At 46.4% G+C, this 71908-nt stretch overlaps 2 protein-coding genes across 2 annotated transcripts; both read left to right on the forward strand.

The window, feature by feature from the left end:
* Positions 1–2915: 2915 nt before the first annotated feature.
* On the forward strand, positions 2916–33026 carry LOC144143441 (arylsulfatase B-like). The gene is made up of 5 exons (XM_077675196.1): positions 2916–2996; positions 5568–5684; positions 8334–8493; positions 28030–28142; positions 32979–33026. Exons 1-5 carry the CDS (start codon positions 2973–2975, stop codon positions 33024–33026), a joined length of 462 nt encoding a protein of 153 aa, XP_077531322.1. The 5' UTR covers positions 2916–2972.
* A 1018-nt stretch (positions 33027–34044) lies between these two features.
* LOC144143442 (arylsulfatase I-like) lies at positions 34045–49686 on the forward strand. Its single transcript, XM_077675197.1, has 6 exons — positions 34045–34056; positions 34750–34875; positions 36032–36155; positions 42515–42796; positions 47726–48168; positions 49428–49686. Exons 1-6 carry the CDS (start codon positions 34045–34047, stop codon positions 49569–49571), a joined length of 1131 nt encoding a protein of 376 aa, XP_077531323.1. The 3' UTR covers positions 49572–49686.
* The last annotated feature ends 22222 nt before the right edge of the window (positions 49687–71908 follow it).

Raw genomic sequence — 71908 nt, forward strand, 5'->3', positions numbered from 1 at the left:
GGTGCGAAGTAAAAAGGCGCGGTTCAAGTTTTGCACTCCGGGTGGCGCTCGTATTTTCGCAATCTCGAACTGCACCTTTTAAGTTTACTTGCATATTAAAAACTCCGTAATTAATAAGTAACCTGGTAATAAATATAAAATGCAACAACAACGTTCATTTATCCTCGTATGTAGTACAGCCCCCAAACGGTAGGATCGCGGCAGTCATGGTACAGAAAAACGGCGGAGTTTCACCCCCCTGGCCAAGCACCTTCACAGAGTGAATTAGTGCTGATTTTAACGCGGTAGCGTTATAGGCTCATTTTTTGATTTTCGCGTGGCTGCTAGCCGTCCGATATCAGCTGTGATCATCAAGCGTCCAAGAAAGTGCGTAATCAGTACGAACAGGAAACTACAACAGAGGCAGCCAGATACAAAGGCTCGCCGGTATCAGAAATGCCGAGCAGCGGCGATTGGATTGTTGAAAATAAGAAAATGATACTACGGCCAAAGCGAAAAAAAAATAAGATGCGGAATTTGAGCACGCGTCGCGCCTGCGCACTGAAGTTCGTTTCTGAACAGACACGGTTGGCAGCCGTGCCCGCAACATATGCAACCACCAAAGCACTTCTCCGACGGCCTAAGATGATGCTGGTGCCAACATTGTCTCATCAAACTAAATTTTAAAAAAGGGGCGGGGGGCAGAGAGAATTAACACCACTTTTAAAACCCGAGAGAAGCCTACATTGTAACCAGAGACGAACTAGAATGTACCACAATTCGAAAGAAATTCGATTATAAATGGTGTTTATTTACAAGAATTTTAAAACAACTTAAACTTTTTTATTGGTATCGCTGTTGCTGTCGAATAATTGCGTAACACATAAAAAAAGCCTAAATATTGGCTAGCACATGAACCCCGAAAGAATTCACGTATGAGTCCTTGGCATAATACTACAGAGAAGCAACAGAGCCGATACCACCGTCGCTAAAACACATGAAATCTTTAACCATTTAGCCAATGTTATAAAACGCCTGTGCAGCGAAAGTGCAAGACGAGAGAGGATTAACCTTGTTCAGGCATTGATTATGAGCCGGATATCGTGCAGCCCGCAGTACCAGAAACTACTTACCGGGACTGCAAAAGGTTGAATAAACACCATTATCAGGGCAGCATGTAGGGCCGACCTGACCCTCTCTATTTTCAGTCACAGCAAGGGCCTTTACATTGTGTTTTATAAACATTTGCAGAACTCATTCCTCTGGCACACTCTCCTAGCCCACTCGCCACTCTGCTAGCAAAAAAGGAATGCCTTGGAAAAACAATATGAGGATCAGTCATGCTATAAAATATAGGCACGCCTCCAGAAAAAAACGGGTCGACGCCACGATGGACACGTCACCAATTCGGCGACCTTCCATAAAAGCGCTCTTCCTACTGAAAAGTATACATCCGACACCACGCGACAGCAGGTGACAAGCAACGATCGAATTGCTTTAAAAAAAGGTGCAAAACCATAAAAAAAACTGTATGCGCCGGCGCGTGGACGTTCGAAAGTAGAAAAGCAACAACTGTCCTGCGCGAGTACCGTGGCAATCGCAGTAATTGCATTACCCTCCTACGCACGGGAACTGAATTCTCTTTGCGATCCCAATGCAGAAATAGAAATACCTGCCTAAACATGAAACACACGCTCAAGAGTCTCTTTACTACAGGCAAAGTACCTAACAATTGAGAAAGATTCTCAAAATGGTAACAGTTCACAACACAAAGCGCAAGAAAATGGAACAAAGGTATCTTCAATGAATCAATCCACTCGGACAAACGGGTCTGGAACGCAGAGGCACAGCTGGCAAAGATCCACTTAAACTCTCATACCATGCTCCCTGTTCGCCACGACTATCACGGTCCCCTTCCGAAAAATATGAAAAATGCCTCTTCATCCTACGCCTAGGAACATCATCCTAGAAATACAATCCGCAAATCTAGATTGGCGAATATGTTTGCTAGGAAATGTCCTACAATAACATATATCTCTGGTAAATACGAGAAAACACCTTCTGTACTCTGCGAAAACTGTCCATATCGAAGCATATGCTCAGGAGTGAACAACTCAAACAATGCATATCCAAATGTTACCGACAAATGACAGGCTGCTGTGTCGAGCTTGTCACCTCAAGGTCAGCGTGAGCTCGTTCTCGGGTCATGAAATTCTGGTTGTACCCATAACGTCTACCATCTCTTTGTCCCCATAACCCAAACGTTCAATAAATCTTACTCAAGAAAGACATTTCCTTCTTTCTCGCTCTTTTTTTCTCTCTCTCTCTCTCGCGCGCGCTGTCGATTTCTCTTATAAAAAAACCGAAGAGGTCCGTCGGTCCACCACGATAAACTCTTTTAAACGTTGACAATGTTACTTTCTCTCTTGAACTGACCAACAGCCCGCGGTCTCAATTTTTCACGCCAACATCTTAGGTTACGAAAGCGTGATGACCCCTAAATTTTCTGTTCTGCAGTGATTAAAACCATTGCGGCTAGCCTAGCTCTCATCATTTAACTTCAGTGCCTGGAAACCACAAATGGTGAATACAGCAACTCCTTTACAAAACGCTCTCTCGAGGCCTAGGTAACTCTAGCGGGTCATACATCTTAAGACCAAAACGTAGATAAAACCTGCAACTTTTTTTGTTGCGCAGTTTGCGCCTGCTTTTTCAAGCGGTTGGCCCGGATGAGGGACCGATTGTTAAACATCTGTATCGAGGCATCGAGTACAATTTAATGGCGGCGCCTCTACCGCAATCGGCTGGCTTTGGAAATCCGGGAAAGGAAATTTTAGAAATAAAACTCCCACCCATTTCCGATTTGCCGCTGTGCTAAAGAAGTGCGCTGACTTGCTGCGTTCTCATAGTTTCCAAAAACAGTCGTATCCTGCCACCATCACGAAAACAGTTCAGTTCACTCATTGCGCTCTTGTGGGAGCGCCGAATTAGGTATGCCTGGCCGAAGGGGGATTGTGGTAAGAAGTTCACTTTCTTGTCTGAATATTTCGGTGTGTTCGACGAAGACTGCAGCCAAGCAATTTGTGTTTCCACATTCGATAAAGTAAGCAACACATAAGAAGCTATGAAGACAGCGGAATCAGTGCTGCAAAAATTAAAACACATGGCTTCGCTGAGCAGAACCACGCTGTATCATGCGAATGCGGTGTACCTACATTGCTGCCTACAAGGTGTTTTCAATGCAACATTGCACGTGTTGTTTAATCGCGGGGTATTAACGCATAGATTGCCTGCAGAGTACGCACATTTTATTCATAGCCCAGACACTAATTTTATTGATCGACACTCCAACAGCTTGCGCTCAAAGTGATTTTATCATTCATTGGTTGTTTCACTCATGCTGAATTAGGCATCACGTTTTTAAAGCATTTGAGATACACCTTTTCCGAACAAAATACCCGTGCATATGTCTCTCTTTTATGCAATACTAGCAGCTACTGTGGGGTGTGTGTCACCTTAGGTCTAGCATTTTATTTGGAGGCGTTACGAGGTCAACCAATGATGGTGGCGGCTAGCTTTTATGAGCAATGCCAGTAACCCGCGAGGGTAAGGAAGTAAGGTAGCGAGGGTTGAGCTCGTATGATTTCATTCCGTATACGAGTCATCTTGAGCGCCGGAAAAGACCAGCCATTCCCTACCCCCCGATATCCTGGCCTTCTCACGATGGCGAGACGTCCTGTTCGGATTCACATTGTGTCTGGGTATCTTCAGTGGAGGTTGCGGGCAATAAAGCGTGGTCTAGTTGAAGCTTCTGACAAAACCACTCGCAGTAAAAGACATACCGATATCACATGGCACAATGCATTTACGGTGCACCACATAACCTAGTGCCTGCAGTAATGTGATAATTGCGGAACGGGTAAGCCCGACCTTTTTTTGGAAACGAAATTTCCAATTGCTTACCGCGTCAAGATACCAGCAAGCAACGTCGGAAATGCTTCTGGGTAAAAATGTAGGGTAATTTTAGTACTCGTCAGTCGGTCCCTCAGAACGTTTGTTTTTTCTTCTGACTCTCTGTCTGTCGCTGGGGCGAATCAGCCAGAAAGGCTATTAGAGTATCTGCTCCTTAGTGTGTCGTTGAATCAGAGTCACTGTTAAGTGACCATTTCTGATTTTTGACCAGTGCCTCAATCGTTCTTCCCCATGGGGTCACAGAAGGTCACGTTGTTTATAGGCGACACATCAACCACTCGACCTATGACGCACAAATTGCGAATGCCCACCGGTAATCAAGTGAGGACCAAAAAGAGGGATTATTTGGTACCGTTACCACGGGGTTAATAATGCGACAGGGGAAAAAAGGGTGATACAAAGGCATATGAAATAAGTGAATGGAGGAGAGGCATGAGGAAAGTAAGCGCAATATATTCGTATGTTTGTATGTCTGGAAAAGGGATAGAAATAATCGGGCACATCCTGTGAGAATTCCACCGTATTCGTCCAATGATACATGGGGAAATATTTGCCTTCGCGAAACCCTACGGTTTAGACGCAGCGCATAACTGAACTTCAACGCTGAAGAATTGACTAACAGGAGATCTGAGTTGACCACCAGGAGAAGTAAGAGGAATTGCAAAGCGGGGAATAACAGCAAGGGACAGCTACGACCTGTAAAACACAAAATGCTTATTTTGAACCAGTCATTATTACCAGCGCTACAAATAGGGCAAGCGTACAACATCGACTATTTTTTGGGATGGCACTCGTTGCGAGTAATGAATCAATCAGTTATACAGGGAGTGGAGCGGCAACAGAAGGAAGAAGATGAAAATAACTTTATTTTGCACAAGGATCCCCTAGACCGGAGCTCCCGGAATAGCCGACAGGGCCTTCTCTTGGCGTTCGACGAGTCTCCTTTGTACTTACTCGCTAGAGTCGGCCAGACTCCTTTCCTACGAAGCAAGGGTGGATTGGGTATGGGGGAAGGTTAGGCTTCTGTGTGCATGCCCAGGCAGTATACGATAGATGACAGGCTAGTTCTAGCCAGAAATTCAGTATAATAGTTTACCGTTAGTGGGATGCACAAAGAAAGGAGTAGAGTGGCAGGTGATGGATAAGATGTGGGAAGAGTGGATGGAAGGAAAAATAAGGGGCCGGCGAAAGAGGCAGAATTGAAGATCGAAAGGAGCAAGGCTGAGGATCCTGAAGGGCGTGTAGGTGAGGAGGCGTTACTTGACACAGAGGCAAAAACGCTATTGGTCACCGCCTTTAGTTGCTGCGAAGCATGAAAATTGACGCCAAATTCTCGTTTTTGAAAAAATGGTGAAGACTCAGTGTTTGAATGATGTATACTAGGCCCTTTACGCACCCCTCATGACTAAAGTACACATTTAAGCATTATTTCTTTTATAAAGCCCCTGACACTGCCGTAACCCCCACGGTTCCTACTGTTACAGCACTTGGGTGTTCTATATTAATATATTTAAGGTGGATGGTTTATGCTGCTTAAAATTGTTCTGCAACCTTCACCACGTTAGTGGTTATGCCTCTTCAAGTTCTGTCTCAATGTTCTGTTGACGCCATTTCAGAAGATGTCGCTCAGAAAAATGGCAGCCTTCCTACTTTTGTTCGGGGTAACAATGGCGACTTCCATTCGACATAACACCAGGCCACCCCATATTGTGTTTATCCTTGCCGATGATCTCGTAAGTAACGCTGTGTCATTAGTCATTTTGTTGCTACAAATGCTATTATTGGCCGCTGCCAGACTCATTGTGAGCGTTTGCTGGAGATTTTCTTTTCTGAATAACTAGTGGTCTTGTGTCCGCAGCGGTTACTCTGTTGCGCTGATTAAAACCTGCGCGATTGGTAAATGCAGCGCGTGAAGCAGATAACATTAATCGCTAAACATACCACAGGGCAAAAAGAGGCTGCGCGGCAGTGCCCTTTGAACTCAGTGATGCTGGCTCTAAAGCAAACTTTGTTTTAAAAGTAGCACTTTCCCAGTTCGTTTTTGGGGCATGGTTTGTACACTGGATGAAAGAAATTCCCAGGTTCGGATTTTCCTAGCTTAAAGTACAGATACCCGTACGAGTCTTTTGAAACACTTTGTACTGCCAATATTGGCCGCCCAACACGCCAAGTGCTGTGAAGGCATTTTACTCGTTAACGGCGTCTACTCAAAGTAAATTTCGTAAGAGCATTCTGGTGTCCCGTATTTGCCGTGGCCGCCACCCCAACTGAGCCCCACCTCCAGAGCCCCGACCAGCATCCTATTTCTGCTGGTCCAGAGAAAGAGCTCTCTTTTTTCAATTACTTTTACACTCCGAATTCTTCTCTACCTCCAACTCCGGCAACTGAGCAGACAATCACTAAGGCTACAGAGGATACAGTCATGGTAGGCGCCTTTAACAAGATGAGGCTACTCAGGTTTTATCGCCAACTTCGTCATCGTTGCAGGTAGTCACCACAATCAATTAACCATTCTATGCCAGCCTTACAACCATCCGAGCGCAGTCACTCATCAGGTTCAGCGATCATACTCCACTACGTTTCTTCCTGCCACGGCCATCAAAATAATAACCACCAAGACAATACCAGACTGCCAAACTTTTTTGAACTTTATTCGAAACCTTACACGCTTTTAAACGGTAGTGAAAAAGAGCATCCAGTACGCAGAATGGAGGCCCAGAGGTACCTACACCAAGATATAGTCCTCTCCGCGTAATTGAAAAGAAAGGAACTTACTTTACATATGTTTCCACCTTTTCTTGGCCGCCGGGATGCTTCAGCACTTGAATAATGTTGTTCAAGTGATGCCGCCATTATCGGCTGGCTCCCCTTCAGTTGCCGCAATAAATGCATTTGATCGGGAGTTTGAACAAACCCACCGAAGAAGCACAGCATAAATTTGAAGGTGTGCCTTGCGCGACGAGCAAATTACGCAGAGCGGTTATATGCTGGTTATAATTACAACTTTCACAATACATACAGGCATAAAGAAATTATTTAAAGCATTTATCAGCCATGTTACAGGTTCCTTTATAGTCTGGGTTTCACACGCCAGAGGCGCCAACGGCGGAACGCATGTTCCAGAAGCAGACGCTCCAAATGCACAGCGGTACCACTGCTTCATAACTTCCAAATTTTCCAACTTTTATTGTTCAAACTTTTCAAACTTTTATTGTGCAATGTATAGTGGAAACAAATTCGACGAAAGCCGAGTCGGAACAGCAAATATTCTTGCACACAATTCATGATTTATGTACGAAAGCCAACATTTATCCTCAATATTAACCCTGACCGATGTTTGCTCAACTCAACCATTCGAATAGCCATCCCGGCGTGCGAAGGTGGATGACCAGCTCGCCCGACTGCGTATAACCAAACTGCCCAACAGTCCATACCACGGATCCATACTTGCCAACCAGAATGCAGCGCCGTCGCCAAGCACTGCGATGTATCAGACCACAGAGTTCATTCTGGCGGAACGGCCGTCCCCGGGGACTGAACGTAAACGAGGGAGAGGCTTCAATTTGAGTCGTGGCACATACACCAAACTCTATGAAACCTTAATTGCTATAGTGCGAGAATGCCGTACATATACACGCACGGGCTATGCTCCTCAGCTAATATCTTTCCCGACCTCGCTGAAAAAGTAATGGACGCCGCTTCTGCATGGCCCAAGTCACCCGTAAGGAAGGAATCGCTCTGGTTTCAAAACGTCAGCTTCTGAATTTATTGTGCCCTCGGTTAGAGCCTGTATTCATATTTCTTAGCTGTAAATTTCCCACCACACAGAAATCTGTCAAATGTTCACGTTCACACTCACTGTAATTTACGTGGCTGTGTGTAATGGTTGCTTATCCGAACCGTCCCTCGTAACAAGCATAAGTGCAATCCTACGGCGCGATTCGCTCCTTATATATAGAGGATAATCCGAGCTATTTACTTCCATGCTTCTCTGCATTTCTTATTTTTAATCACTGATAAAAAGATGACACTCACTGTACTCTACGTTGGCTGTGTTTAATGTGTGTGCTTATCCGAACCGTTCCTCGTAAAAAGTATAAGTGCAATCCTACGGCACGATTCGCTCCTTATATATCGAGGATAATCCGCGGTATTTACTTCGATGCTTCTCTGCATTTCTTATTTCTAATCACTGATAAAAAGATGATACTTTACTTATCGCGGAGTGAGAGAGCATAACTTTTATGTGGGACCTGTATCGTTACGTCAGCAGAACAATCCTTTGCTTGTAGTTAAGCATAGATCCAAATACAGTAGAACAGTGTGCTTTTTGTTTGAAGGAACTCGCGATTTGGTTGGTAATGGACGTTGGTGCTACGTAGGGCATTGCCGACGTCAGCGTGTACGGCTCCTCTCAAATCCCCACGCCCAACCTGGACGCCATAGCAAGCGAAGGGGTGATACTGAACAACTACTACGTGCAGCCACTCTGTTCTCCATCCAGGGGGAGCCTTATGTCTGGACTCTACCCCATCCACACAGGTTGGTGAGGTGTCGCTTCTTCTTATAACCGGCGCATGAAAGCCCTTCATGCAAAGTTGGCAAGCTGATTTACAATGAAAAGAACCCCATATAAGTGCTTTAATTGTGTCACGATCTTCTACAGCGAACTGCTCGACGATAAAGTAAGGTGTATACCAAAAGAAATTATGAGACCTGCTGAAATTCTGCATTTCCGCAGATGTGGCCTATGCAACTAGCACTGGCACGGAGAAAACTCATACGGAGCGGCCGCTCTTCCACAGCACGCAGTTCCCAGTTATTTTAGGGGGAACACGTACTGATTGCTAAAACAGCCAACGTGTGTTGTGTTAACAATGCGCTATCAAGCTCCCAGAAAATGGGTGCGGGAAAAAATAGGCTGTCCAGCTGCCAGAAGATTCAAGAACAACGATCATATTTTCTTACACTTCAGTGCATTAATCTTCACGCTCAATGTGAGAAATGTTTTTCAAGTTTACTACTCACAGCGAGCATTCCTTGTCGGCCATGTCGTTGAACAAGGATGGCTTGGTACGCTAGTTATGGTGCGAACTGTACAATGTCCTTTTCACCCGGATATATTGTTACCCGTCATCTTCTGCCAACCGCCACTCAACAATCTGCATGTCGTTGCTCATGAGAAATTAAAATAACTTGCTTGTCCTCTTTCTTTTTTTCCCTTCCCCTTTATTATGTACCGTGTAGAATAAAGAGGAAGCAACCTTTTCCTGCAACTTCGATAGAATTATTCAGTAATAGAATAACCATGACTACCTCGTATGACTCTCCCAATGAGTCAAATGCCGGTCCAGTCACGTAGCTAGCCACCGGCTAATAGAACCCTATTATAAATTTGAAGGAGCTAAACGCAATTCACCCGAAGCAATTCTTCACTTGCAGCAATTGCTAAATAAAATGGCGTCGTAGCAGCCGGGGCGGGTCTGTTTTGTGCGCATAGGCCAGATAAGCCCCCACAACGTCATCGAGCATCGCTGCATGGGTTACGGTGTCGAAAGCTTTCTGAAAGTCAATAGCAACCGGAATGTGTGGCATTGATACCGGCTCGCTCGATGCAACTTTCGTGGGATGTAAAGGCTGCTTTGGGTGTCCAACCTTATTTGAGCCAGGTGGAAGTACTTGCTTGGCTTTTCAAAGTTATGGCCATCAGCTAAATAAATTTACAGAAGGTTGGCCTGAGAGAGAATGGGCGTAAATTTGCCATGAACGCGTGGTCACTCCTTGGTTTCGGAATGGGCACCACGACAGCCTCTTGATGGTTCTAAGGGAAGAGCCACTGATCCATACGCCGCCATTTCATGTACTACAGTATGCTGATAACGCAGTGCAGGTATTCGAGTTATAATTTGACCACAATTTCAAGATATTTTCAGCATCAACATAAAAAAGTAATTTCACGAGAAAAGCAATACAGAGGTTCTAATGCTGCAAAAACTGAAAAAGAGTACACATTTCGACAGTGGTCTTGTTCCGGCATAAACCGACAACAGTTTTCGGAAATCACCGAAATGCACTGTCAACAGCTTTTTCTGGTCGTTGCATCTATTAAACGGGCAACGCGTAACGCAATGCCTAGGTATGACGGTATATTCGCCAAGTGCGAACATAAGTTTCTTCTATCGCCCGTATTCTGGGTCTCGCTTTTTTCCCCCAGGGATTACACCACAACAGCTTTAATTCCACCACAACAGCTTCAAACAATATATAAAATGCGAAAACTATTTTATAGTAATGAGACGATGTTTTGCTGGAGCAGAGCGTGGATGTTGTAGAGCAGAAGATTGACCATAGCAAGAAAATGCACGTCGCTCTTGCAATGATGCCATATCCAGAGCACATTTCAGAAACAATATAATCGATGTGCGTATTTGACATAAAGTGTTTGCAAAACATATCGTGAAGCATTTTTATATCATATCCCTTTGCACCGGTGCCGAGACATATGTTCGGTTTCTTCAATTTCTTACCCTTGGGGATCGCAGAAGATCCTTTGCCTGATCAGAGCTTACTTTTAAGCACTTCATGTCGGCGGGAGCCTCTGTATCCACAAGTGTTTTTTTGCCTTCATCTCGTTCTCGTCCTCTGTTTTCCCAGAACAAAAACTGAAGGGTGTTCAGTTAAACCATTATTTAGGTTAAGCCCTGCCACATATACAGTACTCCCTCGTTTTAACGTAGTCAGCGGGACGGCTAAAATTCCGTTATAAGCAGTGTTTTTATATTTGCGACAACTCGGAAAAAGTTTGAGGATGTGAGCTTTAATCGCGCCACAGCTGCGCGGAATCAAAGGACAATGTCTTCAGGGAAAAAAAAAACTTTATAAAGGGGCTAAAAATGTGCCGTGAGCTTTGCCTGTTTCAAGTTCTCGCCGGGAGCGAGCATGTTCTGCTCCAATTTGGCCAAGCAAAACATGACGCTGTGGTCGCCGACGTAAACGTGACAGTGGCAGTGGCCACTTTTATAGGTGGCGTGCGGGCTTCACGGAACGCTACGAGAGTTTCGCGCTGGAAAGCGTCAGAAACCTATAGCTCGAGTTTCAGGTTGTCTTTGTTGAGCTAAAAACGATTCACCGCTCATATAGGTAAAAATGATTAACCGGTTTTCACGGTTGCGCTGAGTGACCGCAACCGTGGAAACCGACCGGCTTCGCACTAGGGGCTTTGCATGATCACTGGGCAATTTTCGCTTAGCTGTTGAGCCGTTAAGTTTGCAACGCAAGAGTTTTTTGTGCCCTGTTGTCGACGACACTGCTGATTTCATGGAAGGAGCGCCGGTGTTCGCACACCATCTCGTCCACGCCCATTGCCCAATGTCTAGAAACCAAATTCAATGGCCTTATCCTGCATTTGGAACGTTTGTCTAAAGTAGGATGGGGCGATTTCATCATGACCGGCTCGAGAAAATCGCGAGCAAAACACTAGTTTGCGTTGACCCGCCATCATTGACATCCTGACTAACCACTGAGTCGCCGCCGCTCGGCGACGCCCCCACTCGCCACTTTACTCTAAGCGGGTCAAGCTCTTCGTGGGGTTCGAGTGATGCGGCCTAAAATGCATGTTCTTGGGTTTGGACCAGAATAAATTTCAAATAAAGCGATATTTCGAATAAATCGATTTCGTTATAACAAGAGATTATTATATAATTATTTAAATAATCAAGGAACAGAGATAGACATGGAATAGTCCCTTCATTGACAGAGGTAGGCATGCGGATGCAAAGCACTGGCAAGCCAAGGACTGGGGACGACTATAGTCCACCCGAAACGAACTGCAGCAAAACCAAGTTTCCTTGGCGATGATGGTGATCGTGGGTGAAGTGAAGAAAAATAAAACGCTTCCCACCATGGTCGCGAAGTTTTGGATTTCGAGAGGGTAGCATGGACGTAAAGCATTAGAAAGAAAATACTCCAATCCGCCTAACGAAGACACTGATTGAAATCTTTGGAAAGCCATGAAATGTCCGTACCAGTAAAGCACTAAAGAGCCAAATGAAAGCCCTGTAAATCCAGCCGATAAGAAACAGGTTTTCGCTTCTTGGTTGGATCATTTGCTGTTGCATTTCATTTTTCCAAGCTTCGTGCTCCTCATTTGTTGTGGTTTCGATACAGGAGTAGTAGAGTTTTATATCCACGCGCTGTGCCCTTTGTTCAAGTTATGGAGAAACTCCTTGCGTTTAGAGAATAGCCAGCAAAATGTGATAGTTATCAAGAATAAAAGCTTCCCAAAGCAAGTTGAAAATCCTCCAAGAATCAGTGAATATTCGTAGGACTACTGGTTTTTTAATGCTGGGATATAATTTTTATAATGACGAAGTTGCCTGCTAAAAAGATATTTTGAAATGGTGTCAGGTTATTTCTACGTGTGCCTTCGACTGCTTTTACTTTCAGGCGTGACATAACAGCAGAGCGACTACACTGACTAGATAATGAAGGTGGTAAGAATTGGTATGATTTATAAACTCACTCAAATGCTTTAAAGCATGAACTACTCACAGCATTTCTGCTCTTTCTGTAATAAAGGGACATATGAAACTCCAAGATACCGTGACGACAAAGTGCAACGGTGTTTATGTCATAAAAGTCGCGTTTCTTAACAATTTAATTACTGCCTCGAGTACTTTTTCGACCTACGGAAGGTACAAAATGTGAGATTGGCTGATTTGCCGAGATTTAATGTCTGAAGGGATCTCGTAGAATAAGCAAGGAAAAGAGATATTCGCGGGAAACTCCACATTGCAGTTACCATGGTTTAATCAAACAAAACCGGAGGAGCCACTACAACTCGAGTCACCCTTCTTGCCGGTTTTTTTGATTGGCGTATAAAGGGTGGATTGAAAGGCTGGTTTTAAAGGTGGTCGTTGAATGGCTACACTTCAAATATTTTTCTTAACTGGGTGATTTTGTGGGTGGAAATCAGCACCCTATTCCAGAGGAAACAGTTCATTTGAAATACGGACCATGAACGTTTTCTCCGAAGTTCCAGCGCACATAATTTTATCACTCCCGATTATTAAAAAACATATCCCGAGTTCCAAGCAAGTTCAAAATACGCGTTCCCCACACAACAATGCGACCCCCAAGGGTTTTACGGCGAAGTGTGACAGTGCGTGGCAGCAATTTGAAGAAGTTATAACAATAACCCCGGCATTATGAGCCAAACCTGCGGTCTATTCAAACAGGCCTTCGCGAAATAATTGATTGGGTACAACGTGCTCTTTATGGTGTAGCACATGGTTGGCCATTGTCCTTAAACTGTTCTTAACAGAATGTCTGCCAGTTCTCACGTACATGTTTCAAAGGGTAGGTTGTTCCTTCCACGTGCTCTTGTTTATTGAATAAGGTTAAGTGTGTGGTCTACGAAGAAACCGCTTCTCGTAACCGCGACTGTTCGAATACCACCCAACCTGCAAGATGATAAATGAGACGATGGTTATCGTAGAAGTTACCCTTCTGGAATTCCCATGGCTGCTGTAAAGAAAGCTGCATATATTGGCGGACATCATCACAGCTAATCTGAAGCTTTTAGCAACAATGCGACGACCGTTAACATGAATCCTGCATTCGGGCACTTGTCTAAAGCTGACTAAAAAAGTTTACTACGTGACAGCATGAAGGCGTACTAAATTCCTCATGCATTCACACTGTTCACGGAGATAAGATAACCACTCTTTTCAAAAATGAAAGTTCTTGAAGCAAGAAAGAATAAGGCCACCACGTGTGAGCGACATTTGAAGCCAATAGCAACGAGAAGAACTGAACCATCATTTGGGCCTTTGTGGGCTATATTTTTCTAACTACACTACACTTCTGTGAGAAGAGCTTTCACTCTTGCTCCTTCTTAATTTTGCGCTCACCCCTGTACCAAGTTAAATAACAATTTCAGCAAGAAGCGTAAGAACGAAGTTTGAGACAACACTAATGAGCTTATCAGAGGACCGTCTTACAGTCGAACGTGTAGAACTATGCAACGCGTTATACCAAATCTCGAACGCCAAAAATGACCGTCGTTGGTATCGGCGTCACCACTAATGGCACGGAAAGTTACATGGTCTGAGCAATGGCTACAACACAGTATAAGTGTGCCGGGGTGCCCTGGTGCCCTTGCTCGGCTGCCGAATACGCTGACTGCTTTTCCGTGGCGGGTGTTGAGGATAGCTCAGTGAAGGCGCGGGCAGTTTTGGGTGTTTCCGCTGAATGGTTTTCAAAACTGATGCCAACGATGTAAGTCATTAGAACCGTTGTTGCTTGGGGACTGACAATGCGAAGGGTTTTACGGTAATACAAAATATTTTAAACTGTCTCAAGCTTCACACTACCCTATGAAGTCGGCCCGTAGAACCAACGACGGGAAGCGAGCTGGTCTTGAATTATGTCGAACTGCAAGAGGAAACGACCCAAAACTCTGGAAACACAAAATTCCCGGCCGTGGGGGCCGCTTTTCTGATGGAGGCAAAAAGAAAAACACCCTAGTGTACGATATTTCGGAGCACGAAAATATCCCCAGTTGGTCAAAATTAATGCGGAGCCCTCCACTACGGCGCGTTAAACTCCACAATCAATCAATGCAAACACAAAGAGAAGAAGCGCATTGTGTGCCTCGCAGGAGAGTGCTGCTATGAACTAGCTATGCCCATAAAACTATGATGGAGCCATTACTCTGTGTGTAATAAATGTTTGCACGACGCCGATAAAAGTGCAAACTCTAATTGGAAAGATAAACCGGATACGAAAAGAGAACAACGCCAATTGTATCGTGTTTTTTAGCAGGCCCAGTGCAAAGCTGTTTCCTCCAGTTGTAGGCGAGAGCACTCCGCCGCACAATAATGACGCCAGCTGGCTGCTGTTGCTTGTGGGTGGAAAATATCGACAGGGTATCTATTTCAACGCTAACGAGTATAGAATATCCCGAACAAGTTTTACGTCTTGTTTTTAATGAGAGCCTTTGGCTTTAAGCTGCATGAACCGTATTGCACCTGCGCACGTGGCATGCGAGCGGAGAGAGGAAACAGAGTGAGTTTGGAAAAGGAGAAAAATGACGAGCGGGACGCGCACCCACCACTTGCCACCAAAGTTCATATTGGCCGTACCTGAACCTGATGGTATGGTGTGACATCCAATACAACATATTTGCCCATTTATCAATACTTTCAATCATATGGGAACCATCAAGTACCCCTAAACAGTAAAACATCTGCGACGAAATTCGTCACTATAAATACTTTTACTAAAGAGGTTCGAATTGAACAAATTGCTTAACAGAATGGCAACTTGGGCTAGTTGGTGTTTATTCATCTTGAAAACAGGCGCGGAAATACGTTGACTAAGAAGAGATGGGTCGTCCTGTGTATTTGTCTTATCAGTCAACGTATTTCCGCACCTCTTTTTAAGATGAACTAATTTCTGGAGCAAAATATAACGCCGCCTTTTTCGCAACCTGTATTTCGGATTGCTAAACCGTTATGAATCAAGGAATAAATAAATGAATGCATAAAATTCGGATGACGTAAGCCTCCATTACGGAGAGACACAGGTACCACATTGTTTAGTGGAACAGAAATTGTGCTGTGGGGCTATAGTGCAGATTGACGATGTGTTCATTTCCAAACAAACCCAGAAAACATCAAGTTTTTTTAGGAAGGGTCACTGTTTTGCGATATACTGCAGGGTCTCAAATTTTCCATCTCGTTTTCATTAGGCTTGAGCTAATCTTGGTAAATGTAGGCATAGCGTGGTTTTCCTCTTTTTTCATAGAAAAGCAACACCGCCACTTGGGGTATTTGGTACATGGTAGTTTGTAGACGTGGGGCAGATTGCAAGGTGTCGAAAGGTTCGTTTGAGCGAACATGTATATTCGATAGCAAATTCCACCAGTTCCAGCCTTCTTGTGCATTGAAAAAAGCGTGGCTTTCAGCTTTTTTCGTGGGTGTATTGGCCAAACTGTTAGGAAGCTAATAGAGGCCTTTTATATCAGTTTACATTATACCAAACGTGTTAGCAAAACAAAGTCACTCTACTTGAGAAAGGGCGCGCCGTAGTCGGCTATATGTTTCTGTAATCTTTGGTTTCTCTTCATATTTATATTTCTGTATGTGTAAATAAATCTTTACTTGCGAGTTAAAGCGTGTTTATACACCTCCTTTCGGTCCCTGTTTGTTTGTGCGCTTTTAAACTTTCTTCGCAGAGATGGTTGCTGTTCACTATGTGGCTGTAGGCTCTGGCGGCTTATGTTAGTGTACCCGAATAACACATGGCAAGCGGGGAGTAAGGCCGTCCAGTCATCATTAGCGCAGTAGCTCTTAGTGCCCTACCTCTTGAAATTCTTTTTGCCATATGTGATGAGAGTCAGTCAGTCATACCAAATGTTTTTACTTCTACACTGTGCTATCAATGGTGAGCCCCTTAATCAATTTACCCTTGCAAATGATCACTGTGAAGCGTAATCCCTTCTTAGTAGCAACACTGCATATTCGGTACTGCATTACCCTTCAATCGATTAAGAAACAGCCTTTCTTTCCTGATTGCACAGTTTTCTTCCCCACATCAACAACAAACACACACGTATCTATGGCGATCACATCAATATTGACATGTTGTTGGCCACCCCGTTAAAGCTTAGTTTTGAGGTCCTCTCCACATTACTCCACATTCTGGTACACTGCCTAACTTTTTCAGTGGTAATTTTGAACTATCCCTGATAACGTTTCGTGTTTTTGCTGCGACCTGAGTGATTACTTAGCGATTTTTAAAAGTGCGGTGAAGAACAGTGTGAAACGATCTGTAGATTATGATTACTACTACCAATTTGTAACACAAGACGATCTGGATGGTTTTTGGAATGAAGTGCAAAATGCTATCTGAAGGGAAGCGTGCTCTTCTAATGAGGCCAAAATGTGACAGTGTTTTATTGATAAATGTTTCACTCTGTACAAGAAATCTGTTCCCGAAAAGATCAACTTTCTTTCATTGAAATCGTTATTTATGTCACAACTGAATTATTCATACTCTGGTCTAGGAGGCAACTAAAGACACGAGTCTCGAGAAAGTGCCCATTTTTTTCAGAAGACTCTAACCATAATTTATGCTATACCGGGCCGCGTATTCCCAAACCATAACCCGTAGGGGCCCAGGCCGACCCCACCCCCTAAGCAGGGGCGCAGCCAAGGAGGGTAAAAAATTGCAATTTTTTAACTTCCTTGGACGCAGCACCGTGACGTCTCTACCTATATGTGCGTGACTTCATGCGAGGTGGATTTTTTTTTTTCCCCTCCCCTCGTTTCGACTGCTTGGCAGGCGGCCGATGGTTTCGCTCCGTGGGCGGGGCTGGCCTGCGGCGCTGGTGAAGCTGACGCACATGTGGTAGAAGCTAACCTTTTGTACCTGAGCCCCTGATCTCTCCGCGCTCTTCTTGCGCACCTGCAAGTTGACGCTGACTTCCGATCGTGTTTCTAGATAAGCGCTGGACTCGGTGCTCGATGTGCGCGCGTGCGGATGGACGCTTTCACGCGCATGTGGCAATTATACACGGTCCGGAAAGCAAACACCCTCATTTAAAGCTCATTCTACAGCACACAGAAGGGTATACAATCGAGTTGGGTGCTTTTTCACTAAATACACACCTCAAAACACGATTCGGTGCTGCAGGTAAGGATTACAAGAAAGGCAGCCAATTACCCATGACTACATTTACAAACTGTCCTACTCTTGAGAAATATTACAGCTGCATGAGCTGCTACATTTTGCGCTTTCATAAGCACTATTACATTGAATTTCGTTAACATTACCTTCATTGCATTATTCTTTATCAGGAACAGTGCCACTAAGGAAAACAATGATATTTTGTTAACAGCAATGGAAGGTGTGAATCGCTCTTGCAAGGGTGATGCATTGATAAGAAAGACACCAGCTCAAACGTACACGTTTTACACTCGGTCATAAATTCTGCATAATTTGAACTGCTGGTCATAACAATTTAGGGAAACAATGTCGAAAATATATACCAACCAAGGACTAAGTAAGAGTTGGATTGTACAGCAACTGAAGTACTCGAGGAGTTTGATATATGTATTCTGTACAGGGCTATTGACCACAATCTCTTCACTGAAACCATCAGGCCGAGTTTGATATCAGTAATCATGCGTGCTACCACTCACGCTGTTACCAATGCCGATTAGTTATTTTTAGCAATTTGTGCTTCATGCACACAGAGATTTTGCTGCATAAGATACGTTATTTATAAATAGACAGCTCCAGCAGGATCCGAATGGCGCTGATGCCCCCCCCTGTAATCGGGAAGGCACACCAAGTCGTTACCACTTAAGTTGGCTCTTTCCATTATTCGACCGTAATCGCCACCAGCTTTTAACTCTAGGTCTCGCCCCTGCGACTGAACAGGAACATGTTAGTCGGGTCCGTGACCATCCCACCGCACTAGAAGCAATTACCGAGTACGCCCTAGAAAACAGACTCTGCAAATTGGTGTAGCAGCCTGGCCGACTTTGTCTTTGTCTTTGCGGGGTGTCGACTTCTCTCCTCTTCTACTCTCGAAATTGCCTCTGGGTCACACTTCGTTCACGAGTTCGTCACTTGAAGCGACGAAGATGTCCACGACGCTGTCGGGCTGCGCCAGTAATGTTTGGTTCGTTGTTGAAGGTGGTTGGTGTCGTCGTGGAGGGTGGTGAAGGACCCGATGACGAGACGAGGCCAGTAGGTGATGTAGAAAAGAAGTCTATTTACACGTATTTACAAGAGACGACGAAGCATAACATAAGACAAGGAAAACTGGATTAAAATTAAAAGGCGCCGCAGCGCGCAAGGGGGTATCGTGGCACGATCCCTCGTGGGGGCCCGGAGGACAAAAAGGTGCGAAACCGCCGCACGGTTGGCTGGAAAGATGCGTGGGGTTCTGGCGCCCAGAAACCGCCACGGGAGCGAGTCTTCATGCGACCGCTTGCAGTCGCAGCTCTCGACAAACTCGTCGAAGCATGCGCAAGCAGGGCGCGAGCAGCGAACATGTCAACAAGGCAGCGAACATGCCAACAGCAGCGAACAGCAGCGAACATGCCAACAAGGATTTTGACCTCCGCTCCCCCCCTGGCCGTCCCCGAAGGTCAGGATGAAAGGAAAGCCTCCCCCGACGCCGCGTAAAAGCCGCCGGCGAGGCCCATACAAAGGGTTGCGACTGGCTGGCGTCGGCGAAGGCCGCCCCAACATTCCACCACCGAATGGGGAGACACAACAATGCCCAGGGAAGGGAGGGGGGTCATCGTCAAGACGGGGTTCATCGGCGCTGCAATCATTACAGCTCCCCTATCAAAAGCCTGTGTCAGGACTGCTTGGACTTCTACAGGCTCCAAAACAAAGTGATTACAGCGCGGATAACCCAACAAATAACAAACAAACGAAAAAAAACTCCGCGAGGAATATCCCTTGAGGACCGTATGCATTTGCGGTCAAGGAAAATTTGCGCATACGAGCAAAGCACAAAGTGAACTGCTGCACAAAGGGAAGGAACAATTAATGCATAACACTCCCGGGGAACATCATGCAAACCAGCAGAATACCGCGTGCTGAATATAACCCCAACGGCAAAGGCACAACAAAAGTGTACTCGCTCGCGAGCACCAAGGGGAGCGAAGAAGGAAAACGGCAGGGACAAGAACAATGCAATTATGGAACAAAACGCAAGGTGAACGCTATCGCCCCCGCAAGCTTATGGCGAAAAAAAAAGAAAACCACAGCAGCGAAAGAAAAAAAAAACCGTTCATGAGAGTTCAGTCAGTGCACCACAGTTTTTCCTTCCGCCAGTAGCACTCGAATTAATCGGGTGCAGCCTCCAGGTGAGAGTCCACCTGGTTGTTGCACAAATCGCGATGTTCGGCTTTCGCCGCAGCATCAGGTGATCCGCCTCTGCAGCCCGTGCGGGAAGTCCACAATGCCAGAGCCACACGCATGACCAGGAGCCGAAGTAAGACGCTTCCCAACTCATGTACGTGTTTGACACCATCCCCTCCAGCGCATGCCAAGTTGTTCTCCGCTGCCCTTTTGTCGACCTTCGTTCTCATATCAAACCCACTGCATACCGCCGCCGCGGTGCCTGCCGTCTTTTTGCAACCGCAAATGTCCGAGGGAGCTACTGCCACCGGAAGCCCGTTTGAGCAGGCTCGGGCATGATTCGGCAAGGATTTCCGAGCAGTGCGGCGGTCAACCATGTTCGACGCTGCTGAGCTTCGTCTACGCCTGGGGGGATCAAAGAAGTCTCCCGGTGCACGACGCAAGCTTCTCTTTCTACTGTGCAATGGCTTGACAAAGCAAGGGAGCATCGGCGGGTATGCTGGGGCTCACGCACAAGTTTGAGCAGACGGAAGCTGAATGGCGTGCAAGTCCGGGTCTCTCGACATGGCACCACCGTCCTGTCCCCGTACTCTGCCGTCAGCCGCAGTGCCTGCAGGAGTTTTGCCACCGCAGCCGTCCGCGGTAGCGTCTGTCCCATGCAAACCCTTTGGGCAGGGCCGGTCGCGATACGGCAGAGATTTTGAAGCACCCAAGTCGGCGTTGGCTGTCTGACCGACCGCCTCTATTCCTACCGCCGTGGATCTCAGAGGAGACGCCTCGGTATTGCCCGGCTCTTTTGCTTTGCCCGCACAATCGCTGACCAAGCCCGCCACCACTTTCCCGGCGCATGCCTTCGCAGCGAGCGTGCCTGCCTGACCCGTGGCCTGAGCTGTCGACTCCGCTACCCTTGGCTGGGCAGCCGAAGTTCCGCCGACAATAGCCCTCGACGGGGGAAGAACCGCGGGGCTCGCGATCGCGCCTTCACGGGAAGACAGTGATACAGATTTCGCCGGCCTGGTCAGCTGATCAGGGGTGAAGATCCTTTTCAACACCGCAATTTCATTGACTGTGTCGAACTTTAGCTTGAACGGCTTAGTGGGGACCCTCAGCCCCACCAGCCGGCTGCCCACCTTGCATGGCCGTCTTTTAGAGATCCCGGACCCTGCCGCAGTGACCAGACGCGGCCTTTCCCATGCCTCGGAATCAGCTACCTCAACCCACCGTTCCCTCTGAGGGGGTGGGCTGGCTTCGCGATCGAGATAGCGGTAACGGCGGCAGTCAGCGAACGAGTGTGTTGTCTGACCACAACTGCAGCACGGCCGCACAACGTTCTCGTTTCCCGGACGCGCTAGGAATTCCGCTTCATCCAACCTTACAAGCCGCTCAAGCACTCGTGTTTTTGCGCGTTCAGCTTCAAGTTCGTAATCTCTAGCCATGGCGGGCCCTGGCAATGAGGATGTCCCTTCAAAAAAAGTAAAGGTGCAGAGACGGACCACTCACCGTCGATGACACGGCCGCTCCGCTGTACCATACACGTCAGTCCCACTCGTCTCACGCGGGGATCGGAAGGTCCTGAAGTGAAGTTTCCCCGGCAGGAAAACTAATCCATTCGTTGTCTCGTAGGCGGCTCGCAGCCGCCCTGCTTCGTCTTTGTCTTTGCGGGGTGTCGACTTCTCTCCTCTTCTACTCTCGAAATTGCCTCTGGGTCACACTTCGTTCACGAGTTCGTCACTTGAAGCGACGAAGATGTCCACGACGCTGTCGGGCTGCGCCAGTAATGTTTGGTTCGTTGTTGAAGGTGGTTGGTGTCGTCGTGGAGGCTGGTGAAGGACCCGATGACGAGACGAGGCCAGTAGGTGATGTAGAAAAGAAGTCTACACGTATTTACAAGAGACGACGAAGCATAACATAAGACAAGGAAAACTGGATTAAAATTAAAAGGCGCCGCAGCGCGCAAGGGGGTATCGCGGCACGATCCCTCGTGGGGGCCCGGAGGCCAAAAAGGTGCGAAACCGCCGCACGGTTGGCTGGAAAGATGCGTGGGGTTCTGGCGCCCAGAAACCGCCACGGGAGCGAGTCTTCGTGCGACCGCTTGCAGTCGCAGCTCTCGACAAACTCGTCGAAGCATGCGCAAGCAGGGCGCGAGCAATGCCGCCTCCCCCACAGCAGCGAACATGCCAACAAGGATTTTGACCTCCACTCCCCCCCTGGCCGTTCCCGAAGGTCAGATGAAAGGAAAGCCTCCCCCGACGCCGCGTAAAAGCCGCCGGCGAGGCCCATACAAAGGGTTGCGACTGGCTGGCGTCGGCGAAGGCCGCCCCAACGTTCCACCACCGAATGGGGAGACACAACAATGCCCAGGGAAGGGAGGGGGGTCATCGTTAAGACGGGGTTCATCGGCGCTGCAATCATTACAGTATACAATGTGAACTGTCTGCAGCGTGCACTGTTTTCAGTGTGAACCGCATTGTCCACAGTGTGAACTGTACATTTAAGTGTGAACTGTGCGTTTTGCTGCCACTGACTGACTTTAATGTGTTCATTTTGCGATTAGGACCCAAAGACTGCAACTGTGTTCAATGTGCGAGTGGTGACCTTCCTCTTTTCTCCTCATCCTTGCTTCCCCAGGGCCCCATGGCCTGTCATTTAATGCAGTGTTACACTCACTCAGATACGTATATTATTTTCGCTGGGATTAATGAGTAGTTGCCCGTGAGCTTGAAGTCACGGTAGTCGCAGCAGAGATAAAACTAAGTAAAAAAGTTATCTCCTTGGCGGACTATTTTAGCGACAGTGATCTCGGAGTCCAAATAGCGGCAAAAAATTCTCACTTTTAGAGATCCACTGATGGGTATAGATGAGCAGTTTGGGTCTGTTTCCTGCGACGCATTTTTAGCTACCACATATATATATTTCTGTAGTGTCTGGCCTTTTAATTCGCCAGCATTGTGTAACAGCTCGTGCCTCAACTGTAAGCCACACACACGAAAAAAAGTATACAAATGTATAAACAAGAAATAGCAGGAAAAAAATATAAATAGTACAACACAAGTTGCCCACGGAGCGAAACCATCGTCCGCCCGCAAAGCAGCCGAAACGAGGGGAGGGGAAACAAAGAAAAAATCCACCTTGCATGAAGTCGCGCACATATAGGTAGAGACGTCACGGTGCTGCGTCCAAGGAGGTTAAAAAGGTGCAATTTTTTTAATCCCTTTGGCTGCGCCCCTGCATAGGGGGTGTGGTCAGCCTGGGCCCCTACGTGATATGGTTTGGGAATACGCTACCGGGCCATCACTCGACAGCATGCTTTTTCAACCTGCCAATGTGCCGCAATATTTTGTGCGTACCAACTGCGGTTATCCTCAGTTCATGAGAACCAACCTAAACGACATCTGATTATGATGATTGTTGTTTTATGGCGCAAGGCCATAAAAGGCAGCCTATCAAATTATGGGAGCATGTGGAGTTGACAAGACATGTGCCAAGGATCACTAATAAATCCCGCGCCATCTCCACTAACGCGAAACCAAGGGAGGGGGAAACAAGGAGTGTATAAGTGTAATCTTCGCACCTTGGCGTTTTCAGCCACAGAGATAAACCCGTAACTTCAAACCGGGTGACTGGCGAAGGATGCAGTGTATAAGTGTATTCTTAGCTTATTCCTTCAACACGCTTATTACTTCAACACTTTAGCCTACGGAGATGAAACCATTGGGGGTAGGGGTATACAGCTTTGCTGCAAGTTTTGTGTCTTTGAATCCCGAAGCGTTCTCGCGCGAGCCGTTAGAAAACGCGTGTCCCTGTGTGTTTTTTTACTGAGCGCCTTTCCAACGGCGCTGAAACGTTCAAGCGCGAGGCGTTGCAAAACGAGTGTTCCGGTGTATCATTTTAGTACGCGTTACGTTCTAGGCGAGTCCTTCGAAAACGAGTGCCCCGTTGGTTTAGTACCGTGACTACATAAACTACGACGACATGAGACGACGACGGCATGAGACGTTGAGAGCCCTAGCTTGTAATTAGCTTGTCTTCTAAACCATAACCGTAGTGACGCCTCGGAAAATGTAGGGTATACAAATGCTGCCTTATAATTTTCATTCACTTAAGAGCAGCTTAGAGAGATATGTCTTAGATATTTATTCATGCTCCTTATCAGACCTGCGCATTTATTACCCTAACTTCCACCTGTAAGAGGTGTTTTCGCTATATATTTGAAATGTTGGGCTTCCCAAAACGTTCATCATTGAATATTGTTGTGGTGGTGCACTTTTCCTTGTGTGTTTCTTTCTGTGTTTTCTTTATTGCCAGAGTGTACGTTTTTTTATATAATCCCTGCATAGTCACCTGAGATTTATTTCCTTCGCCCTTGGGTTACGGTGTAGTATATTTAATTTTCTGTATGCAATAGTGCTGTCATTTTCCCTTTTCGTAAGTCACACAATTTTGGGCTTGCATCATTGTAAATGCACGCTCCTGTACTCTGTAGCGCACCAAAATATTGTAAATCCCTTGAAGCTTGTATTTTTGATACTCACTGCTATTCGGAGCGGGAATAAACAATTCAAATTGAAAATCACTTGAAAATAACAACACGAATAAACTGCGATGCTACCCAGGAAGTGTCTGGGTTCATAATGAAGAAGGGAAGGTTTTATAGCAACGAAACGCGTTGCTAGGACACACCCACGACCATCGGTGTGCGCCGATGCACGTTATTTTTTACAGTGTAAACCTTCGTAAGGGGGCCTCTTCATAAGGTAGGCATCAGCATGGAGCTGGCCGGCGATATGCTGATAGTGGTGGGGATATTAGTTAAAATAATCTAAGAAACAGTAGCGCTCCAGAAGCAAAGACGCTCGATTTTCTGCGCTTACAGTGACACCATGGGCTGTGTTTTTTACGCTGCACCTCCTTCGGAAATTGTCAAGCTTGCCTTTCACCGGCACAGTGTCGAATAGCATTAAATTTCCTCTTTTTTGGAATTTCTCGTTGCAAAAACTTAGTGCTGAGGTTGGTATTTTACGTTTCACTAGCTCTCTCTTCACCTTAAAGCCCACAGCAAGAATTTCCAAATGTATGCCATTATTTCCTTAGCAGCAGCAAAAAAATTCTTGAAGGCATTTGTACGTCTGCTGATGCTCTTTGAATGCGAAAACGTTATACCACCGTAATCCGCGAATCGGCTAACAGCCCTTAACAGCGTTGTTATCGTGACCTAATCCCGCTGATTGATGATTTGGGTAGTTACAGTATGTGCGTTGTCGTCGCCTCCAACAGCAAATATGTGAATTGATGGCGCGTTTTGAAGCGCAGTTGCCATCTAAATGGACGGCCATCTTCATCTTGAGTGGTTATTTCGGACTTTTGGTACGTACACAATCAGAATCTTCGTTAGGTAACGTTAGCGTTTCGTTTTCTGTGCATCGAGCAACGTCGCAATCAATTTACAGCAGGCCGCGCACTCTTGTTGATGACCCTAGTACTGTAGTCTCAAGCTTAGAATCCGCGTCAGCGATGCTAAACCCAATGATGACGTCAGACGTCAAGACGCTTATTCCTTCAACAAGCGTGCGTTTGTTCGCTTCTTTTTTTATGCCTTTATGGTTTGTCTTTACGGTTTCTATTATGCCTTTACGGTAACCAGACAAAAGGCCTTCCGGAACTTTCTTATTGAGGAGGAAATAAATTCAAGGTAGAGGGTTCACTCATTTAAAGAATGTAGTCACAATAAGAAAGATTCCAATTTTATTGCGATCTTCCAAAAAATAAGCGATTTATTAAAGGAACCAGATAAAGCAGTGGCTACTCCCCTGCTTTATGACGTCACAGAATATTGTTTGTCTGATTAGCGGCCACCCGCCTAAGCCGCCACTAAGAAACAGAACTAGAGGCAGTGAGACAAGTGCCAGTTAGTTGGCTCATGGTCGTAAAAATTTGTAAGGGGACCAATAAAGTGCGATGGAGAATTTGAAAACATGTATGACCCAGATGGGCTCTATATACAAACTGTTTATCTCTCGAGAGTTCAAGAAACCTATGTAAAAAACATCACGCAAACATATTTCATACCTAGAGGAACCCGTCAAAGAATGTGATGCCTTTACCAACCAGTGACAAAGATGGTGCGCTTATGCCTTTGTCATTCGCTTTTTTTATGTAATTCGCTTCATAATTGTTTAGTCAGTTTATTGCCGGGCCGCTTCAGTAACATTGTTTTTTTGCGGTAGTGGCTAATACCCGCATCTTTAACACTGGTAACTCGTGTGACCGCCTAAACATGTGAGTACTCCGGTGAGACTGCGGGCCGCTCATTGAAGCATCGGAAAGGCTGTCCGATAAATAAATGGCCACAATTCAGTGGGATATCGTAAACCACGTCGCGTATGCAATCGATGAAACGAGTTGCATGTATCTTTGGACACAGCGCTCTTCTGTGACCCACCTGTTTTCTAATCCTCCATTAGATTCTATTCGCGCTGTTAACATTCCTCATGAGTTCACGATTGGAGTGACGCCTCTTGTTTCCTTTACTTGCATCACTTGAACGTTGAAGTTTTAAATGCCGCTCTTTTTTTCTTGTTCCCTTGTTATGTTGCAGCCCTTCAGCATGATATTAAGGATTTTGCCAATATTTCTCGCCTTTTTGATTAAACCGTCTTTTGTGGCCAGAATGAAGCTGAGTGAGCTACCAAGAGCCACCTGGTTCAAATAAAGTTCTATGTTCTCCTCATAGCCTCTTTAGCAGATAGGAATTTATTTTGTAGCTTCCTTACACAAGCACGACACCCTGGTGAAATATAACTCCAGGAAAATTTACCATGCCTTCGCATTTAAACACGCAAGCACACCTAAGTCATCCTTCTGTGCCAATTTCTATGTGGTGTAGCCGCATCGTAGTGGTAAATCATCTTGCGTGTCACTTCGCGTCTCCAGGCTTTCAATTCCGTTCCTTTAACCAATATATTAAATTTCGGGTGAGTGGAGTTTTGGGTCAACAGCAGCTTAGAATGCCGGGTTTTTCTCCTCGTTAGGACATAACGCTTTCCCAAAAATTGCGATTTTGGGTGCAGTATCAACAATGTCGGCGCTCTATTTTTAATCTTTCTGACACCCCTGAAGCTTCTACTCACCTCGAAGGTTTTCTAAACAGACTGGCAACACCTATATATCATAGGGATGGCATTAATTCTCACCATTTTATACTTTGCTTCCTCTAGTACCACGTGGCCATTGCCAACTGTGCAAATCGGATATTTTTTTGGTAATCATTTTAAACGTCGTCCGTTCCCTTGTTCAGACAATTAAATTGTGATTTGCCTTCAGCGTAGCTTTATTTTGAAGGTGTCTTAACAATTCCTAATTTGCCAGTAATTACGGCGAGGTGTTCAAGCACCCCGAGTTTACGTACGAAGCGGCGGATAGACGTGTTGGGTCGTCGGTGGTGTCTATACAGAGAGACTGCTCTTCATAAAAGTCTGCACTTTTATAGCAAACTTGAGATAAACCATGGGATTTTTATGGTACAGATTGTAGCTTGCTAGCGGCGTTACAAAGATTACAACACGTCGATTGCAAGTGCGCGGCCTAACGTGCCGCCAAGGGGAAACGTTTCTTCATTGTTCCGGTTGTGGAAGCAACTGTAATAAAGAAACTATACTTTGAATTCTGTCGTCGATATGGCCGTGGAGGGGTTAGAGTACAATATGTGGGATATGATGCTGGCCGGGACCAGTGCGAGCGCGCTCTCCTTCTGGTGCCTCACATAGTGGCGTAGCTGCGCCTCATCAGGGGTTTACTTGTGCTGTGGTTTCATTCAGCCAGTTGGATAGTACGGATGATTTGCGGTGTCATTTGAATGTCGTGCCAAGGATCTTGATGTTTTAGGAAGTAGTACACATCATTTATGCCTTTGACATTTTTCATTTATTTGCACAACGTATGAGCAGTATTCTTTCTTTTGGGCGCTGTCACTTAACATTGGAATATGTGAACAGAACCTTTGCCAAATTTTTTTAATTTTGTTGGATAGTTATTTCATTTCAAATACCCCGAAGCGGTTCGTAAATTTTGTTTCTCGCGCCAAGAAGTTCGGGGGAAAACTTCCTGTCTTCTTACTACACATTGTACTAGCAGAAAAGCTGTCCCTGTTCTCTTCATACTAACACTTGTATCAAAATTTATATTTTAAAAAAGGTATGCAACACCGCACGTTATCTCCCATGGAACCAGCTGCCTTACCGCTTCACCTGAAGATTCTTCCCGAACATCTGAAACACTTGGGATACGAAACCCACTGCGTGGGAAAGGTAAGCACCAAGTAAGAGTAAAAGTAAAGGGCCTATCGGCTATAAAAATAAAAATTAGCCAACATCAACATCAAGGGATAGATAACCATTGATGCTTTGTGTCATTACAGATCAATTCACAAACTCATAACTGTCTCTGCGACTGCTTTTTGAATCTTACCCAGCAGCTGTTTGATTCACCACATTATAACCAACCATCTCCAAGCATGTTTACTGACAAAATAAGAAGTTTACTGCAGTACACTGTTGTTATATGGTGCTTTCAGGGGAAACAAAATATCGACGTGTTTGTTTTTTCGCGGTATTGGAAAAGAAAAGAAGTGCATGAGACATCGCGTATTCAGCAAATATTATATTCAAATTAATGCTTGGAATCTGCATACGGGAAAGTTCCAGAGTAGAATAAAAATAAATTGTATTGAATATTTTGTAAGCAATAGCTTTACGGCCATACTGTTTAAAGAAGGTGTTTTAGCTTCTATTGCAGCATAGTAATGTTAATCAGTTTTCCGCAATTTAATTGAGGTATGCCAAAAGAGTCCTTTATGGTGTAAATGTCTTGGCTGTATTGGGTTTTCGGTGCTGTGGTCTTTCAATCTGTAAGTACAAAGATGCCATTGCTTGTAGGTACAGATGATGCCTTTATTTAAGCAGAAACCTTTCTTGGACCTCCCCAGCCTGAATGTCGGATGCGTTTAAAGGACTTTTTTTCAGGCTTGTTTTGTTCAATAAAGATTGCTTGGGGCAGTTGGGATAGTATTTCCCTTTGAGTCGACTCGATGTCTTAAAGCACTATCGTTTGGAGAACTGTGTGATTTTGCTATTCCGTCTAAATGTTTGACTCCCGACTACCGTAAACCCAGTCTCCTGTACAAAATCAGCGGTGCTCAGGCAAAGTACTAGCAACTTGGGGTTGAACGGTATATGTGGGAGTGTGAAGAAATATCACCACGAGAGAAGGTTTCCGCTGGTTAAGAATAATGAACCTCCAAACGGGTTTGCATTACTGAAAATAAAAAATGGCACTTTTTTATCCGGCATGTTTGCAGTGATGATATAAATAAGAGGGAACACACGAAAGAGCCGGCAAAAAGTAAATGTCTGACCTCTACTTTTATTCTTATTCTCGTTTAAAAAACAACTACAATGCCAAGCACTCCCAGCTTTCCATCACATATTCGCCTGTTAGTTCATTAAGTAAAGCGTTGCCGGGCCCAACGCAACAACTCGGGTCCGGTGCCCCTCGCGGATTCGGTTGGTATAGGCCCAGTACTACAAATCCTCCTGCGTACACATTTCGGTGCACGCCACCAATTCTCTACTGGCTTTAGTTATAGGGTAGCCATGGGATGCGATGCGATGCTCCTCATTGCCCATGTGTAGGTTCGGGTCTAAAGGACACTAATGTTTAAAAGCAATACTCTTTTTTCGGTTTGCTAAAGGCAAACATTTTGCTCTGTTTATTTTTATGTCTATCCATCCGTCCGTCCGTCTGTCTGTCTGTCCACAAGACCATCTGTACACCCAACCATCTGTCTGTCTGTCTGTCCGTCTGATTCTGTGTCTCTCTGTCTGTCTGCTGTTGTTCTGTCTGTCTGACTGTCTGTCTGTCTTTCTGGCTGCCTGGCTGGCTGGCTGGCTAGCTGGCTGTGCGTGTAAGTGTCGGTATGTATGTAACTGAAGCATGCAGTATATATAGTGAGGAAGTCCCAAACAAATCAGGCTGCTCTTATGTGGTACAAAATGTTACATTATCCAACGGAAAGGAAACCGTGGGTGTAGGAGGCAAAATACGAGTACATAACCAATAGTAGCAGGCCTCTTAAAATAAAATTGTAATAGGTTTCAGAATAGGCAAAAGTCCCGGGCTATCTCCATTACTGTGAAACCTGGAGGGGGGCGAAGCATGCAGTGTGTAAGTGTATTCTTAGCACCTTGGCGTTTTCGCCAGCGGAGATGAAATTTTTGCGGGAGTGGAGGTATACAGCTTTGCTGTAAAAGTCTCGTGTCTTTCAAGCCTTAAGCTCTCTAACGCGAGGCGTAAACGAGTGTCCCAGTGTTTTTATCACGTGATAGGAAGCACTTCAGCACGAGGCGTAAACAAGTGTCCCATTGCTCTTTTTTAGTACCCGTTACGAATCGTTCAAGTACGAGGCGTAAACGAGCGCCTGGTGTTTAAGCACCGTGACTACATAAGACGAAGATTACAATGACGAGAGGAGACGCCAAGATCCGCAGCCCCTAAGGAACTTCGCCCCTAAAAACTACGCATTAACAACGCAAATGAGAGGGAGATAAACACAAACAAGTATAAAGATTCCGCACGAGCAGTTCCAATGTAAGCAAAAAGAAAAGAAGAAATAGAAGCAGCACCTTCAAACTAACGTCGCCTTATATTATTTGCAATGGCGGCAGCAGAAAACGGTGAAACAGCCATTTCTCCGTTACTCGCCCTTTTCCTTCACCGCTCGCTATCCTTCGGACGTGCTGCCGGCCTGAGTACCGTCTGCTGGGCAGTGCCACTTCACGAAAACTGTACGGACCAATTTACATTGTTTGTCCGGGCTTCGAAAGATGGTGGTCCGACGCCTCAATGCTTAAGGACCCTAGGGCGCGTAGTTTCTCCGCTGATCTTGTGGTGCGGCGCGCTGCGGCGGTTACGACTCAGGTGTCTCAACTGCTGTCATTAGAAGGCGACTGACGTGACAGGCAAAGTTATGCACGCGTCGCTCTGCCAAGAGACGGCCGTCCCCATCTAGAAAGCGGAAAGTTGCAATTATCTTTGCATAGCCTGAAAAGCATTCATTAGGTGCGAGACAAATGGGAGAGGAAAAGAAGCATTGTTCGGACGGAGAGAAAGGAAAGGCAGTTACTTGTCATTTACGCAGGCAACTATGATTGTTTTTGCGAACGTTGAAAGCAACCAGCCGGATTTCAGGCAAATTTTTTTCCATCCCGCCAGGAAGAGTATTCCCAAACATACTTACCGAAAAGCGATGAAAGACTCCGGCAATCATATAAGAATTCTGCCGCTCGTAATACACGGGTCCTGAGAGGTTCACGTGGGTATTGCAACAGAAGATAAAGAATACGTTCCTCCCCCTTTCATATGTTTCCAGACTTTATTCTGACCGTATATGAAGCGTTGCTCTCTCTCCTGCGTACGTGAGCCCTGTACTAATGCGTGCAATACAGTGTTCCCATTCTGCTACTCCTACTCGTTTGTAATAACAGGGCCAGTAACAGCAATCATATTCCTTGTCTGATGAGGTGCTTTCATGTACGTGGCTATATCTACGACGGGTACTGCGTTAACTGCTTATGCGGTAAGAATATGTGTTGTAAGGTTTCGCTTGAGTGCTTTGCCGCAACGGCCGCAACGGCCGTTACTCCGTCGTTGTTGGCGTTATTGTTAGCTCCGTTCATTCTATTCGAAGTGATTATCCTTGGACATTACCTTTGGGGGTGGGGGCGGGGGTGTACGCTATGACGTGTCGTTCTCGTTCCGAGCAAGTGTTGCTATGATTCCGGCGGACGCTGGAGTTTGTTTCCCGCATACCCTGGCCAATTCTTTTAAGTGGGTATGCTTGGGCTAACAAACGCACGCCGGCCACACAGGGCCGTCGCCGCGAGGCTAGCAAACACGAGCGCTATCAATTCACCTGCCGAGAGGCAGCCGCGCGGCCCGCGCGCTCACTTCCGCGAGCTCCGAGATTTCTCGGTATTTTTAACTGCCGGCAAGAATAAGTACGATTTGGTGAACAGCTTTCCTGGTAATATATGTAAATAAATGATTTCCTTGAGCAAATGTAATAGAAAAAACAGGCTAAAGCTTTGATACTTTGCGAGACAGGCTGCTTTCCTCACGGTGAACAGCTTTCCTGTTAATATATGTAAATAAATGCTTTTCTTGAGCAAATGTAATAAAAAATTCCCGCGCCTTCCCGCCAGGGGAACACGAGTAAATGCAGTGCATTGGGGGTCGTTAACGCCGCGTAAAGTCGCGTTAGGGTGGGTAGTTTGGTCGTAGTTGCGTTGGTGTTGGTTTGGGGTAGAGAGCGGAGAGTAAAGTCGCGTTAGGGTGGAGCGAGCGTCAACCAAGGAAGGAAGGAGCAACGCAGTGACTGAAGCACGAGCGACCGCTAGCCGCTTTATATTTGCAGCGCGCGCAGTAGAGGGAGAACAGTACGGGGGGGAGAGTGCGCATGCGCAAGCAGCGCGCCCTTCCACGCCCAACCGCGCTGCTATCACGCACCTGTTACGCCGAAAAGCGACGGAGCGAACGGGCTGACTATGACGCATGCGCGCGCCAGCTGCTGTTGAGAGAGAGGAGGGAAGGAGGAGAGGCGAACCTGCTGCGGACGCGGAGCTGTGGACGGTGTCCGACGCAGGAAGAGGCGAGGCTAAGAAATGCTCTGCATTTAAAAACAGGCTAAAGCTTTGATCATTTGCGAGACAGGCTGCTTTCCTCACGCTTCACTAGACCACCATGGTTTCACTTTCGTTTTGGAACAAGCATTGGTTCGCAAGTAGCGACGTCATTAACCTACTACGGCTACTCCCGAGCTTCTGCAAGCAATACCCTCGGCAGGAAGCTGCAGAAACTACATGTGGTTAAGCGATCCGCCGGTCGGTCTCCGTGCGCGGATATCGCTATCGGTAAAGAGTGCCTGGAGCCGTTTGGAAACTTATCGCTCGTAAACGGTACAGGGTACTTACTGCAAGTGTTTATCCGACCGATCCGACCTAGTTACCTTATGTTCGGCGTGACCCGCTGAAGATAAACATCACATAAATGCGTGTGTTGCTTGGCTCTACATTTCGTTTTATGTTTAGGCCCGGGAGACGACGGCCCCAGAGGACTACTCGACACGGCTGCCGTGAAGAGAGTGCTTATTTTGAGCTACGTTCGAGAGACACAAGCAATATGAGATTGCCATGATAGCGACGAGGGGAATTGAAGGCGGCCGCCTCAACAGTGCGCCGGGCAGTCGCGCTTGCAAGACATTTAAAACGGTTGTTGTCGCTACAGAAAAACTCCCACTTCCCCTCGCGGGAACCCCTGTGTAGATGCGACGCATAGGCGGAGCGGCGAAGGGACCGCGTTTTATAGCGCGCATAGCGTTGAGGGGACTGCGTAAGCCGGTCCCAGTCGATGACGACGTGGCCGTACTTGTAAAGCGGCGTGGACTCTAGGTGTTTGAGCCAAGCGTGGATGTTGCTTCGCCGGAGAATGGCACACTGGTTATATGCGCAGCGCGCCCGAAGAGAGGAAACCGCGGAAGAGAGAGTACTGCACATGCGCTGGCCCCAGCGCGTCTGCCGCGGCTATGACGCAACGTGCCGCGGCTGTGACGCAACACAATCCAACACAATCCACTTTAATCCAATCCAATCCAAATCGAATCCAAGCCAAGCCAAGCCAAGCCAATCCAGTCCAATCCAATCAAATCGAATCCTATCCAATGCCCCTCGCGAGAGAGTGTTCGCTATCGGAGAGGAGAGGGGGTGAGCGGCGGAGAGCGCAGCTGGCGCGGTGAGGAGAATGGGGGAGGGGTGGACAACGCCGACGACGACGATGACGACGAAGACAACGACGACGACGCCGGAGGGACAAGGCGAGTGAATCAGATGCTCTGCATCTAAAAGGCTTCGCTGATGGCCACGCTCGACGGGGTAGGATTGGCCATTGTAGGCGGGGACACCGGCCGCTCCAGCACTTCAAAGCATTTCTCGTTCCATCAGTGACAAATCCTAAAAACCCAAGCCAGCGTCTTCTACCAGACAAACGTTGTCATAGTCGGTCATGGCTTAGAAAATTAAAAGTTACCGTTGCCATCGATAGAGCGTGAAGCACCCACAGTTCCGGATCTATATCACACCGGTGCCCCGCTCCGACTTTATGGCGCAATGGGTACGTGATGGAAGAACGAAAAGGAACTGGGATACAGAAATTCAAGCTATATTTTTTTATTTCTGAGCAAATTACGCATCTTTGTTCGTCGACCAAAAGGCAACAGAGCTACGAAACGTATGATGTTTCAGTTTAAGTAAAACTTTGTTCAGCCTTTAGAGTCCCTGTAAAGAGGGTCCAGCACTTGTGCTACGTTGTAGTGGACCTAAGAAAGGGTGGCTGATGTCTTTACTCATCACGTTATGTTATGAATATGCAAGAGCGTTAAAAGGGCAGCAGCCAATTTTCTATATGCTTGGCCTAAACTTCTGTTTTTTGCGTTGTTGGCTGGTCCTAGCACGTCATTATACTCACATGTAGCTTATGCGTTATATACAGCAAGTTATCGGCCACCATTTGTCACTACTCTCTGCACCGTATGAAGAAATTTCAAACACTTTTATCTAAAAATTGTCGCTTCACCTCTACAATGAAAACTGTGAGCGTAAACTTTGGAGAACCTCACTGAATTACTAGCACACAGTCGTGTGACTACACAAATTCCTTCAAAAATTCTGCACATTACTAAACATTCACGCAATGGTGTTGCAATACGAACACGGTCAGCATCACCGGCTGGTACCTGATTAACCTGGCTTGTTTAGCGCTATATCATATTTTCACGCCCATGAAAATGCTCTTATGGGTGTGCAGGGGGGCCACCGTGGACTCGACTTCTGGGAAAACGATCAACCATTGGCATCTGTACGTGGCCGATACCTGACAACGCTTTTCGAAGAGCGAGCCGAACACATCATAGCGAACAGAAACACTTCAAAGGTGAGGAAATTGCGCTATTACGAGTACTTCTAATCGGCCGGTTACGTTTCACTGCATGCGGTGTCAATACACACAATGTCGTCACAGGGGTTATTTATAGAAACAAACGGAATTATCAGAACAACAGACTCTACACAATAAAAAACGGGTTCTACATGCAGAATTTATTGTCATAAATGCTAAACGTATGTGCGTTAGTGAGTGACACACCCTAAAGGACCTGGTTTTCCCGACGGGCCCCAACTCCATTCTGGCTTCCTGCCTTCCTATTTGTCCTGGCCTTCCTCGAAAAGGTGAACCTTATACAACGGCTGTATCCCAATGCCAGCAGGTCAGCCGTACGCGCTCATTATCTCTTTCTTTCTCTCCCTCTTTCTTTGTGCCCATTTGTTCTCACCTACCGCCTTTCACTCCCCTCTCCCTTCCCCCATGCTGGTTGTATACTGGTGAACTCCAAAATGAGTTTAAAATATCCACAGTCCACTTATTTTCCACTTTCTATATCAATAAATAACTTGCACTCACAAGCATACGAGGGAGCGTCCGAGCATAGAGTTCTAGAAAGGCTGTTAAACGTATTCACCATGAGGACCACGGCTATTGCCATTAGCTGCGGAAGACACACGAAGAGATACACGACAGCTACAGCGTATATCAGGCGTTTTTTTTTTTTTCAGGACATCATGACGCACGAAAATCACGACTTAAAAGGTCTTATTTTTTTAGCTTTGTAAGAAACCGAAGATAATCTATCACTTCAGGACCTGGAGCTGCACTGCCAATGTGATTTTTTGATGGTGGATGGTTGCGCCATGGAGCTAAATAACATTGGCTTATGTCTCCGGATCTCCGATAGCTTAGACGCAGAGCACAGGGATGATTCCCAAAACCCAGCAGAATGACCACTTTAAAGAGTGGAGCTCTCCTAGGGTTGGCCCTGACGGCGTCGTTGCTTGTATCGCACTTTCCGGAACAGGTTTCTCCGCAGCGCAAAAAGCAGTTCATTTATTCGGGCTTTGATGTCAAAAAATTAAATGTGATCATTGGGATTTTGGGACTGAGATTTTTTTCTGCACTAAACATGGTTTTTTACAGTTTGAAGTACCAATCAGTTTGCGCCGTTTTTTCAAGCAAAAAACCTTACTCCTCCACGCAGCCACTGTTTCTGCTGTTAGCCCACCAAGCGACGCACGGGGTCCCGGGTAAGACACCCGCTGCTCCACAGAAAAACATCGACAAGTTTTTCTACATTAGAGATGAAAAGAGGAGGGCTTACGCCGGTGAGTGGGCTTCGTTCCTTTTTTGTTGGTGTAACAATTTCTCTCAATAACTCAAAGTGTTAAAATATTGGATGTTTATAAAAACAGGATGAAATAGTGGGTGGTTTGAACTGCTTCGTCACTAAACACACGTGTTCCACCCATGTCATAAAACCGTATTTTTTCAGTTCACTTACACAACTTATCCGGCCCCCGAGTTGTCCCCGTTGCATTGACGTTTGCATTTGCACTGATAATGTCACTTTGCTATGCCACCGGCAGTGATTACAACAGAAGTAAACAATATTTCTTCAGAAAAAAATGTCACAAAGTAACACCGTGGAAATTGCTGCGCACATTTATGCTATTTCCAAGTACTGATCAACATTTCACTTTATTTTTGGGTTTGTAAGAATGATGTCTTTTCCTGTGACGCTTTGAAACGCTTCAGATGTAGGTCTTGTATTCTTTGACCGAAATTATTATTGGTGTTAATGCTCCGATGAAAGAATTGCGATGCGCTGCCTGTTATGAGATTTGTTACAGTTGCGTTACAGTCACGCGCCCCATCTGGATAATCCTTTAAGTGGTCGAATACCTTTTTTAAAAAGCTGACATTCCTATACCCTCTCCAATGACTGATCTAAAAGAAACTTACAGTTCCATGTCTGTAGCGAATGACGGTTTTTGCAGTGGCAATTGCTTCATACCCTCTTGTTATTTTTATAGCCGAATTTGCTGTTTTGTGACTGAAATGTAAAGGTATATTTGTGCATTGTAGAATTATATTTTCTATCTTGTGTTTTAAAGCAAAGCTTTCTGCGTCTTACTGATGGCGTACGTACTCGAAAACGCACTGCAGGATGTCGAGCTTTCCCTGACATTGATGATGATCGCGGGTGAAGTGTAGCAAAATTATTACACTTCGTTGCGAAGCTTGGCAACAGCTCCGCTAGGCGATATTCGGAACGTTGATGAGCAGCAGAGGGAGGCCGTGACGCAAGAGCGCGACGGCCAACGCATATAGGCCTAAAGTCACAGTCTGAGGTGAATATCGACAGCTGTTACTCACAGCTCGTGGTGTGATGAAAATAACGTTGCTACACATGCGGCAAGGCTTAGCCGAAGGAGGATAGGTATTACTTCGCATTTCCAGGTTCGGGACGTTATACCAGTCATAAAATTTTCTTGTTTAACACCTTGAACTAGCACCTACTCAAAAAAGTACTTAGCCTACACCAAGCAGCCGGTAGCGATTCATGCCGTAGAACCTTAACCCAAACGTCAGGCCTACAAAGGTGATACTGGAGAGTTGCCGCGGTAATTATGAAAAGTGCTCTACACTAGAAAACTGGTGGATAGCTTGAGAGCAGCACATACTCGCAGTGTAGGATTGCTCGACTAAGAAAACCATCAAAAGAAAGCTTCGCTTTCAACAACCGTCGTCGTTTCACTGAGGGGTGCGATATTTTTTATTTTCTGTCTCCAGTGTTCAACAAGACGAGCTTTACGGTCTAGTAGGCCCATCGGTTGCTTACTGGAACCAAATAAAATCCTGTCTATCTATCCATTACTTGTATTGTGGGCAATGAAGGCGGATATGCGATACACAAATATCTGACGTCATGAATTTAGCAGCTTAAGGCACAATTGGTGCAGCTAGGCAACTTTTGAATCAACCGGTAAATCACAATCCGTTTCAAAAGTCACATTCAATTCCACGCCTGCTGGTGATTCAATATGCACGTTTATGTAAACTGCACTCTACAAAAGTTGGCACAGCTGGCTTTAGTGCTGCAACGACAGAGAAACAGTGGAACTGGCGTCCCCTCTTCCTTCGTCGGAGACCCGGCTGTCGCACCTCGGGTGGATTTACCAACTTGCGCCTGAAAGTTCTCCATTACTGTCGGGCCCGGATCTTTCTGGCCGCAGCCTTTCACATATCTCCCAAAGTGGACTACATCAACACGTTAGCTAAAACCCACGGCAACCGGGTTTGCAAACTTGGAGTCTGTAGCGCGAACTCTCCACTTTTCACGCATGAAGCACGTGAACTCGCGAGCAGAAGAGCACGCGACAGGTTCCGCCACGTATGCTGGGAAGAGTGTTCTCGGAGGTGTAGCTTGCCGACGCCGGCTGGTCCTCACGAGGCGCACGGTCAATTGCGCTTGATCTTTTTTCTTTGTAATTTTTCTGGCACGCTTTATGGCGGGAATAAATGCCTAAACAACTCTCCTGGAAAATGCCTCATGGCAAAAAAAAGGCTTTGGAGTTCCACTGACGTTTGGATAATACCATTGATGTCGAGCGCACAAATCAGTTCACTAGAATTTACAATAAATTTTTTCTCCAAATCGCACATTCTCCATTTTTCTAAGTTTCTGTGGACATTATAGTTGCAAAGCTTTGGATTTGCAGTGACGTTTGGAACCGCTATAAAATTAATGCTGTCCACAGAAAAAAGCAGTTCACTCTAGTTTACAATAAATTGTTGCTGCGACTTGCACATTCCCACTTTCCCCCAAGTTTCTTGTAGACATTATAGTTTTAGTCACATGATGTCGTTATTGCATGACAAAAAGATACGGTCTTGTTATTATTACCTGTCACCTTTCTTGAGCAGCAAAAATTACCAGTATGATTATTGGAAACTTCTTCACGTATCAATACTGACCTCAACTTTTCTGGAGCAGTCTCACCCAGAGCTGTAGTCCTATAACGAATAAGCATTCGTTTGCACAAAAGCCATATTAAGGAGATTAAGGAAGCCAGTTAATGTCTGTGCAAAGGAAGTTGAAATATTTTTCACGCAATAAATTGTAACAATGCAATTGCCTGTCTTCAATTCGGTCGCATAAATATACAAAAACCAAAGAAAAAACTTGTATACGTCAATGGCGCCCTTCTTCAAATATGCAAACGTTGTTTGTAATACTCACACCACAACCGAAAAGAAACAGCCTTGACCAAAGCCAACACAATTACTTTTGGTTTATTTACCCGCATACGGAAGACACGCTTCAGAAACTAAACTCTGCGAGACGCCTATCCTTCCTGCATTACAGTCTCGTAGAACGTTACACAGCTTACAGTTGCAGTATAAGCCTTTCATTTCAACAATTCAATTCAATTTGAATTAAACTTCAATACAGGAGATTATTAAATCGCAATAAACAAGGAATGCGCAAACCAAAACTATTTGATAGCCCCATACGCAAACAAATTCTCTTCGATATTCTTTTCTTCCGCAAGCGATTGTCTGGTTTGAATAAACTTCCGCATGATGCAGTAAAAAATGCATGGACAGACACACCCAGTTCAGACGTCGCTGCCTACATTTACTAAACACTGCCGGGGCGAGTGTACGGGATTCCAATTAATATATTTATTGGGCTGTACGGGTTAGGGATGTGTCATGGCGCTCAATTGTATGTTGAATTCACATCGGTTGCAGTCTGGTGGCCCAAGTATAGTACATGTTTCGCGCAGTCCTGTTATTATGACCGGTTTTGTCGATATTAAAAACACAATAGTATTCCTTCGGATATTTACACGCAAATATTTTCGCCTGTATGTCAGCTGTAAGCCTGTTGGTCTGTTCTGTCATTCTGTCTGTCAGTGCCTCGTTTCAGTTGCCCGTTAAAAAGTTTGAAGAACACCTGAGGCAAACATTCCGAAACTACTAATACTGTTTGTATGCTTGATACTAGTCTACATTGTAATGCAAAAGAAAAGAAAGAAGGCTTATTTGAAGCAAAACACAAAAACATAGCTTATGCATGTACCGCTCTCTTAAGTAAAAATAGTCGAGGACATAATTTTTGAGAGAGAGAGAGAGAGAGAGAGAGACAACTTTATTACGCAATAATGCGAGAGTGGTTCCTCAGTCCAGGAGCCCATGTGCTGTCCAGGCTGCCGTAGCCCTGACCACAAGAAAGAGCAGGTCCTCAGGTCGACAGCTGGACAGCAGTATGAACCACTGCTCAGGGGAAGGGGACGGGTTCAGGGACGCAAGGTCCGAGTTTTTTGTGCAGTCGAATAATATGTGTGTCAGAGTTCCTGCTTCTTGGCAGAATTTACACTTATCAGAGTACTGTGTGGGAAAGAGTAAATGCATACGGATGGGGTGGGGAAAAGTACCTCCTTGAATTTGTCTGGGTGTGGTTTCTTGACTTTTGTTGAAAGGTGTGTGAGGACTGGGGAACGTCGGCCTCGTGGTTCTTTAGTATTGCGTGATTTCTTGGTAGGTGAGGAGAGGTGCGGAAACAGCCCCGGTCTCAGCGGCTCGGTGAGTGACGTCTCGAGCCTGTTGATGAGCAAAATTTTCGCCCGTCAGTGCAGAGTGGGCGGGAGTCCACACAATGTCCACCCGACGGTTAGGCGGAAGTCGGCATGTGGCGGGGGCCACACGTCCCGGCAAGAGCCTGCGGCAGGCGGCTTGCGAATCCGTCAATATAATCTTGGAGGTGGTTTGGGTAAGGGCGAGCGCAATAGCTAATTCTTCAGCGTCCAGGGAGGAAGTTGTCCTAATTGAAGCGGTGGTGATGAGGGCGTTCTTAGATGTTACCACTGCCACCATAGTTTGGTTATCTGGGTAACTGCCCGCATCTGTGTAAATTACGTCGGATCGGCTGCTGTAAAGTTTTTCGTGGGCTTTGCTACGGGCTTCTCTACGACCAGGGTGGAGATCCGGGTGCATATTTCTGGAAATGGGGAGCACAAAAATAGACTGGCGCCAAGTGTCGGGGATGGTGACCAGGTACGTCTGGTCGGGGTATAACCATTGAATATTTCCAAAGAGCGCGCGGCCTGCTTTGGTTTGGGCAAGTCGAAGAGCGTTAGCGAGCAAACGCCAGAAACCCGTAAAAACAATGTTTACACACAAAATACGTAACATGGTCGAACGCAATGCTGGAGCTCGTGACCAAATCGCTATGCCCAACAGTAACAAAATGTTCCAAAAGATAGCGCGCCATCAGTGCAAACGCGGTAGAATTGAATTCAATTTAACACACCTCTACTGTTTCAATTTAGGGGGCAGAAACAGGAGGGGCCCAGCGTGAAAGATTGGCAGGGGAGAGTATAATTTCAGGTAGGTGAGAGGGACTGCCGATATGTCGTCTTTCGCGTCATTTGCAGCTAAACGTGCAGGCATGAGGCCAATTTGAGTCTTATGTGCCGTAGATTGTCGTTGCTTTTTATAGTGTGTTATACCTCTTCAAGTAACCACAATGCACCATTCCTTTCTTTGCCAACATGTGGCTGGCAGTATGTACTACAAAAAAATAAAACAACTATCTTAAGATTATATTTCATTGCATTGTGCGTTTGGCGGATACGGACGCAAGTGTCATTACCAGTGTACTTGAATATTAGCGGACATTAAAAGGTTCCAGTGAATAGGTGGAACACTTTTTTTCACACCGCCCACCGCCATTTTGTAAGAGTATTTTTTTAACTAAATACAACTTTCGCTTGTTCTCAATCATACGCAAACGTCACAACAAGCAAGAATTTTAATCTCTGTACAAGATTGCAAGGCTCTAAGGCGGAAGACTTTGCAGCGCGGCGGACGTTTTTGTGTAAAAAAAGGCAAATCTTTTTCACCGCATAAAATGGTGCGTTGCTAAAGGCGGTGCTCACTCAACCCCACATCGCATTTTCTTTTCACTCTTAGGAACCATGCATGGAAATTAAAGTTTCTCTGATCAAAAGATATCATATTCATATAAACTTCAAACAAGATATTGTGATATTGAACAAAACATGTTAAACCGTGGCGAATGTTTGGAAAGTTTACAGTGAGATCTCTGTGATTGATTGATTGATTGATTGATTGTATGGTTTAACACGCCGAAGTGACGCAGGCAATGAGGCGCACCGTAGTGGAGGGCTCCGCATTAAATTTGACCACATGGGGATCTTTAACGTGCGCCAAAATCTCGTACAGAGGGGCGTTTCCGCTTTTCGCCTCAATCATAAAGCGGCCGCCACGGCCGGGAATAGAACCCGCGTTTTCGTGCTTTGGTAACAGAATCTTGTTTTTTCGCTTTGTGAGTGCCAACCCAAATCAACGCAAAGAAACAAGGCTAGGGAGACATTTGAGGGGCCTCTATTTTCGGTAAGCAGCGAAAGGCGCTAAGGGGTACTTACCGCATTGATCAAAGTATTATGTTGCCGGCCTATTATACCTCACTGTAGAGTGAATTTCCAAAGTAGCATTTCTTGCGGTTTTTCCGTTTCAAACGTATTTGGTTGCTTGACCAGCGCCGAGTAAGCTCCGAAATTCTACTTCTAGGAAGCTCTACAAGGTTGAATTTTGTTTTATGGTTTTGCAATGAGCCGCGAGACCCCACAACATCGACTTTGCTTTTTTGTAGGCATGGTGGACGCCCTCGACGAGTCAATTGGTAGGCTCATGGAAGCGTTAGAAAGAGCTTCCATGCTGCAAGACACTTTGATCGTGTTCTCCAGTGATAATGGCGGGTTTCCTCCTGCCGCCGGGTACAACTGGCCTCTTCGTGGAATCAAAGGAACCCTTTGGGAAGGCGCCGTGCGCGCAGCGGCTTTTGTTTGGAGTCCGCGTCTGCTGAAACGCAGGAGGGTTTCCCAGCAGATGATGCACATCACGGACTGGCTTCCAACACTGTACACGTCAGCCGGTAAGGAGGCTTTTCTTCAGTTCTGGGCCTAAACAAAAAAAAATGGCGATGTGTTTATACCGAAAGAGAAGGATGAAGCGGTAATGGTGTTTTCAAAAACATTCTAATTAGTTACCATTCTAATAATACCTATTCTAAAATACCCATTCTAATTATCACAACACTAAGAAAGAGCATCGAGCTTTATGTTTAAATAATCACTGCAAGATTACGAACAAGAACTTTCAGTCCTTTCTTCCTTCCTGAAGGCACTGCGAAAGCTATAATAATCTTCGGTAGAGAGCGTCACTGCGGGATTTCCTCACCCAGGAGATGCACTTTCAAGTTTCTGATTTGCTTTTGGTGAAGTTTTTATTATACGCTTATCCAGTGCATCGTTGCTATAACCTAAAGGAAGCCTGCCAATAGCCGCTATATAGCTGAGTGGCATCGCTTGACCGGGTGAGCAATGCTCATACTAAGAAAGTAATAAAAATGGTTTGGGTATTTATTACGTCATCTGGTGAGCAGTAATTATGTCTCAGGTCCTTTGTGACAACCTATTCTGAATTGTAGAGGCACTTGTCGACGAAGTTCTGAAACCATGTCGGATTTAGTAAAAGATAAAAACACTGTTGTAGCGCTCTTTAACTTAGTTGGGGGACAACCATGCATGTTCAGATATATCCACTCTTGCACAAATGCCGTCAGAACTGATTCGTTCCCATGTTTAAGTTGTACCACAACACAAAAACGTAAAAGACGCGTGTCTTCAGTGTGCTCGGCATTTGTGTCCATGAAGTTCTGGGAACGATTATCAGGTTTCACTTGGCCCAAAATGTTTCATTACGGTCCTTGCACCAACAGAATATAGCCAAAAGCTTACAAACCATACTGCGAATGAAATCTCACCTTCTTTGTAGCTTTCCTAACAGACAACTCACATATTGTAGCGAAGGCAGAGACGACGCACTTGTCTTCAAGGAAAACGAGTTTATTAGAACGAACTCGTGCTCCCCTAACAACTTAAACAATATACAGGCGGCGCACCAGCAGTCAACAAATGCCGTGCGCAAGCGAGCGTCGGGGACTCGAATATGGCGGCGTCTTCTGTGCACACATTTATCTTCCAACGTGACTGTTTCTAGAACCGTCGATATACATCCAGAACATTGTAGATCAAAGAAGATTAATAACCGTTGATTCATTTAGGCTGATGAAGTTAGAGCGAAAAGCTATCCTTATGGGAACGAGATAAGGCGTGCGGCATAAAAATAAAATAATGGAACACGGACTTCTCTTGGGACACTAATAACACAGCCGGGCGCGGCCGGGCAGTAAAAACAAAACCTAAGCAAACAAACAAACCGAATGCATGGTTTGCGGCAATATTATAAAGTGTGTGGATTGGGCATAGTGATCTCAGCATTGCGATTGAGAATGTCGTCCATTTTAAATATCCACCGCTGGGCGCAGACCTTAAAATTAAACCAAGAACTGGTACAGTACCTTAGAAAACAAAGGGTCTGAATGAGAAGTGCTAGAATGTGAACACCCCTAAAACAATAAAGAAAATAAAATTCCGGTAGTTTTCAGGCATCAATAAAATAATCGCGATCTGTGGCATTATTGTGAACAACACAGCAAGGACTAACGAAACGTTAAGGAAAGTTGGGAATGTGAGAACAAAAAATCAATCTTGCTCATTCTTCAGATAGAACCCGTACCATGAATAACATCGTGAATAAAAGAGTGTGGAAAGGTTCCGTGACCACTTCAAAACCGCCAACGTCAGTAGAGGAGCCGTAAATGACTACCTTTAGTCCCGAGGTTCCACTATCAAGTAAACACAAGTTGAAAAGGTGCGGAAAAGAATTAACTTGGACAAATACTCAACTGGCGGAGTACCGCACACGGACGAAAAGCTTGGGGGGACGTGATTATAAGAAACCTTGGAAAAATACACTCAGTATGCGTCACCAAAACAGAGCAACCAGTGGCCCAAAAAAGGTCAAAAGCTACTACAATTTTTTTACCTATTACCGACCCACAAGCCTACTCTCTATCTCGTTCAATGGGTTTATAAGAGGTATTAGCTGACCGTATAGGCTGCCCCTGAGATTTCATACACCAGAGTCAATGGGCTGGTTTAAGAAAGGAGTCACATTTTTCCAATCAACGTCTAGTGCGCACACACCTGGTGTGAAATAAAGCCATTTTTCTGGCCTTATACGAAGAACAAAGAAAAGATAGAATTAGGTGAAAACTTCTTCAATGAAGGAAGAAGTGAGGATGCACGAGTATTTAACTATGTACGTACAGCTCTTGGACGCCATTAGAAATTTGTAACAAGGATGGGCAAAACTCGGAGCGGTGCGATGTTCCTGTTTCAAGGGCGTAGTGCAAGCAACGCCATCTCACTGAAAACATTTAAACGCCGGGTCTGGGGTTGGGGTATGGGGGGGTTGAGAAGGAGGTGCGGTGTGTAAATAAGGAAGTTTATTGGAAGAATCAGCGATAGGAATAAATTGGATTTTTCTATCACAAATGTTGCGCGGGTGACCACATCTTACCAAGACATTCGTGAGAAGACCAGCAGGAACTGCAGGCGGAAAGTTGAGTTGATAGGGCAAGGATAAATGATAATATACCTAAAGAACGGATATGTGTCAACGCGAAAAACACGCCCTTCAGACAAAGCAGTGAACACGTATCAGTGGTGAAATATAAATATGTCATTCATGTTGACAATTTGTGACCAAGGCGGCCGAAGGAAAACAGATGAGGAATTTAGTATGGGTCAGAGACGATTTAAACAACACTTAGGAGTATCTAAACACACATAAGAGAATTTACTGAAAGAAAGGCTATACAATCAATGCGGTGTTTCAGTAACAACACGGTGCAGAAGAAGTCAGAGGGCGAAAATTTTGTCATGTAGTCTGTGTAACTTGCGTGATTATCGTAATTATCATATGTATATCCACGCAGCAAAGTTCTCTTCCACCAACTAGTGACATGTGATGACTTTTGCATCCTCATCGTGAGATGTAAATGCAGTTCCGGGAGGCTGTTCAGGGGCTTTGTATTTTATAAAACCACCATTTATAAGTAGCATTGAGAAGATCACCATATTGTAGTTGTGTAAAGCACACTACAGAAACTAACGCGCACCATTTCAGTAAAAGCATTGTCATGAAAGCACCAAAGCACTAGGACACGGTGTATTTTTATTGATAAAATAATACAACTTTGCACCACACTCGCTAACGGTAACGTGGTGGCTACTAAGTGCTACTTGCAGAGATTCAAGGCTCGGGCGCACGTGCACTCCGTAATTTTTGTTTAGGGGCGAAGCTCCTAAAGTCATGGGTCTGTCCATCCCTTGTGCCTCGTGGTACGTGACCGCCGCATGCTTTCGGAGATGTCGCAAAGTGGGCCGCGCTGCACGCGCAAGAACCGGCTGCAACCGGCAGCGCAAACTCGGCACCGGGAGCGCCAGCTTGTCTGTGTTCGCCAACGGAGGCGCGAGCGCACGTGCACTGCGAGGGGGAGATCACGCAAGTGATCACGCCACGAACGCAGGCAGTCGTTCTCGGAGATCGAACGAGACGCAAGGACCTTTGCTCGTTTCCTCTCGTCTTGTTCGGGCACAAGTTCGCCCTAAATAAAAGTTCTTTCTTTACCGTTGTGTCCCAACCAACGTGACAAATTGTGGTGAGGTGCGGGGTAGTCCTCGATGGCGCAGGACTTTCACTAGGTTTGGGCCTGGGAGCATTGACTCCGAAAATAAAAGTTGATTTGTACAAAGGTAAAGGCCGCAGGTATCATTTATCAAACCCATTTACAAAGGTAAAGGCCGCAGGTATCATTAAGAAAATGCCGCGGCGTGGCGGCTTAGACGGCGGCTGCGGAAATAAACAAAGCTTTAAAGCGGCAGTATTTCTTAACCTACTGAAAATAGAAAATGTTGCTTTTTCTACATGTAATGTCTCACTGTCCTTTCATTTTAACTTTTCTGCTAAAAGGTAAATGAATTCCTGAACAAGTGGTTGATAGGGGAAAAGCGTTTTCAAACAACCAGCTCCGATAATATTCCTCGTAATTGTCAACATCATTGAATAATAAGGAAACGTTAGGCATATTTGAGACAAAGCATCCCACAAGCAGTGATATGAAGTAATATATACTAGAGTTTAAATATAGTAAATAAAGAAAGCGTTGAAAACACGGTTTTCTCTTAAAATACAAAAAGGGCTCGTGCCTGAGCCAAGATATAGAGACGGTACTCCAGGTTCAATAGTAACGAATTGTTGCAATAGATGGCGAACAAGCAGGCACTGCGGATGCACAAAAACAAAATTGGCATGATCAACCTAAGCATTATTTGTTCTTCGGGGAGAGTGAGAGGCTGCCGTCCGCGCGAAGGCAGGCACTTGCGTGCCAGTTTCAGGAGAAGAGTACGGTCTTTTGACAAATTTTGCAGCCAAGTGAACAGATATGCCGCCAATTTTCTCTCCGTATCTGTACCTTCGTAGGTACTGCAAAATGACCCTCATGGCAAGAGCATACCGTGAAGCCGGTACAGTTAGAGGGTAGTTCGATATTGAAGTTTACGTGTGACATTCCTTTATACTGATGAGCGAAAAAAGTTTGGGGCCTGCTACATCTTCAACCCCGTCTAGGTGGACTCTTTGAAAGAGGGGCCGCACTCGTTCCCAAACCACCGCTAGAGATACGCAGCAAATGTGCGCCCTTCAGGTGCAACTGGTATGCTACCGCAGCCATTGGGGTGAAGAACATGTATACTCTGGAGAAAGTCTTTAAAGAAATTACTATATTTCACCTTTGCTTCCTAATACTCCCCATACGTCGAAGAACAACATAAAACCGTCCTGTGAGACATCCAGCCAGTAAAATATTCCTCATGTACGTTACTTATTTGTACAGGAGGTGATACTGCGGAACTCGGTTCTTTGGATGGCATGGACATGTGGCAGGCCCTCTCCACAGGTGGACGTTCACCGCGCACAGAGATCCTCCACAACATCGACAACTTTGTTGGCACAGCCGCGCTCCGTTACGAGGACTTCAAGCTGATCGTTGGCATAAGCGGGAACCTATGGGACGCACATAACAAGATTCCCGCTGGAAATTACCCGTACAATGACCTGAATCGCCTTGTGCATGGGTCCAAAGCAGCATCTGTGCTAACACGTTTCTATACAACAAAGTGTCCCATGAACGGCGAAGGGTGCTTCTTTAGGAAGAATGCAACAATATCTTGCAGACAGAGCTGCAGCACCACCGTTGGTTCTGGCCATTACTATCACCTGTTCGATGTCTCTCAAGATCCCTGCGAACTCCGCAACCTTGCTCAAAAAAGACCCGCGGTAAGCACACAAATCTATTTTATGTCCAAGCTTTTCTTATGAAAGGCCGGCAGCAAGTTCATGTAGAGTGGAATTCACTTTATAGGTTTAATGAAAAACCTCGTTCACCCGCATTTCATGGCGGCCTTTATCTTCAAAAGCTTCCATTGCAGACATTGAGAGAACATTTAACGAATATAAAAGAAACATATGAGGAGTTCCACAAATTCACTCTAGCACAGCTTTCGTGAACCAAATACCAAACCGAACGACACTCAGGTTTGGCGCGACTGACAGTTATGTTATGCACAATAAAGCTGTACCGAGTTCACCACAGCACACTTTTCTTACATCTACTATAGACTAGAAGCAAATAACTTTTGCATTAGTCAACTTGAATTTTACCAACCGGCATTTCACATCTAGTTTATGATGAGTGGCCACATGGTAGTAATATTGGGATGAGGATGTAACCGAACAGCAAAATTCTGCCAGAATTCTAACACTTTTAATACCAAAAAACCGGTAAATTTTCGTACTATCGGACATAACTAAATTATTCTCTCCATAAGTTCCAACACTTTTTCTTCATTCAAATTTAGGATGCTGTGTTATATTACGTCCATGTGTAAAGAGGCGGAACTTGCAGCATCCTATTCCCCCGTTGCACAGTCACAGTCTTGTTTCGCGCTTTTCTGATTCCTAGAAGTTGAACCTACACGAAATACTAGGGCAGTGTAATAAAATTGGCACTTAAGATGCATTTATATCTCCACCCTAAAAGATTGCCGCCTAATGTTTTTTTTCTAATAATCACCTCCCATTGTAGGGACAATAAAGTTTTAATGTTATTAGTACTGCTGTCTGCTCAGAGTGTCGAAATTTCTGTTGATAAACCTTCGGTGCTGGTGCCCCGGGGGACGACTGGGTACTCGAGGCTCCAGAGCAGCTCTATGTGCGCATATCAGAGAGCGGTGTTTTTCTATTTTATATATCCCTCTTCCCTCTTAATGCACACGCACAAAAAGCTTTGCCGAAGCAAGCAATACCTAATTTAGCCGTAGCAAATGCAAACCGGAAAGTGGCCTCTATCAAGCAGCCTGGCACCGAATGGTGCGTTTTCACCAAAACACTTCTTAATGCGCCCGTAATACACCTATGATCCCAAATTCAAATTTAGTAGTGTCCTCTTTTTTTGCCTTGCTCCCACTCACATATCTGACTCCCTCATTGTAACAAAGCCTATTCATCATTTGGTATTCTCTTGTTCTTTCTTCCAGGTTCTTTATCTACTATTGGCCAAGCTCACTTCATACAGCGCGACCGTCCTCCCAATGGTTAACAGACCAATCGACCCAAAGTCTTTCCCGGAAAACCACAACGGTGTGTGGGCTCCGTGGATTCCTCATACTGCGTCGGTTTGATTGCCAACTCAACCTGGCAGCAATACATCTACTAAAACAATATGTGATAATGACTTCTGATATGTTTGAAACCAACAATACTGCAAAATTTCACCAGCGCCCAGAGTGTGCACACTGCCGGAATAAATTAACAACATTCTTTCTCGCGTAGCCACGCTCTGGGACTCCGATTTGTGAAATTTCGGGCGCACGTCCTGAATACGTAGAGTATTTTTAGATGCGGAGCATATTATGGTCGGGGTTATGTCCCTCCCTCTGCCTTGCGGCTTCCTCACTCCCTCTGCGCATGCCTGACCAGGCAACGCTGATGATGATTGTTGCAGGATGTCCCTAAGGATTGGCTAACCAAAAAATCCCTCACGAGATAGCTCCGCGTTCAGCCACCGTCGTCATCTTCCCGTAGGGGAACCCTGAGTACCACACCCCACTGGGCATGCCTGGCCAGAAAACGGAGATGATGATTGTGGCAGGTTGCCCCTAGGGGTTTGCCAACTAAAGAATCCATCACGAGAGAGCTTCGCGTTCAACCACCGCCGTCATCTTCTCGTAGGGGAACCCGGAGTAGTTGTACCTGATGATGATGATGACGGCAGGATGCCCCTAGGAATTTGCCAACCAACGAATCCATCACGAGATAGCTTCGCTTTCAACCACCGTCGTCATCTTCCCGTAAGGGAACCCTTAGTCGTATGCGACGCATTCCTCCCTATTTTTTAAGTGCGAATGCACTTCTTAAGCGACCCTGAACCTGCGTCCACCGGCGATGTCCGCATAGCATACCCACGTGGGGGATTGGCTAGGAATCTCCTCGTCTTCCTTGGCAACGGGGGGAGATGGGCGCGCGCTGCCTGGCCGCTGACATGGCACATAACCACGTGGGGGATTGGCCAGGAATCGGGCGTGAGAAGGGCTAATGCACTTGCTTAAAGGAGTACTGACATGAAATTTCAAAGCTGAGATCCGCCCTAGCAATCAAGTACAACGACAACACAAATAGGTGTCTGTGAATAAATGCATCTTTCTTTCTTTATAGTTGTGTTTGTGTGTGTGATCTCTTTCGCGAACATTACCGAACCGCGCAAATTCAACTCGTGCATTCGCACTTTCACATTCTTCCCCTCTGGGAAATGCGGGGAATTTCTGCGCTTAACGGGTATAAAGTATTCGATGCTCCTCGCCTCTCCAGCATTCCTCCTTTCCTCTCTGAATATCCTCTCCTTTCCGGGATAGCGCAACAAATGGCAACACCTGCGGTAGCCGCTGCATACTCCGCTGGGGGCGCCACTGTAGTTCCGCGGTATGAATGACTCATTCTACTCCCTTCATGCTCCTCCCGCAACGCACGATGAGTCAGCGAGTGTCAGCGCCGCTGAGAGCGCCACGGAGAAGAGGGCTCGAGCCTCTGTCACGAAATTGCAGAGTCGAAAGGCCGATCCTGAACCTCGGGCTCGCGAAGCCGAAGAGACACGTCAACGCCGCCAAGAAGCTGCTACTGATGCATCGAGGGTTCGCGCAGCTGAATAATGGGAGGTTGAGTCGACCCCATGGGTGCTTCGCATACTACTCAGGGTTCCCCAACAGGAAGATGGTGAATTTTTTTTCTATCACTTTCTCAGGAAGCGTAATTTAGGAAACAATTTTTTTATTAATTTTAAATCATTCTCCTTAGAAGTATTGGGACAGTATTGCCAAATATTGGTAAGACTTACGAATGTCCAAAATCTGGCGTCAAGGTTGTACACTATGCAGTATCCACTGCAGTATCAAGCAGTATCAAGCAGCAGTATCAAGCCGAAGAGGGCTCGAGCTGCGTTCACGAAATGGCAGAGGCGAAAGCAGTATCAATCAGCAGTATCAGCACTAAGCAGTATACTTTGCCGTATGTAAGTTCTTGTGATTTAACGTGTTTTTATCTGCCCCTCAATATATTTTAGTCGCATTTACCCATACAATCTGCTTTTCCTGGGAAATGTTACGCACATAGAAACGTATCAGGGGATTTTGTTCCAAAAAACCACTGAAACGGTGGATCTCGATTTCTCTGTTTGAATACATTTTTCTATTTCCTAGACTCATTGAGATAGAGATTTGCTTTTTCGGGGAGAATTGATGCTAGGAACTTGTACCTACCGACTTAATATTTTGGAGTACTTTTCTTATGCAATTTAGCAACGACAATCGATTTCCAACTTCCACTGATAAAATATTAACATGCTTTACAAGTGCTGCTCTGAAATATGTGATTATCTTGCTTGTTTTTTGGCAATATTTTACCGAATTTCTCTGACAAAGCATCCTATTCAAACAATTGATGACCTACTCTTGCTGAAAAGTTGCCATGTTCTATGTCAGGAACCTAATACATGTCAGCCCCTCCCTCATTTACCAATTGCGGAAGTTACGTGCCGTAACACAAATCATTTTCCTTCGCCTCCATCTTCGCCACCGACAAACGCGAAGCTAGACCCACGAGAACGTACACAGAAACCGCAGAAACGACTCCTATACGGACGTTTGTAAATTCCTAGTTTTAACATCCAGTAGCTACAGCCCCCACAAATATTGCCCTCGTCATTGGAGTCTCACTGAAGACGTTGTCAACACGGGCTGCCAAAAATGTAGCTAGCGGCTTTGCCCTCATTTTTACGGAGAATGGAATCATAATTAGCCTTTCTCAAGCTTTGTCTAAGAGTTTGGTATCCGGGATGGCGGCTCCCTACACTTTCAAGCTGCTCTCTTAACATCACCCCTTCCGTAAAATCTACCTGAGGTAGCCTCCTATCGATTCTTTCTTGACGACCTATTATCTTGGTTATCCGTCGTCAGGGAAGAAGAGGAGGTGAGAGCCCAATTTCGCGAGCACGGTCAATCCAACGGGCTTATATTTATCTGCGAGCGATCAATAAAGCTGCAAGAAAATGGTTAGGAATAACACGGTGTGGCGTGCTCCGAGCAATCAAGAGCAGTCACCGCAGTATATCCAGCTGGAGGCGCAAGAGCACGCGCGGCCACATCCTATGCGTCATAAAGCTTTCGTATGAACACCGTGCTCACCTCAAAGGATGGAATTCAGCATGGTTACATGAACAGCCATGGAGGATGTGACGGGCCACAGAACGTCCGCTTCAGTAGAACGTGGCCGCAGGATATTTCGCACGATGTTATTGATCAGGGTGATTCGCAGATAACTAAAGATGATTGTGGCATATGCATCACATCTCGCTGAGCAAAAAGAATGAGATCATAAGAACCAAGAGTGTAAGTCAAATTTGTCTCACGACATCTCCGACCAAGTGGCTACAATGAAAATAATATAGAGCTTCAAAGAGGCGAAAGGTAACACCATTGGCTTTAACATTTCAAGTGCTGACTTTCCTCAAATGGGGGACGCAAGTTTGTGTATATGCCGTAATGGCGCCGAAGTCACACGACGTGAAATATGCTGTGAAGCTTTCTCGAAAGACCGTGCCACGAGACGCTCAAACAGCCGAACTGACACCGTGGAGTTGACGGTCAACCGACTGCACCCAAATAAAATCACAAGAAGCAAAAATGCCATATTATTGAAAATAAAGCCAGTTCCACGACTGTAAACTCTGCTAAAGCAGCTTACCTGACTTGGGTGCACCCGCGGCCACGTCCCGCTGGGGCAGCCGTCACTGACAACACTACTCGTCGTGGTAAGTACACACTCGAAGCTAAGGCGGATATCTGGTAGTTCATCGGTGCATATATAGGGCGGTTGAACTTCGCCGCGTGCCGAGATCACGCATGAGCGACTGTCGAGGCGGTGGCACAATCTTTCAGCCCAGCGGGGTACCTTCACCTCGCGTGCCTGTCCTCATCACCTGATATTACGAGCCCCTAAAGAGCTTTTTTGTTAATAGTAGCCTTGTTGTTGACCTGTGCAAAATATCCGCCGCTGTAAAGAGTGAAATAAAAGAACATTGGAGATCACACACAAACAAATGCTGTGTCTACCCAGTGCCTCACCGCGGTGCAATATTCTCTCATGTACTTTTCTCATGTACGTTGTAGGATGTAGTATTGTGAAGTGTATTTTGTGATGTATGTGAAAGAGCATGGGAGAAGTAGAATGTAATGTAGAGATGTATTCTTTTTTTATATCGGCTATACATTTATTTGTATGCTTGATATGACAGTTGTTCTGTCAGATTTCTACCCTGCCCCTGTAAAGGCCCAATCGGCCAACAGTACCTCGAAATAAATATCAGCACGTTAAGTGCGGCGGCAGTAGAGTTGTCGTAGTGTGTGCAACGCTGACATTATATTGTCTGGCACGTGAACGTGACGACACCCTAGCAGACTTGGCGCAACTTACCGCGGAGACCCGAAATTTGGGGGAAGCAGCAGCGCGAATTTTCCTAGTAGCACGCCCTATTAATTCCCACTGAAAAAGGAAGAAACAGCGCCAAGAAAGATACATAAACGCGATGTAGCACTGAGGAGTCCTTGACATGTTAGGAGATGTTTTCGTCTTAATATGATGCAAGTACAGTTACGTGCGCTGGGAATTTTAAGCTTACATTTTCTCTTTCACTCCGAGCTTCGTAGAGACAACATTCTGTTCATATAATATTTTAAATATCCTAAAAACTTGCATCCGCATAGAATTACAATGCGCCAGGTTTTGTTACAGTCTTTCCTGAATTCAAGTTTAGTAGTGGCTCTATCTTCTCCCACTCTGGTTGTTTTTCTTTTAAATAATACCCGCGGGTTCATGGTATGATTCTCAACATTCGATGTATGATTTTTTGAACCATTTGTTTTCCGCTGATGCTTGTTTGAAACTGGCTGCACCTGTTTTAAAGCAATTAAAACCAATGTGGAAAAGACCCAGTTGAAAAAAAATCACCATCTTCCCGCAGGGGAAACCTGAGTAGTATGCGAAGCAGCCATGGGGTCGAGTCATGTTCCCTTTAGTTCAGCTGCGCGAGCCCTTGTTGCATCAGTAGCAGCTTCTAGGCGGCGTTGACGTTTTCTTTCGGCTTCGCGAGCCCGAAGTTCGGGATCGGCCTGTCGCCGCTGCCATTTCGTGATATCGGCTCGAGCCCCCTTCTCAATGGCGCCATCCGCGGCGCAGACACTGGCGTTGACGCTGACTCGTCACGGTGTTGCGGGAGGAGAATGAGGGTAACAGAAGAGTGAGCTGGGCAAGTTGGTATGGCGTCATTCTGGGCAACAGCGCGAAAAAAGACGTGGACGAAAGAAACGAACAGGACGAACGCCGTCTCATGTATTTCGCAGCGCTGTCTCATGCGCAGCGCTCGTCCTGTCCGTTTCTTTCTTCCACGTCTTTTTTTGCGCTGTTGCCCAGAAGGAGAATGAGGGGCCCGGAATGAGTCATTCATTCCGCGGAGCTACAATGGCGCCCCCAGCGGGGTATGGAGCGGCTACCACAGGTGTTGACATTCGTTGCGCAATCCCGGTGAGGAGAGGAGCTTCGGAGAGGAGAGGAGAAATGCCGGAGTGGAAAGGATGAATGCCTCGTATACTACTCAGGGTTTCCCTACGGGAACCCTACGGGAACTTTCCCGAAGATTGCGAAGCATACGAAGTAACACTCGACGGGAAGATGAGGGAGACCTTCGAAACCAGGCCCATCCCTCGCAACATACATCCGCAATTCAACAAAAACAGGAAGGCGGCCAGGGCCAAGGCGCAACTGAAAATTGCACAACAAGTGCGGCGAACATCGAAGTTCGTGGATGCAGCACGATACGGCCGCTCCAACAAATACATGGTGGACGTGACTGCCCTGCTGGCGAACTACGGAACGCAACATCCGTAGTTACCCACAAACCCGCGGTCGCAGAGAAAGTTGTGATTGCCCTGGCTATGGCCTACCTTTCGAAACCAAACTACTATTTGAACTGAAGGGAAGCAGTCCGTGCGTTACTCAAAGGAGCGACAGCCAAGGAAGCAGCGCTAATCATTAACGGCAGAAGCGAGGATGACTATCACTACATTACGTGGTTCCCTGTCCACATGGGACACGAAATGCACGAGAACATCCACAACGCCAACGAGATGGCCCACGACTGCACGCGTGATATCGCCCGCCGCCGCAGCGTAGGACGCTCCACGACCAGTGACTGGGAAGAGTATAGATATCTGCTACAAACTTTCAATGAGATCGCGGCACACTAAAAGCTAGAGAGAAAGAAATACCCAGCTCCGCACACAAAGTTTCAGTGATCACAATCCACTGGCTTTATAATGCTCCAAACGGGTACATTCCTCTTGAGAAGCGTATTTAGCTACTTTCTACACGACATCCAACCACACTGCACAAAATGCAGTAGCACCACATGCTCCTTAAAACACCTGCTCTGGCAATGTCCTGCGTTACCGCGCGGTGACTTTATAACAAAAAAGAGTGGGAAGAAGCCCTAAAAAGTGAAGAGTACGTGACTCAACTCAGGGCTGTCCAGATTGCTTGTGAGAGAGCGGAGGAACAAGGACTTACGCCCCCTGCGCAAGTGCGGCCCGCGTCCATTGGACACAGTCACTAAGACTGCCACTGATTTTCTGGCCCTCAATAAAGTTCTTTTTCTGTCTGTCTGCTTGTCTGCCTGTCTGTCTGTCTGTCTGCCTGTCTGTCTGTTGTTGGCCAGTCCCTAGGGGCATCCTGCCACAATCATCATCAGCGGGGCCTGGCAAGGCATGCGCAATTGGTGTGTGGTACTCAGGGTTCCGCTACGGGCAGATGACGACGGTGGTTGACCGCGCAGCTATCTTATGATGGATTTTTTGGTTGGCCAATTCCTAGAGGAATCCTGCCACAATCATCATCAGCGGTGCCTGGCCAGGCATGCGCAGTGGGGGTGTGGGCGCTGCGCCGCGGAGGAAGGTTGATAGCCTCGACCACAAGATGCTCCGCATATAAAAAATTTGGTCATGCAGGCAATTGACTAGGAGAAATTCAGTGTTTCCGTTCGTTTCTCACTCTCCTCAAAGACAAGAAAGCCGCTCGTCTTAAAAGAAGCAGGGACCAGAAGTTTAGTCGAATTTTGCAACCGGCAGACTTATCGTCTGTATGAATCGAAAAGAATGCTCTTACATCAATGCAATTTTCTAATTCCGACAATGAATTCGTTTCGAGACTAGTTCTTTATGTCTTTAAAAATTTCATTCCATTCAAACTGCCCGAAAGTTCTTGTATTTAACAAAAAGTGATGCACAGAAGCATCCGCAAAAATTGGTTGTCCCTCTTTTTGCATCGTTGCCAATATCGTGGAAAGACAATATTCGTCCGCCGCTTGGCCTTGTAAGTGCTTTGCCTATCTCTCCTCCGACCACTCGCGCTTCTCACGCTGTTTCTCTCCTGTCTGGGTCCTGCATGTTCAGCAGCGTGAATGTTTTATTAATGAAATCCAATTTTCCCGGGCTCTAAGTGCGGCTGCGACACCTTTTGGGGCATTCTGTTACTGTGGCTAACCAAAATACCCACACCCGCGCACTATAAGCCGATCGGATCGGTTAATTTTCTTCGCGTACTCGAAGAACAAATTCTGCATGTCAGTCGGCGTGTACTTTGTAAAACGTCCCCTCGGATTCGCAGTCGAGTTCCTTTCGTTATACTTCAGGATCAGGAACAGGCGCCAAAGCTGGAGGTGCCGACAGCAGTGAAGACGGTGATCAGTAGCTTCGGCGACTTTTGGCAATTATCTGGTTTCGAAAGAATCACTCGCGTTGTCTTGTGTGCCTCCTCGTTACCAAGGATCTTTTTACGGCCGCAAAGCCATTGTGTAGTATTTGTTTGTCCGTGCTGTCGAGACCTCTTGTGGTGTGAAAATCTTGAAATGTTCAGGCTACGTGTTTACTACGTGTCACATTCTCTTACGATTTTCTTGCAGCTGGGGTATAGCATGAAGTTGTTGGCGCCTCAATGTGTTTTCTCACGGCTATTCAGTAGGCTTCTCTCGTCGCTTGTAGTGTTTCCCTCAGTTTGTCTTTGGTTCTCGGATTCATTACCCGGCCTTTCCTGGTTCCGTTTGTTTTGGCCTTTTTGAAGTACCACATAACGCCAACCTGATTTTTCTGAAGGGCCCGGTCTGTGCACACTATCCGCGGTACGCTAAAAATGTTTAGGTAAAAAAAAACACGACACGCAGGTTGGTGCTCGTTGGCGTTTTTGTTGGATGAGCTGTGCTTCTTGTTCTGGTCGTATTGCGGTGGTAGACAATGTGTACGTGTTTTCATGGTTAAGAACGTCTGCAAAGTGGAACTGTTGTGCCGAACCGCTAAGTTGCCAAATAACGGTTCTCCCAGTTTGTGTGCTCTCGAACCATAGCAATTTTAAGACTTTGGCGCTTTTTCGATTGCCTTCGGTGGTATAATTGCGTAGGGTGGGCTTTGTAAATCATCACAAAAAAGAAAAACAAATACAAGGCGATAGGCTAGGTGGATAAGGTATTCTACACACTACCATTAGGGTTGGTTTTAACTTTGTTCAAGTTATACCCGTTCGTAGATTTTGCAATATGTAATTCATTTATTAAGATGCGAAGAACGCGTATATGGGCACCCTACATTTTTAGCGCAACCCGGTGATCAGTGAATGGGTGCTTTGGAATAGAGCGGTCAGTAGCTTTGGCCACAAGGTGGCACTACCATCCCTATGTATGGCAAGAACGAGAATGCCACCACAAGGTCTCTTGTACCGGTGCTCAGTTTATGGTCTGCTTAAATTGGTTTTTTCTCTGCTTTGCCTGCGTCGGAACCTTTTCTTCGTTAGAACTGGTTGCACAATCTTCTGTCGTGACCGAGCAAACCTAACAATGGAGGGCAAAGAAAATACTGTGTTTAGGTCCTGCTGCATTGTTTGTTTTTGTTTGCCGATCACACCACCATCCGTTCAGATCGGAATATTATCCTCGTAGTTCAAGCAACGGAAGCTTTCAACTTAGGCCAGGCGTGAGAGTAGTTCAGCCATGACAATATTTATTAAGTTTGGTGATAGGACAGCATATTCGGGCACTCTCATGCAGTTTATTTTTTGGACTGTGTGGGCCATGCTCTGGTTAATGGCTGTGCGGATCTCGTAGATCTTGGAAACGGCGTGTGGCTCCCCGTCCGGTAAGCGATTCCCTGCTCCTTGAATAAGGCACGTTGAGGCCTTAGTGATAACGGCTTCAGACAGTGATTTTAGGCTGTCCAGAGTACGAAGTGTTCTTCGTAACCCCAGTTTACATGCGTGGAGTGTGCCCGTTTTTTCTAAATGCCACAGTATAAAGCGAGAATCCTTCTGTTTGTGTGATTCTTTGCATTGGACATAAGAGAGAGATCAAACTTTGCCTATTTGCGTGAATGGCTTCCCATGTTTAAGTATTGGAACCGCACACGATGCGTTTCACTGATTTGGTGACACAGAAGCTTTCCAGAAGCTTTCCCTTTAATCCAGTCGAAGAGTTGGCCCTTGGGAGGTATGTGTAAGTTGCGAATGGCACGGTATGTGATCCCGTGCGGACCAGGTGTGCTGGCGATTTTGACTTCTTGCACAGCTTATAGAAGGCATGTCATTGTAAACGGGTCTACTGAGAAATTTTGTAGCCATCCGCTCCTCTCAGATCTGCATTTTTCGCCTCATGGGGACGCAAGGAGCGCCCCTGACAAGGCAAAACGCCAAGCAAGCACCCATTCCTTTCAACCCACTGACACGTCGCGAAGAAAAGTAGATAAGCCGTCGTCGCTGTCGCGTTGTTGACGCATCTACACGTAAATAGATAAAAAATAGTAAGAAACGTTAGTGCTTTTCTACTCTGTGAAGAAGGATGACCTGCAAAGCTGGACGCAGTCCACACAGCGCACGAAACAAAACACGTTTGTCATAATTTGCGATGGAGCATATTTCCCAGGCCATTAGCTGAATGACCCTCTGACGGATCCAAGATTTGTTCTTGCAGATAAACATAGAACTGCCTGTGTCCCTCCCGCGTCGTAAGCATCTTACTGTTTGTGTAAAGCAGAGTTCCGACTGTTGCCGCAACTGTCGCAATTTATTTATTTATTTATTTGCATACCTACTTCGCCAGGTGGGCATTATAGTACTGGGGACAAATAATCGATATAAAATACAACATTGCACACTCTTTGAAAGGTTGAAAAAAAAAACAATTGTAAGAAAACATGCAAGGTTTGCGTTAGTAAGCCACACACTGCAGACCGTGAGTACAATACTAATCACACATGTGGTACATTCTGAGGGAGCACATGATACAGCACTAAAAACAAGTATTGGCCAGGTAACAAGATACATTCATTTACACAGCACGCTGGCTAACATTGCAAAACATAAATATCAAGGAAAGTTTCAAATGGCGAGTACATTTTTATCTATAAATATATTCTTGAAGGACAGTGGGGAACGTCACATGAGGAGCAACTTCGATTAGTTCAGGAGGCAGCAGGTTTCATTCGCGTATTGTACGGAGAAAAAAGGAGTTTTGGTACGTGGTTGTGCACGCGCACATTTCTTTTATCATAAGTAAGTGGTCACGGCGCCCGGATATGTATGTTGGTGATTCTAGATAAGTCTCTTTGTTTAGTGGTGTGAGATTGAAGACGGCATCTCGAAGGAAAGAGAGGCGGGAAACAACAAGGCGCAGTGAAAGATCTTCGAAACATATGGGCCGTTTTATTTCTGTGACACTGCTGGGGAATGATTAAATGCCGGTTATGAATCGGACTGCACGTTTCTGTATCGCTTCGAAGCTATTGACAAGAATTTGTGTTTGCGGGTCCCAAACAACGGACGCGTACTCCAGAATCGGGCGAACGTTGCTTAGGTAAAGTGTTCTCTTGACATCTATTGGCGCGTGCTTAAAGTTCCGTTCAATAAAATTTAGTACTCGTCCTGCTTTTAAAGTGATGCTTTAAACGTAACGCTTCCATGTCAGATCGGCGGAAAACGTGACACCTAGGTATTTTGCTTCGCTTGTTTCTGATGATGGGGAGCCGTTCAAGCAGTACTGTGTACCGATTGGTTGACTCTTGCGCGTGAAGCAAATATGCTTGAATTTTGAGATTTTCAGGGACATAAGCCACCCACCTGTCACACCATGAAAAAATGTTATTAAGGTCTGTCTGTAATGCTACTCGGTCAGAGTCGTTATTAATTTCTCTATAAAGGACGCAATCGTCTTCGTACAGCCAGATTTTTGAAGTGATTCCTCTGCCAATGTCATTTATGTATATAAGAAATGAAAGAGGACCTAAGACGGAACCCTGCGGAACGCCAGAAGATACGCATGCATATTCATATTCTGCGCCATTGATTACCACTCCTTGTAAATGATGTGTCAAATAGTTTTTGAGCCAAAAAAGGATGTTATCTAGTAAACCAAGAAGTGAAATCTTATGAATTAAGATAACATTGGACACTTTGTCAAACGCTTTCTGGAAATCTAATAGTATGCAGTCTGTTCGTAAACCTTTAGCAAATGATGCAAATATGTCATGGGTAAATTCCACTAACTGAGTTACGCATGAATGACCAGCTCTAAACCCGTGTTGGTAAGGAACAAAGAAACTGTGGTTTTGAAGGTGGGTAAAGATGTTAGTGTAAATTATGTGCTCCAGGGTTTTGCAGCACACAGATGTTAAAGATATGGGTCTGTAATTCATGACACTGTCACGGGGCCCACTTTTATGAATCGGAACAATGTCGCCCATCTTCCAGTCTTCAGGTAATTCTGAGGTTTCAAGAGATTGGTGATACAGCACTTCCAAATACTTTGAGATGACATGTGCGCAGGATTTCAAAACAAGATTGGGTATCCTATCTGGACCTGGTGCCGAGTGTGGTTTTAATTTTTGAAGAAGGTTGACTATTCCAGAGTAGTGAATAGCAATATCCAGCATATCATCAAGTGCGTTGCTCAAGAAGACTGGGAGATGTTGAGGTACTAGCGTGGAATACACTGAGACATAGTAATCATTAAAACAGGTTGATTTATCTCTATCACTGGTAGCAGCTGCATTATTGTGGATTAACGGAGGGATACCAACATTGTCTTTGCTTTAGATTTCACCAATTTCCAGAGTTCCTTTGGATTTCTTTAATTCTAGAATGAAGAGAGTCAAAATACCGCTTTTTTCCTTCCGTGATTTTGACCTTGATTTCGGAACCAAAGTGTCGATGCTTAGAAAATTGCAGTGGATCGGGATTTTTTCTATACCGTTTGAATATACGATTCCTCTTATTAAGCAGAACCTTTATGGGTTTATCAAACCAAGGTTTATTTTTTCGGTGTTTCGCAGAAAGAAGCTTAGAGGGGATATGCAAGTCAATGAGCTTTAAAGTTGCTCTTTAAACCGCAGCCATAACTCAGACACAGATACAGTGCTGCTTTGTTCTGAGAAAATATCCAAGCTTGACTCAAGCGCTTCAGAAATACGGGAGTAATTTCCACTGTCAAAGAAATAAACTTTCCTGGGTTTCGGAGGCAGTGTGTACGGCTTGGAAGCAACGAGACGGGCAACCACTGCATCCCCAGGCGGCACAGAAAGTGTGCCCCAAGACCGGCCCGTCTATTGTCGCTTTCAGGCATGTCTGGCCAGCATCCAGGTTCTGGCAGCCACTGATCATGCGTTGAACGGCCAACATTCGGCAACCAGCGCTTCGGTATTTTTCCGTCCGCCCGTGTCCAGACGCACAACGGCAGCTAACCGGCTGCAAGATATTCCCTTCTCTTACGACTGCCGGTGTTGAGAAAAAGAACGGCCGAAGTGCGGCCTTAGGGCATCCGTTTTTTCTTCGGGAAGCGTTAATCAGCCGAAGCATGGCAAGCGACCGGCCACAGAATATGCGTATTCTAGCGCCAGTTGGTGTTCGAAAGGAGACTGGCCGGAGCGCGGCTGACGTGCATTCGATGTTTCAACGGTGAACCGCGCGTCCGGTGGTAGAATATTCGTTTTCTTCGGGCAACCAGTGTTATGAAGGATACCGGCCGACTTACGGCCCCAGAATATACGTTTTTCATTCGGTTAGCTGTCCTCGGCCGAATTACGGCAAGCGAATGGCCACAGAATATTTGGCAACCGGTGTTCAAGAGGAGACCGGCCTACGTTAGGTATCTGTTTATACATTATTTTTTCGGCAAACGGCATACAGCCGAACAACGGCACGCGCCTGCAGGCGCCGAGAATTTATGCACAGACGTGTTTGCAAGGAGACCGACCGGTTTTTTCCTGGGGGGAGAAAAAGCTGTTAGGGGGCCGAATGACGGGGACGCGTTTTGCATCCGCTCCGTGTTTCTACATTTTCAATGAACGATCATCGTTTGTCAAACAGTAATCAGTGTTCTCGGTGAACGGGTAAGGTGCAAGGACTCACTGGACATTAGCAGGGAACCTTTTAGGCCATCGGAATGTCATTTATTGCCACAAGAAGACTGTGCCACACCGACGGGTAAGCTAAGCCTCGCCAGTCATCGCCGCTACCACGCCTCTGCCGCCGGCTTCTTCGACGCATCAGCTCGAGGCTTTTCGCCCCCTCAAGTAATGGAGAGAATTGGGGACATCGACGCGGCAGAGATGTCCGATCCGAGATGGAGATGGTTCACCAAAATAACTAGCCTTCAAGGGCGTCGAGCAAGCGGCCACTACGCAGGAGCCAAACCGCCACCATGTCAAGGACTCCGCACCAAAAAAAGGCAAGTGCGAGCAAAAGCGCAAGTTATTCTGCTCACAATTAAACTTCGACAAGCAATGTTGCACTATGTTGTTGGTGATAAACGTAGAAGAGACTCGGTCGTGCATTGGTAAGACGAACTTCATGCCCTGCACTATGTTACTTCATGGGATTTGACGACTGCCTATTTAGAAAAAAAAATTATTTTAAATTTGCGATAACAACAGAGCCTTGTGACTGACGAAGCCTAGCTGTTAATTTAGTTCCTGAGATATGACTCATTTGGTTAAACATAATCGCCAGCATCCTAGCAAACACGGCTTTTGTCAGGATTTTCTTGCTGAACGCAGATCGTTGAGTTCACGCACGATTTGGCTCCTTCAATAGATAAGCTTAAAGTGGTTGACTGTATATTCTTGGACTGCAAAAAAGCAAGTCATGGTGTTCCATATCACGTTCTGCGTAGTACATTTCATCCTATGAACTGAATGAATCGGTTTTTGCATTGTTATTACTATTGGCCCTATAGCTTTGTTCAAGGTGATGATGATAATGATGATGGTTGGGTTTTTATGACGCAAGGCCGACTAAGGGCAAAGAGCGCCAGAGAAAAGGTTAAAAAAAACGTGTCAACCAAGCATAGTAAAATCAGTTAGAGATAATGGTGATGGCTGGTGTATAGGGCCAGATTTGATTATGCGTGATAAGAAATGAGGTTTAAAAACTTAATGTCTGACAAATACTCAAATACACGTTTCCCGGAAACGATGGCATCGTCACCTAGAAATAGCGATGGATGTAGGGGGATATGTTGTCTGTAGAGTTCTCTGAAGTGTTTGTGTCGTGTTGTGTGAAGTGCCTTGCATGTGATTAGTATGTGCACTACGGATAGGGCCTCTCCGCACCAGCTGCACAGAGGTCTTGGAGATGCAGTGAGAAGGTGCGAGTGCGTTGCATGTGTGTGCCCCATCCCTAATCTGGCCAAGGCGACTTCAGAATATCTATTGCGTGTGTCGGTGGTGTATGGTCCCAAGTGAGTTTTTATTACGTGTAACTTGTTGTCTGTTCGTTCGCTCCAGTGTGTTTGCCATGTTTTGCGAACTTGTTGTCTGATGTGTGGTTTCACGTCGGTGTAGGGTAATGTGGTTATGTCTACTGTATTCAAGAGTGTAGCAGCAGCAGCCATTCGGTCCGCTGCTTCGTTCCCGGCTATACCACAGTGGCCAGGGACCCAGCAAAGAACCAGTTCGAATTTTGCGTACATACACAGACATAATACCTTTGACTGTTAAATTTATAACGTGATTTTTTGAAGACTTTGTTGACGACAACGCCCGCACAACACTGAGGGAATCTGTATATATAATGGATTGTGGGATGTGGCTTTGAAGGAGAGAGAGGATAAACATCTTTATTTGGAGCTTAATGGTGCAGGATGGCGAGAGCATCACCGGTGGGGGGCGTCCGCTAGTCCGGGATGCCCTGGTCCTTGCTGGCTGCTCGTGCCCTCTCTATCAGCATGCGCTGGGTCGAGAGGTCCGAGCTGGACAGCCGGTCCACCCACTGCTCGTACGTTGGACGGGGGTTGGGTGTGAGGGACGGGGATTGTTGGCACTCCCAGACCAGATGGTACAGGGTGCCTGGTTGGGGGCAAAAGTTGCAGGTACTGTAATACTGGGTGGGGTAGATATGGTGGAGGAGGGTGCAGTGCGGGTAGCAGTTGGTCTGTAGCCGGCGGAGTGTGGTCGCTTCGGCTCTGGAAAGGTGGGAGTTGGGTGGAGGGAACTGCTGGCGCTCGTGTCTGTAGTGAGCAAGAATGTCCGCGTAGCCATTCAGTGTGTGGGGGGCCTTCTCCGTGTCTTGGATCTGTTCAGAAATGGCCCGGAGGGTGTGTACGCGGGCAGCGGCGTGTGCCGCCTCATTTCCGTCGAGAGACTCGTGTCCAGGGGCCCAAACGATATGAATGTCGGGTAGCTGCGGGATGGCATTCAGGATCTTGAGGGCGAAGGGTGATATGCGGCCGAGCTGGTAGCTGCGGCATGCTACTTGCGAGTCCGTAATGACTGTAACGTATTCGCTATGTGTTGTGGCTGCTAGGGCGATGGCGATTTCCTGAGCGGCGTTTGTAGAGGTGGTGGATATTGTGGCGGCTGTGACCTCGGTTCCCTGGTGGTCTATAACCGTGACTGCGTAAGCGGGTTTGCGGGTGTAGCGTGCAGCGTCCGCGTAGCGTGTCGTAGGGTTCCCGGCGTGCATCTTCGTAACTGCATCGACCCGTGCTTTGCGGCGTGCTTTGTTGTAAAGGGGGTGCATATTTCGCGGCACGGGAGCTACACGAATGTGTTCACGGATGTGGAGGGCGACACGTTGGGGCTGGTCTTCTTTGGGCGGTACCGGGTATCCAAGGCGTGTAAGGGTGTCTCTTCCGGTAGGTGTCAGCTTGAGACGGGTGATTTGGGAACAGCGATGAGCCTCGTGTAATTCTTCCAAAGTGTTGTGTACCCCTAGTTGGAGCAACTTGCGTGTGGATGTTGAGGAGGGTAGGCCAAGGGCGAGTTTGTAGGCTTGGCGAATAAAAGTATTGAGTTTTTCTTTTTCGACGGATTTGAGAGCCAGGTATGGTGTGCCGTAATTCAGACGACTGATCAGTATTGCTTGAGTTATTCTCAGAGTGTCGTCCTGAAGGCCGTAGCGGCGGTGGGCGATGCGTCGTACGAGGTGCGTTAGTTGTGTGAGGGTGCGTTTTAATGCAGGTAAGGTTTGAGAGCCGCTTCCATTTTTGGGTATGTTGAGACCTAGTATGCGAAGGTGGGGAACTGTGGGTACTGCGAGGTTGTTGATCGTTAATTCCAGATCGGTGATTGGGTCCGTTCGTTTTTTGTAAGTGCGGGCAGAGAGCGTGAGGAGGGTGGACTTCTCTGGGGCGCATTCCAGTCCACGAGCTCGGAGGTATGTTTGAGTGACGTGTATTGCTTCCTGAAGTGCGTCTTGTTGGGCGCCGGTGCAGCCGGTGGGGACCCACAAGGTGAGGTCGCCAGCGTAAAGTGGATGACGTAAATTGGGGATTGCTGCGAGGAGCGGCGGCAAATCTTTCATAGCTAAGTTAAATAGCAATGGTGAAACGACGGACCCTTGTGGGGTTCCCTTGGGCGCCATTGCAAATGGGTCCGAACGGAGATTCCCAATGCCTATCGTTGCCGTGCGGTTGGTCAGAAAGCAAGCGATGTAGGAAAATGTACGTTCGCCGCAGTTGGTAGAGGCAAGACCTTGCAAGATAGCATGATGCGTTATGTTATCAAATGCCCCTTTGATATCTAGGGTAGGATTGATTTTTTGCTCTGATTGTTCAGGGTGTCTAGAACGTCGTCTTTAATTTGAAGTAGGATGTCCTGGGCCGATAAGTGGGGGCGGAAGCCGTACATTGTATGTGGAAAGTACCCGTTCTCTTCGATGTGGGGTGATAATCTGTTGTGCACCATGTGCTCAAACAGTTTTCCGACACATGAAGTGAGAGAGATGGGGCGGAGGCTCTTTGTAATGAGTGGTTTGTTGGGCTTGGGTATGAGGGTGATTTCGGCGTGCTTCCACTGTGGGGGGAGGGTTCCAGCCTGCCAATGGGAGTTGATAAAGTCCAAAAGCTTTTCAAGGGCAACGTAATCAAGGTTGCGGAGGAGCTTGTTAGGAATCCGGTCTTTTCCTGGGGCTGTGTTGCGGGTTAGATGGTGAACGGCTGCTTCGATTTCCGCCATAGTAAAAGGTGCGTCCATGTCTGGATTGGGTTTTCCCGTATATGACGGAAGTGTCAGAGTAGTAGCGGAAATGGGTGCTTGAAGCGCTTGCTGAAGCTCTCGCAATATTTTGGATTTTGTACCCTGGTAATTATGTATCAGGCGCTTCAGATGGTGTTGGGTGGTGGATTTGGATTCCTTGCTGCCTAATAAAGATCGGAGTAAGTGCCAGGTGCGGCGGGTGCCGAGCGTGCCTTGAAGTTGGTTGCAGAACTCAGCCCAGTTTTGTTGGCTAAGTTGTTTAGCGGACGCATCTACCTCTGCTGTGATTTGAGCGATGCGGATGCGAAGTTTCTTATTTGTTCTCTTCCTTTTCCACCTTCGAAGCAGGCCTTGTCGGGCATCCGAAAGATGGAGCAGGTGTGCGTCAGTGGCTGGGATTTCTTCGGTTAGAGCAATTTCTTTTGTGTGCTTTTTGGCCGTGTCAAGTAACAGTTGGACCCAGTCATCTAGATTAGTGATGGAGTCCGCAGGGGTGTCGTCTCGAAAGTCTTTCCAATTAGTGAGTCTGGCGGTGCCGATGCGTTGATTAGCGGGTCTTGCGTACGCAACTTCCAGTTTTATAATATGGTGATCGCTTCCGAGTGTTTCGTCAAGTCGCGTCCACGTGGCGCTCTTGATATTATATGTGAAGGTGAGGTCAGGGGTGGTGTCTCGGGAGATGCTGTTGCCAATTCTTGTCGGGAGATCTGGAGTGTTGCACAGATGCAGAAGGTTCTGAAGTGTTGCATCATATAGTGTTTTGCCTTTCTTGGTATCTTTTAGGTATCCCCACGCCGTATGTTGGGCATTGAAGTCGCCAAGGACGATTAATTTTTGTCCGCGCGTGCGCTGCCGGACGGTTTTAAAGAGTTTGTCGATGCCGGTAAGGGGTTTGTTTGGGGGGGGGGGCTGTATACGTTAAGTACAAATAGGCTTGCTTGACTTTTCTTGCGTGGAATAATTTCTACAAATGCATAGTCGATCTCAGTTGGCAAAGTGTGAGATTGGGCCGTTTGGGTTGACTGTACCAGGATAGCGGTGCGTGAGCCAAAGCCGGTGACATGTGTGTTGTAGCCGCGCAGAGTAACAGTGTCAGAATCTGTTTCTTGCAATGCGATGACGTCGGGTTTGTGCTGTTGCGTGTAGTGGGTAAGTGTAGACTGCTTGTTGCGGTAGGACCGACAGTTCCATTGCCACAGGGTGAGCGTGGATAGGGGGTTGCCTTTTCTGTTACATGTCATGGTCGGATTGGAGGGTGGATGATGTGTCGCCCAGTTCGTGGGGTAAATGCCACCTCATGGGCTTCTTGCGTGCTTTTTTGGCCTTCTTAGTTTCCTTCAGCAAGTGTAGCCTGTGATCCAGGTTATTAAGGCGTTCGTCGAGGCGTTCGCCAATGCCGCGTATGAGGCGCTCTAAGTGGCTGATATCGACTGATGCGGGTGTAGCAGCGTGGGGAATGGCGGACAAGGGCTCTAAGCTTCTGCTGGCGACTGAGGCGCCGGAGGTCAAGGATCCTGTTTCTGGGTTTGTGTCGGCTGGGGGAGTTGGGGTGCTTAGTGATTGCTGCCGAGTGATTTGTTGCATTTGAGCTAGGAGCTGCTCGATGCGATTTTCAAGGATTGCGGTGCATTGTGCTGTCTGTTCGGGCTGTTGTTTCAGCAGTGCATTTTCTGCTTGAAGCGTCTTGATAAGGGTGTCGGGGGGTGGTGTGATAGTGGGTGCGGCAGGCGCAGCGGGTGTGGGGAGGGGGGGAAAGATGCACGAGCAGTGAGTGGTGGTGCAACAATGGCCGACCAGCCTACTTGGGGAGTGGTGTTCGTTTGGTTGGCAGTCTGCCTTTGGTGCTGGCTGGCATCGTAAGTAGGTGCAGGTCGATGGCTGTTCTGGTTGGGGAATTTGTGCCGTAGTTGGGCGGTGGGTGGCGGCGGTCGTAGTTTCTTTTTGCACTCTCTCCTGGCCGTGAGGTGATCTAGTCCGCAGAGCTGACACATGGGTTTGGTCTGGCTGGGAGTCAGGCGCGTGGCATCGCTGGCAGATGGCGACGCCGGGATTGGGGCAGATATCTCGTCGGTGTCCAAGTTCACCGCAGAGTGTACAGCACTGTATGGTCTGGCGGTAAGGGCGACAACGGGTTAATAGGCCATACGCCTTGATGTAGAATGGGCCGTGAACGCCCTCAAATGTGACTATAGCTGACGTGGATGTTCCGAGCATTCGGGCGTGGAGTATACGTGGGCCATTTGCTGATAGGATGTAGGGGAGCTGCTCGTTGGTGGTGTTGGGATCGAGCCCCGTTATTTACCCTCGAGACGTGCCGGGTAGTGGTTTCAGGTACGGCAGTACTTCTTGTGTTGTTGCCCCAAGTTGTATAGAGGTAATCTCGTTCAGTGCAAGGGCGGAGGCTTCGTCGGGGGTGCTCGCAATGATTAGGTTTTGGGCAGCTTGGGTTTGCATAGTGACACGAGCGTAGAATGCAGCTTCGGGTATGTTGCTTGCCTGCTGGATGCCCTGGGAAACTTGGCGATCGCTCCACGAAGCTACGCGAAAACCGGCTTGCGGTCTGTAGATTATCTTGTAGTCGGAGTCCGGGAGCTGTGGTCGTGGGACGGTACGCTCGGGTGTCCGACGTGCGGCTGCCGGCGTTGTTGGCGGCTGCTTGCGGGCGTGGCGGTCTCGTAGTATTTGCTGCCATGGTCCGGGAGCTGGGATGGCTCTGCCGCTGTTGGGATCGAAGTCCATGGTAGCGTTGGGGTCTGGCGTCGATGCCATGGCGATGGAGTTGGAGCGGGGCCGAAGCCCTGACGGCGTTGGCTTAGCTAGAACTAGGAACGCTAGGCTTAGCGTGGGTTCCGGCGGGGTGGGCTTTATGTGGCTGTAATCTACGTACCGCCGTCCCGCTGACGTAGCGGGTGGGCTTGACGTGAAGCGCGTGACGTTACGAAGGCGTTGGTGGTGATTTCGTCAGCCAGAGAGGACGTGGTCCACACCAAATAGACGTTTTAGCGAGCTCAAGTGAAGCGTGTGTTGGCTCTGTAGGCTGCTGATGATGATTCCCCTGGCTTTGAAGGATATGATTAACAACCAGATGTACACCATAAGCCTCTGCCGTAAAGATACTTGTATTACTGTTAGGAGTTCTCGTGACACTAAGGCCGGGCCCATGCGCCGCGCAGGACACCGAGGTGGAAGTTTTAGAGGCGTTCGTATAAAATTCAGAACATTGGTACTTCTGCTGCAAATACAAGAAGTGCTGCAGAATTGCACATGAGGGAGCTCGGTATTTATCTACCTGCGCGAAAGATGTGTCTCATGATACAGGGCGGAGATGCCATGGTGCTATAAAATCTGTTCGAGAGGTTTGGATAGTATCTAAAAAGGAGACAGCAAGCTCTGACGCTTCCTCTCTAACTCTGTAAGAGAAGGGCGCATAGAACAATGGTCGATTGAAAAGGAGTTCAGTCACGAACGTATCATGAAAAACTGATTTAAAAGGATGGTGAGGCATGGATGAAATTTTAAAAGCATAAAGAAGATCTGTGTAGGCTCGCTGACGTTGTAGGTTCCATTTGTTGCACTCAACATAGAGGCTTTGGACCGGGCTAGTGCGGAAGGCACCACACGCCAGGCGGAGCCCGAGATGGAGCACTGGGTCCAGCATTTTGAGTGATGTTTTACTTGCTGACCCATAAACAACACTACCATAGTTCAATCGTGAACCTATCAAGCTAGTAAAAACAAGTAAGAGAAGTTGTTTGTCAGCACCAAAAGAGATGTGCGACAGAACCATCAGGATATTAATTGTTTTTAACCATTTATGTTGTAGTTGTTTTATGTGTGGGATGAATGTCAGCTTTTCGTCGAAGATAATACCTAAGAACTTGTGTTCCTTTTTTACAGGAATAGAGACACCATGGAGTTTAATGTCTGGATCCGGCCGAATGCCACGCCTCTTGGAAAACAAAACACAAGTGCACTTCGCTGGAATAAATTTAAAACCGTTGCTATCTGCCCAGCCGGCAAGCTTGTTCACACCAAGCTGGACTTGCCGCTCGCAGACAGACAAGTTACAAGACTTAAAAGATAATTGTACGTCGTCTACATAAATTGAACATGAAATCGATGGTGGCAATGCCTTCCGAAGAGAATTCATTTTCACAATAAACACAGTGCAACTTAAAACTCCAACTTGCGGCACGCCGTTTTCCTGCACATGAACCCTAGAAAGTGCCGATCTGACTCGCACGCAAAACGTTCTTTCAGACAGGTAACTGGAGAGCGTGTTCCACATGTTACCCTACATGCCAAAGGACTTCAAATCGCTGAGGATGCCGTACCACCAAGCAGTGTCGTACGCCTTTTCAAGATCAAAGAATACTGTTATACAGTACTGCTTCTGGAGTAAAGCATCTTTAATATATGACTCTACGCAACGAGTTGATCGTTAGTAGATCGCCCCGCCCTGAAGCCTGCCTGGCAGCTCTCGAGAAGACCGTTGTACTCTAAGAAGTACACGAGTCTCCTGTTTATCATCTTCTCAAAGAGCTTACACAGGCAGCTTGTCAGGGCAATGGGACGATAACTGGCGGGAGAGGAAGGGTCCTTCCCTTCCTTTAGAAAAGCCACTACAATGGCCTCCTTCCAAGAGCGTGCAATGTTCCCCGAAAGCCATATTTTGTTGTATAGGTGTAGAAGTGTTTCAAGTGTGTCTGAGTGTAAGAATTGTATCATTGCATAGGTAATCTTATCTGCCCCTGGAGCTGAAGGTTTACATGTGGTCAAAGCAGCCTTCAGCTCATAAATTGAAAAAGGAGAATTGTAAGAAGTGTGCGACTTGTTGCTATCACGCAGTGACTTCTTCTCCGCCGATGTTTTGTTTCAGGAAAGTGTTTGTGTAGTGTGCTGAACTGGAC

This window comes from Haemaphysalis longicornis, unplaced genomic scaffold (assembly GCF_048455015.1).
Source record: "Haemaphysalis longicornis isolate Haplotype H1 unplaced genomic scaffold, Haemaphysalis longicornis Haplotype H1 scaffold_6, whole genome shotgun sequence".
Classification (NCBI taxonomy): domain Eukaryota; kingdom Metazoa; phylum Arthropoda; class Arachnida; order Ixodida; family Ixodidae; genus Haemaphysalis; species Haemaphysalis longicornis.

Coding starts and splice junctions, on each gene's coding strand:
- LOC144143441 (XM_077675196.1), top strand. CDS start 2,973: ATGCCTGGCCGAAGGGGGATTGTG. Junction 5,685..8,333: donor TTATCCTTGCCGATGATCTC/GTAAGTAACGCT, acceptor GGTGCTACGTAG/GGCATTGCCGACGTCAGCGT. Junction 8,494..28,029: donor ACTCTACCCCATCCACACAG/GTTGGTGAGGTG, acceptor ATTTTAAAAAAG/GTATGCAACACCGCACGTTA.
- LOC144143442 (XM_077675197.1), top strand. Junction 34,876..36,031: donor CGAACAGAAACACTTCAAAG/GTGAGGAAATTG, acceptor TCCTCCACGCAG/CCACTGTTTCTGCTGTTAGC. Junction 48,169..49,427: donor TTGCTCAAAAAAGACCCGCG/GTAAGCACACAA, acceptor TCTTTCTTCCAG/GTTCTTTATCTACTATTGGC.